Genomic DNA, 62,349 nt, shown 5'->3' with positions numbered 1-62,349 from the left:
GGTAACGGTCAGCTAATTATGACTTAATCCATTAAACCAGTCAGGTGAAGGTAGAGGTGGAGGTCGCAAACAAAAATTTTGACCAGTCAGATTCTTATTGGTTGCAACAGTGGTTCTTATGTCGAGCAACATCTGGGATTCGTGTAATAAAGATATAGCAGCATATTGACTTACTGGAGTCAAAAGATGTACAGATAGACAGGTCCAAAAACAGACAGCATAGCCTACCAGCGACAACGGCACAATCTTGTTCTGTAGTTAAATCAAAATTGTAACCAAAAGCTAACAATAGAAGTTAAACTGGACAGTGCAGCTACAAGACAAGCACTGGTAAAGGATGTTCAGCAGCTGTCACGACATCAAACCCAAGATTCCATTAGCTAACATATCTATCTTTAAGCGAACACTGGTACTGTCACAGAAGGAGGATGGAGGCCAGAACTGTGAGTAAATAGTAAACAGTTTATTGGTGGTAAATGTAGATAAATTGACCAAACACGAGTCCATTGCAGCTTGGAGTTGAAGTAGTGGATAGGATGATATGGAGGGACCGGAGGATGATATGAGTGACTGGAGGATGGATGGAACCAGGTTTTTGGAAGGAGCAGGAGACACACCAGACAAGAGACCAGGAAAGAATCACACTAGGAATGAGAGAGATGAGGAACACTGAAGGGAAACAGGATAGGTAAGTAATACTCTGAATAAGCTAGATAGCACTGACCGTGAGCGTTAGTCTTTCCAAAGAGACTGGGCATTGAGTAACCAAAGGGGCTGGGTTATATGGGGCTGGCGTGAATGGCTGGGGATGACTTGTAGGTGAGGATGATCAGAATGATTGGGGTGACTGTGAGCGGGGAGAACCTGGCCTGGTTGTTACAGGTATCTTGCCAAGAACCTGCTCCATTCTTCACCGGTTCTGCTCACATTATTCAATTCAAGTTTTTTTGTATAGGGCTTTTTACAATAATTATTGTTTCAAAGAAGCTTTACAAAAAGTGCACATTATTGCATTACTATCACAGTAAGTTAAAGTGACAATCAAATTTAAGTTATTATATACAGACACAATTAACCTGGCTAACACTTTATTTGATGGTCCCCCTTTAGATGGTCTGCTGACCATAAGTTACTTTTCAAGTTCTTATCTGCTTACTCTCATCTGGGTAGTATCTCTAGATTGTCTTTTAAATGTTCTTAGGCAATCATCGCAATGTCTACAACATGTAAACATTTATTAAACTTTTGGTCAATTAAGTGTTACCTTAATCTGCAATTTTATTGCATATAGGTGATGTCTATGTGTACATGTTTAATGAAGTGTATTTGTGAATTAAAGAAAAAAGTGAAGCACTCAGTCAAGTTTACATTATTTTGTACATTAGTTTCTACTTTAAAGAAAATATATTAAACAAACTCGATTAATGTAACCAATCAGAAGAAAACGGCATGTTTTACTATAGATTTTAGCGCAAGAACATTGGAACGTTGCTGTGTCTGATGTCACAGGGTTGGTTCTGTTCCCTCAGCTGAACAGATACAGTGAAAGTAATGAACTGTACAAGGAGACTGGACAGCCTAATTTAACCTCTTGAGGCCCAAGCTGTTTTTTTTTTTATTTCTCTTTGCTTTTTGGGCTTATTGGAACCTAATTGGAATAAAACCTAAGTATCATCTTTTGATGTACTTTTAAAGAAAAATTATGTCCATATATGTGGACTTGTGGTCCGAATTTACATAAAACACAATAAAGTCACCTTTGTGTAATAGAATGAAAAACTCTTTATTTCGGCCTTGAACACAACAGTTTTTTTCCCTGACTGTTTTTTAATAACTATCAGTAAAAACCATTTTAGACAGTTAAAATAGTGTTTGTCAAAATGGTTACCCCCTTTACTCTCTGCTTTGAGTGCCTTAGGCAGTCTGGTAAATAACCATTTGGTTGCATGTTACCATTGTATTAATTATTGTATTAAACAAAACATTGGAATAATTATTGTAAAGATCACTCCAAAACAAATGTATTTTGTAGTAAGCACAGATTTATTTGAAAAGCAATTGTTAAACAAATTCTACAAAACAGTCATATTATATGACTTCAGTAGAGCCTCCCTTCGAGTTAAAGAGTTCATTCTTCTTTAGCCTAAAAAAAAAAAAAAATCAGAAGCCATGTAAATAATCAGCGCATATTCAAAAATACATTTTCTTTTGAGTAATAGTACAGAATCTTGTAATATGCAACTGACCTTTCCTGCGTCACGGCTCTTGGCTCTGAGCTTGTTGACCTGGGATTCAGAAATGTCAGCGCGCTCCTCAGCCTCCTCCAGCTCATGCTGCACCTTCCTCAACTTGGACAGGTGAGTGTTGGCTTGTTCCTCCTGCAAAATCACATACAACTGTATCAGTAAAAGAACATCTTGAAAGTTCACAGATGTTTAAGTTCTCAGATGAGAAACTCACAGCTTCTTCAGACTGCCTCTTGTAAGCCTTGACCTTCAGCTGAAGCTTATCAACCAGATCCTGCAGCCTGTTGATGTTCTTCTTGTCCTCCTCAGTCTGCATACAGCAAACATAGATTAATGTGAATTCAACTTTTACCAAATTTTAATTTTATATTAATTTTATATAAACCCTTATTCTGAATTCTTTACCTGGTAGGTGAGCTCCTTGACTCTCCTCTCATACTTGCGGACGCCTTTAACAGCATCAGCTCCACGTCTCTGCTCTGCATCGACTTCACTCTCAAGCTCACGAACCTAATGGAGATACTTTGCTGAACCTTACTCAAAATATGTTGTTTTTCTACATTTTCTAAAAAAGTCTCCAACATGACATACTATTTACATATTAGTGATTGACATGGAGAAAAAATCATACTTACTCTGGACTCCAGTTTCTGGAGTTGTTTCTTTCCTCCCTTCATGGCCAGATTCTCAGCCTCATCCAGACGGTGCTGCAGGTCCTTCACTGTGATCTCCAGATTCTTCTTCATCCTCTCAAGGTGAGCACTGGTGTCCTGCTCCTTCTTCAGCTCCTCTGCCATCATTGCAGCCTTTTGCAAACATACAGAAATGCATGTGTTCCACATTTTATAAGTTTATCAGTTCTTTGTGGTATATTTAGTATGTTTTGTTGCTCACATCAGTGATGGCCTTCTTGGCCTTCTCCTCTGCATTTCTGGCTTCCTGTACAGTGTCTTCAACTTCACTCTGGATCTGAACAAGGTCAGCCTCAAGCTTCTTCTTGGTGTTCAGAAGACTTGTGTTCTACAACATGGAAAGCAACAATATAAATCTATTGGAACATGCTTTCAGCTATCTTAATGACATTGTACAAAAGAAAACAAAAAAACAAAGCCATTATGCTTTTACCTGAGAGTGCAGCAGCCCAACACGCTCACTGGCATCCACCAGCTCTTGTTCAGCCACTTTGCGTCCTCTCTCTGTTTGCTCCAGAGCAGCTCTCAGCTCCTCAATCTCAGACTGCATCAGAGTGTTTCTGCGCTCCACCATGGCCACCTGCTCCTTCATGTCTTCCTGTCCTCTCACGGCATCATCAAGGTGCAGCTGGGCATCCTGAACATAACAACAGCTTTATGAGCACATTTTTATCTGCTTTCAGTTGACTTTCACTTAACATAGTTTAGTTTACACAAACACATATATTTGGCCAAATGACACAAAGAAGTCATGCCTTGAGTTGTGACTGAACATTCCTGAGCTGTTTCTGGGCCTCAGCAGCCTGGCGATTGGCGTGGCTCAGCTGAATCTCCATCTCATTAAGATCTCCCTCCATCTTCTTCTTGATTCTCAGAGCATCATTCCTGCTTCTGACTTCAGAGTCCAGAGTGCTCTGCATGGCATCAGTAACTCTCTGACTGTTCCTCTTGATCTGCTCCATCTCCTCATCCTTCTCTGCAAGCTTCCTGTCAATCTCACCCTTGACCTGGTTTAGCTCAAGCTGAACACGAAGAATCTTGGACTCCTCATGCTCCAGGGTGCCCTGTGACAAACAAACATAACTGGTAGGATAAAATGTTCTAGAGATAACCCCATGTAAATCTTCATATACTCACTTCAGCCTCCTCCAGGGCGGTCTGAATCTCTGCCTTCTCAGTCTCCACTGTCTTCTTGGCCTTTTCCAGCTCATGGATGCTCTTACCAGTCTCACCTATCTGCTCTGTCAGATCTGAAATCTCCTCTGTAGAAAGAAAAAATATAATCTGTATCATAAAGAACATTTATTCATCAGATTTTGTTATTTTTAATGTTTGATTCTTACGCTGCAGATTCTTGTTCTCTCTCTTGAGGGTCTCCAGCTGATCCAGAGTCTCCTCATAGGAGTTCTTCATCTTAAACAGCTCAGTGCTGAGTGAACGAGCTTCTTTCTGGGCACCTTCCAGCTCTGCCTGACCTTCCTCATATTTCTGCTTCCATTCTGCCAGGACCTTTAGTGGAAAATATATCACAATCAGGTTTGTTCAACTTGTAGTCTCCAGAAGAAATCCCATTTTTACTTTCTGAAAAAGAAAAATCACATCACAGTATGACTCCATATTTTACCTTGTCAAAGTTCCTCTGTTTTTTGTCAAGGTTGGCAGCCAAAGCATTGGCTCTCTCCACATCAATCATGAGGTCCTCCACTTCACCCTGGAGTCTCTGTTTGGTCTTCTCCAGAGATGCACATTTGGAGTTCACTGCCTCAATTTGTTCCTCTGCCTCTTGCAGACGCTGAGCCAGCTTCTTCCTGTTAAATATTTCACAGTCATCAATGAAAAAATGCATGCAGTCGCCCAAATATAAAAAAAACACAAGGTTTCATTTCTTTTGAAGTTCATACTTGGACTCTTCAAGTTCCTCTGTGCGCTGGATGGCATCAGTTTCATATTTGGTTCTCCACTGAGCAACCTCACTGTTGGCCTTTGACATTCCCCGCTGCAGCTCAGCCTTTGCCTCCTGCTCTTCCTCAAACTGCTCACGGAGCAGGTCGCAGTCATGACGGGCTGATTGTACAGCATGGGCCAGTGCATTCTTAGCCTAGAAGACAAAGTCACATACTATTAGCTTGGCTCCATAGTAAATGGAATGTATGTGGGATGTATACATACATACATACAAATATATATATATATATATATATATATATATATATATATATATATATATATATATACTTTTTTATGTTGTATTACCTTAACCTCCTCTTCAATCTGCCTTTTAAGCTCCTCAATTTGTTGAGTGAAAGCTTGTTTTCCTCTTGTGAGCTGAGAAACCAGAGCCTCCTTTTCCTCCAGCTGACGGCCAAACTCACCTTTTGAGGTAATTTTTTATGTCAGATTTTTGTTTCCATCAGTTAAGTCAGCATAATTGGAGTATTTCTAATTGTTAGAAATGAGAACGCAAGTCCCTTCTCCCCTCCCAATCATGCAGAGAGTGTTGGTAAATGCTAAGTTCTTAGACAGAGCAGCCAGAGTGAATCCTTGTCTCAGTCAATGCCATTATATGAAGATGGGATTGGGATGCAAAGAAAATGTTCATAAATATTTTCAATAGTTACCATTTTCAGTTTGAAGTCTTGCTCTTTGAGCACTGAGATCATTTAACTGGCGAAGGTTCTCATCATTCTTAGACTTAATTTCACTAAGTTGGTCCTCAACTGTGCGGCACATCTTTTCAAGATTGGCCTACAAAAAAAACAGTCATTTGATTGTTATGAATCTTAACTAAACTAAATAAATTTTCTTGAAAATCTTTTAGAAACAGTTCTCAAACCTTTGCTTTGGCAACAGCCTCCATGTTGCTGGAGAGATCATCAATCTCCATTTTGTATTCACTCTTCTCTTTCTCAAGCTTCTGCTTGACACGCTGGAGGTTGTCAATTTGCTCTCCCAGCTCGGCCACACTGTCTGCCTGCTTTTTGCGCAGGGCAGCAGCAGTAGCTTCATGCTGAAGGGTGGACTCTTCAAGATCACGACGCAGCTTCTGGAATTCAGCTTCACGCTTCTTATTCATCTCGATCTGAGCAGCAGTGGCTCCTCCAGCCTCCTCAAGCCTCTCACTGATCTCCTCAAGTTCCCTGGAGAGATCAGCTCTCTGCTTCTCAACCTTGGCACGAGCAGCACGCTCAGCCTCAATCTCTTCCTCCAGTTCCTCAATGCGAGCCTATGCATTCAGACAATTAATGAAGCCATGTTAGTCTTTGTTACATCTTTGCCTTTAACAATATCTAATAAATTCCAGTAAAAATACCTGAAGCTCCTTAATCTTCTTCTGGAGCTGAGCACCCAAAGATTGTTCATCTTCAATCTTGCTGAGCAGCTGGCTTGTTTCAAAGTCTTTCCTGTGGGTAATCAAGTATCAATGGTTTGTACACAGCAAAATCCATGAAATGTTTTGTTAATATATTTATTGCTTTATTTACTTTTTAATTTTCTCCTCAGACTGCTGCTTGTCATTTTCCAGGTCCATGATGGACTCTTGAGCCAATTTCAGGTCTCCTTCAAGCTTTCTCTTGGCTCTCTCCAGGTCCATGCGAAGCTTCTTTTCTTGTTCAAGGGAACCCTCAAGCTATAGGACAATGAAATTTAAAATATCTTCGAAGCAAAAACAGTAAATAAATTATTTACAAGTTTAATAAAGAGCTCACATCATCAACTTGCTGCTCAAGCTTTGTCTTGGATTTGGTCAGGGTGTTGACTTTGTCCTCCTCAGCCTGGAGATCATCCAGAGTCTGCTGATGTGCCTCTTGGAGGGCTTTCTTCTCCTTTGTAAGCTTGGCAATGCTCTCATCCTGAGATGCCATTTCCTCTGTCAAGTTCTTGACCTGTGTAATTTGATTTTAAATACGCTTAGTTCTTTTTAATATATATATATATATATATATATATATATATATATATATATATATATATATATATATATATATATATATATATATATATATATATATATATATATATATATATATATACTCATTCTATTTATTACATATATCAACACTTTACGAATTATTCTAAAAAGTAATTAAAAAAAACTAGCCTCCAACCTTATTCTCTGTGGCATGTTTCTCCTTTTCCACTTTAGCCAAGGTGAGCTCCAGGTCATCAATGTCCTTCTTCAGCTCGGAGCACTCATCCTCCAGTTTCCTCTTCTTGGCTGTCAGTTCAGCATTGATTTCTTCTTCATCCTCCAGTCTCTCAGTTGTCTCTTTGAGTTTAGCCTCAAGCTGGATTTTGCTCTTGATCAGACCCTCACACCTCTCCTCAGCATCTGAGAGATTCTCAGATTCCTGTTAGGAAAACAAGTCGTTCTTTAGTTGCAAACTAATTTTAATGGAGATGAAGTTGAGTTTATTAAGTTAAGAATACTAACAGAAGCCACTGCCAGCTGCAGATCATTTTTCTCTTGCAGCAGTGCCACCATCTTCTCTTCCAGCTCCTTCTTTTTGGCTTCAGCCTTGACAAGATCTTCTTTGCATTTGACAAAGTCCTCTTTCATGGTTGCCAGCTCTTTCTCAGTCTCAGCACTCTTCAGCAGAGGCTTAATCTTGTAGTAAACCTTCATCCATGGCCAGTGTTTGACATTCATGAATGAGCGGATGTTGTACTGGATGGTGTAAATGGACTCCCTGTGAATAATTCCTCATTAAATGCCGCATTCATTACTTTTTACCGTTCACATAATTATAATTCATGCTATCCCTCACCTCCTCTCCATCATCTTCACAAACTCTCTCCTCATCAGGTAAGCACGGCAGAGAGCCTGAGTCATTGTGACCAGACTAGCAAGTTTCTCATCCCGCATCTCCTCAAGAGTACCCAGAAGACCAGCTTTGAAGAACACCTGAATTCATGTAATTAGAGAAAAGGAAAAGAAATTGATGTCTAATCTAAATTACACTTATCACTGAATCTCTTAAAACTGTAAATTAAAATATGAACCTTTGTGTGTCCAAATCTGTACTCATCATGATTAACGTCGATGGATCCCAGGAGTTTCTCACTGGCCTTCTTGTTGTCAATGAACTGTCCCTCAGGGATAACACTGGCATTCAGCACCTTGTATCTGTTGGAGATTTATCAAAATTGTTAAGATCTTGTAATTAAATAATTCTTAAAGCTAATTATGCTTTCAAGAGGTCCCATTGACCTCTGCTTGAAGTCGGCATAGAGGATTCTGCTTGGGAAGCCCTTTCTGCAGATTCTGATACCTTCCAGTACACCGTTACACCTCAGCTGGTGGATAACCAGGAAGTTCTCCATAAGACCTATAGGAAACAGTTTACTCTATGATGTTATCAACACCGTCATTACATTATGTGTTTATGTAAGCACATCTGTAAGCCCTTTATTTTTTTTACCTGGAGTCTTGGACTCATTGGGAATCAGACAACGCACAAAGTGAGGGTGAGTGCTCCTCAAGTTGGTCATGAGCTTGCCCAAGTTCTCCTGTTTAGTCATAAAAAGTTTCAGATTTGTATATGTATTTCTGTTTTTATGTATTATCATCTAGAGTTAGCTCAGTGTATACAGTGTAAAATTTCAGTTTCATTATTATCCACAGAAAATTGAAATACCCTGAACTGAGAAGACACAGTCTGCATGGAACCACCCTTCTTCTTGCCTCCCTTCTTTCCGCCACCAGTCTCTATTCATATAAAAATACAAAGGATCACAATGTAATAACAAGGGGAAATTTAAGTCTTGTTAAATTGATGTACATGATCATATTAACACTTTATTTACCCTCAACAACGGGTGGGTAGAGAGTAGCCAGCAGTTTGACAGAAGACTTCTGGTAAAGCTGCAAAACAGACTCATTCAGTGGATCCTTGTTCTTGTCCAGCCAGCCAGAAACGTTGTAGTCAACAGTTCCAGCATAGTGGACCAGGGAGAAGTGGGCCTCAGCCTTGCCTTTGGTAGGCCTTGGTTTCTGGAAAGCATTGCACTTGCCAAGATGCTGGTCATACAGCTTGTTCTTGAAGGAAACATCTGTAGCCTTGGGGAACATGCACTCCTCTTCAAGGATGGAGAAGATACCCATGGGCTGTTTATGAAAGAAGGTTGTTTGTTAGTAAGTTAGTAATTGTATAATTCTGAGAATAGACAATGGAAATGAATAAATCCATAAACCAGTAAAAACCTTCTCAATGAGCTCAATGCAAGCGGCCAAGTCCATGCCGAAGTCAATGAACTCCCAAACGATGCCCTCCTTCTTGTACTCCTCTTGTTCCAGCACAAACATGTGGTGGTTGAAAAACTGTTGCAGTTTCTCATTAGTGAAGTTGATGCACAGTTGCTCCATGCTGTTGAACTAGAGAAGGAAACATGATTATTTACTGACTACTGAATATGACTCAGTTTGAAGTACAAAGAAATGAAAGAATCCTTCTTACATCAAAGATCTCAAAGCCAGCAATATCCAGCACACCAATAAAGAAATTTCTTTGTTGTTTTGTGTCCAACATCTGGTTGATACGAATGACCATCCACAAGAACATCCTCTCATAGATGGATTTGGACAAGGCGCTAACAGAGTTGTACACCTGTAAGTAGGACCGTTGAAATTTTATTAATAATCATTACTTTTTACAATAACTAGTAATTTTCACTCACGATTTCTGGTTAAACACATGAACATGCAGAAAATGTTACTACATACCTGTGGCACAGTCTGTCCTTTGGTCACAAACTCATTTCCGACCTTGACTCTGGGGTAACACAAAGCCTTCAGCATATCAGCAGAGTTCAAACCCAGAAGGTAAGAGATTTTGTCAGCCTCTGCAATTCAAACATTACAAAAATATAAATATTTTTCTTGCCTTGAAAATTCAACTATTTTTGTTTGTAAACAGAAACAATGATCTGCATGTGATGACACACACACAAAAAAAAAAGAGTCTCACCCTCTGTGCCATCAGGCTCTGCCTGCTCCTCACGCTGCTTCTGCTTGAACTTCATGTTACCATGATGGAGCACAGCTCCAGTGAACTTGTAGATGCCCATTTTCTCTTCACCAGTGAAGCCCAGAATGTCAATAGCAGTCTGAAAATTACAGAGAAGAATGAGACCTACGATCTGCCATATCTATATAGAATATATCAATAATCAATCATCGACTCACATCAGTAGCAACCAGCTCCTCTTTATCATCAATGCTTGCCACTGTGATCTGACCCTGACTGCACATGGGGAAGTCATAGGGGTTGGTGGTGATGAGCGTCATTTCTGTAAAATAAGAGCAGAACATTTATTATGCACAGTTTTACAATATAACATATACGATAACAAGCACTGAATGAAATGTGTGCACCTACCAATCAGCTCAGGCTTGTGGTTGGTCATCATCTGGTAGAAGATGTGGTAGCCTCTCTCATCTGGAAGCTGGAATGTCACTCTAGATTTCTCCAGCAGATCTGTTGAGAGAATTAACTTGAGTCACAATCATCTGAAGAGTGACTGACAAAGACAAATTAAATCACGTCCACCTACATGTCTCAATGTCAGCACTGGCCAGTTTTCCAGATGTGCCAAAATGAATTCTGATGAATTTACCCTGTTTTAAACACAATGGCAAGTTAAATAAAAGCAAATAACAACAGCAACAATAATAATGACTGTCCTATTGAATTTCATGCATATGTAAGATGTGACTTACAAAACGAGAGGAGTTGTCATTTCTCACAGTCTTTGCATTACCATAAGCCTCAAGCAGAGGGTTGGCAGCAATGATCTGATCCTCAAGAGAGCCCTGTGTTGCATGAATGGGTTTCATTAATTTTGCAGGGATATAACAAATTCAGTAGAGTATATTGTTTTTGGATAAGTTTTTATATTTATTTGAGATAAGTATAATTTATGTGGTATATTTTTTAATGCATACCTGCATTTTGCCAGCAGTCTGCTCCTTCTTCTTTTCACCGCCCTGAACTGCAACTGTGGCAAAGTACTGAATGACACGTTTGGTGTTCACAGTCTTTCCAGCACCAGATTCTCCACTGGTTTATGAGAGACAAGAAGACAGAAGATGATTACCTTTTTGAAGTACAACAGGAAAATGTACTTGTTCTCTTTTAGATTAGATACATACGTAATCAGGACAGACTGGTTCTCTCTGTCTGTAAATGCAAAAGAAATAATATTTCAAGCAACTGTTTTAGAAAAATTATGAATGTGAATTTAAACTTCAGATGTTTAAAATGAGATCTCACCAGTCAGCATGAACTGATAGGCGTTGTCAGAGACAGAGAAGATGTGGGGTGGAGCCTCCATACGCTTTTTGCCTCTGTAGGCAGCAACCACTTCTGCGTCATACACTGGGAGCCACTTGTAGGGGTTCACAGTGGCGCAGAACAGCCCAGAGTAGGTCTGAAATGAGGAGAGAAGTGGTCAAATGGCAAGCCACAGACTAAATGTCTTTAAGTGCTGTTGTAGGTTATTTCAGAACTTACGTAGATCATCCATGCTGCATAACGCTCTTTGAGGTTATACAGCACAGAGGGTTCATTGAGATGGGTCATCATGGCCATGTCCTCAATCTTGTCAAACTTGGGAGGATTCATTGGGTGGACGTCATCCTCCTTAGCAACTCTCTCCTATAAAAGTCATCCAGTCAGTAATATATACATCAAGGCTGTGTTATTGCAATTAATTGAAATTAATCTAATTTTCATGAAATGTAAAAATTCACCTCCTTAGTGTCAAGAGTAATAACAGTGACTTTGCCACCGTCTTTGCTCTTGATTGTTCCCTTGACGTACAGCTCTTTATCATCAACCACATAACAAGCGGATTTGGCATCAAATGGTTTGTTCTGAGCCTCAATTCTCTCCTTCTCAGGCTTACGGAGGTAAATGGCAGCCTTGCCATAAACGGCCATCTCCGCGTCCGTACTCATGGTGGCGGCTTGGTGGAAATTGGACAAAGAAATTGCAGTGTCTTTAACTAAAAAATTATTTTAGTACAAAACTCTACAGACCTACTGCATTTTAGCAGCAAATATCAAACAAATTGCTTTTTTACAATATACTATTTACAACAACAATATTGATGTGACATGAATCTAAATATTTGTAAAAATGCGTTGCTTTTTAAAACATGCATAATTATATAAATACGCAGTATGCTGTAAATCTGTTAACATAGACAAACACTTTTGCAAATCATGTTAAAAGTTTGCTTTTACCTATGGAGTTTTAACACACAGAACTCTTAACCAAAACATCAAAAATTATCCACCTGTCATATGAATGCAAAACAAGCCCAATTTGAGCAATGCAAGAGAAATTCACCCACCTTCCTTTGTCTTAAGGCCAGATGAAATTGATTCCGCCCTGCAAAAACAATCACATAGTATGTATATGGGATGCTTTTAGAACCACAAGAAAATTTATATTGATGCTATTACAAACCAAAGGGAAACCTGTGTTCTGCCTCACTAATAAAAGCACGACCACTATAAGTCTGCAACCGCTAATATAACTGCAGAGCAACTTACCACCAGCTGGATCTTCTTTAGTCTCTGATAGAGTTGATGTTGCTCTCCCTTATGCTTATATTGAGTTGAACTTGCACACCCAGCAGACACTAAATATGGATTGGCATCACAGTTTTAATTACTGTATATAGAAGCTGCCCATCCTCAGTGAGGAAAGCATTCAATAGCCTATTAGAAATCAATAAGTAAATAAAAACAAGGTAGAAGCTGTCATTAAAGTAATGTTTAACTATGAAAAAATGTAGGAAATATTACTTTAAATTATTATGTTATTAGTATTGGTATTCATATTGTTAATATTAATTGGGATTTATGCATGCCGTCTAAACACACAAATAAAAATTTATATATATTAGGAGGGTGTATAGCTGAAGTTTTAAAATTGTTATGATTTATCATATTTTGCTACACAAAAACTGCTAAATATATATACATACATCAATACTCTTTATAATATATTTACAGTTAATGTAATTGTATCATATCTCTGTTGGGTTAAATTTGTAACAAGCTCAACACCATATATTGCGTATTAGCTTTGTAGCATTTCTATTTGTGTAACATGCAAGCAGATGCTTTATGTGATGTGATAGCCAGATGATGAGGAACTGAATCTAATCCTAATGCTTGGACTGAAGTGATCACTTGGTGAACTAGTGAGATGCATGGCTTATTTGTCATTAAATACTAATCTTACTTTTCTAGAAGATCCCTTACAAAATACTTTTTGTTCAAGTTTATTGAAGTGTGTTTAAAATAAAGTATACTTCCAGTTGACTTTTTCTTAGAAATAGTAAGCGGTAGCATACTTGAATTACAGAAATGTCTAACTATACTTGGCTTGTACTTGCACTTCGGTATCTTTAACAGTTTGATTCTTTATATTTAGCAATCTGTGTTAATTTAAAGAAAACTTAAATGTATACTTGCAATATAAAAACTACAAAACTAACTTACTGAGTTGATTTCTTATAAAAAGTAAAACAAAATGTAAAGTATTTAAAGTATTTATCGGTATACCTCCAATTTCACTTACAATGCAAACAATAATCTCTGCTGGAAGTTTAATGCAATTACACTTAATTAAACAATAAGGTGTACCACTCACTGGTTATTCAGTTATTCAGTTATTTCAGTCCCTTTTTTATGAGGGGTCACTACAACAAAATGAGCAACCAATTACTCTGGCACATGTTTCTTGCCACAATCTATCCCTGAGAGTGCACTAACTCATACAACCCCCAGTGCAGAGAAACACCCCACACTCTCCTATTCACACACTACACTTACAAAATAAATTAGTTTATTCAAGTGTACTATTAGTATACCTTTTAAAACTAAAAATAACGTATACTTTCAGTCAACTTTTTATATACTTATCTAAATTGTTCTTCCCTTACAAATTTTTTTTATTCAAGTGTATACTATTAGTATAGTTCTTTTAAACTAAATAATTATATTAATAATAAACTGAAAAGGTACAGTTGTGTGAAAAAGTGTTTGCCCCCTTACTCATTTCTTATTTTTGCATGTTTGTCATACTATAATGATGATTTCAGATCATCAAACAAATTTAAATATTAGTCAAAGATAACACAAGTAAACACATTCATTCATTCATTTATTCATTTTCTTTTCGGCTTAGTCCCTTTATTAATCCAGGGTCACCACAGCGGAATGAACCATCAACTCATCCAGCATTTGTTTTAGGCAGCGGATGCCCTTCCAGCCGCAACCCATTACTGGGAAATACATACACACATTCACACACACATAATTTAGCCTTCCCAATTCACCTGTACTGCATGTCTTTGGATTGTGGGGGAAACCAGAGCACCCGGAGGAAACCCACGTGAACGCAGGGAGAACATGCAAACTCCACACAGGAACGCCAACTGAGGCGAGGCTCGACCCAGTGACCTTCTTGCTGTGAGGCGACAGCACTACCTACTGCGCCACTGCTCCTAGAGAAACAAAGAAATTCAAAAACAAATGAGAAAGAAAATAATTGAGATCTACCAGTCTGGAAAAGGTTATGAAGCCATTTCTAAAGCTTTGTGACTTCAGTGAATCACCGTGAGAGCCATTATCTACAAATGGCAAAAACATGGAAAATTGGAGAACATTTCCAGGACTGGTTTGCCGAACAAAATTACCCCATGAGCACAGCAACAACACATCAAAGAAGTCACAAAAGATCCCACAACTACATCCAAAGAACTGCAGGCCTCACTTGTTTCAGTTAAGGCAGGGGTGTCCAAACTCTGTTCTGGAGGGCCGTTGTCCTGCAAAATTTAGTTCCAACCCCAATCAGACACACCTGGGCTAGCTAATTAAGCTTTTACTAGGCCTTCTAGAAACATTCTTGCAGATGTGTTGAGGCAAGTTGGAGCTAAAATCCACAGGACAGCGGCCCTCCAGGACCGAGTTTGGACACCTCTGAGTTAAGGTGAGTGTTCATGACTCCACCATAAGACAGATATTGGGCAAAAATGGTTTGCATGGCAGAGTTCGAAGACAAAAACCACTGTTGAGCAAAAAGAACATAAAGGCTCATCTCAGTTCTGCCAAAAAACAACTTGATGATCCCAGAGACTTTTGGGAAAATACTCTGTGGACTAACGAGACAAAATGTTTACTGTTTAAAAGGTGTGTGTCTGCTTATGTGTGGTGTAAAAGTACCACCTGCATTTCAGAAAAAGAAAATCATACTTACAGTAAAACGTGGTGGTGGTAGAGTGATGGTCTGATATTGATTTGCTGTTTTGTATTTTGATTATCCTTAATAATAAAAACTTAATTTAAAGAATGCATGATGTATTTACTTACATACTTTAAATATTACTTACTTACAATACTTACAAATATTTAAATTTGTTTGATCTGAAACATTCAAGTGTGACAAACATGCAAAAACTAAGAAGGGGGCAAACATTTTTCACACCACTGTATACTTTCAGTTTACTTACATACTTTTGAAACATAAAAGGAAAAATTTTAACAACAACACGTAAAATGAAAATACTAGACCAAAACCCACATTTTTGGATGCACTTGGCTAAAAACCTAAACTGAAAATGTGTTGTAAAAATAATTTACTTAAATAAATAAAATAATTTTGTTTTTAAATTTAACAATAAAATGAATGTGTTTCACAGCACAGCGCTTTGCTTTTTCAGTGTGAAGCCACTTCACTTTGTGTCAGCTGGAGGGAGAGTGAAACTATCACACTAAGCACTCCTGTTAAGTGCGAGGCAGCATTATTATTTTTTATAATATTTTTTATTATTCTCTTTCAGTTGAAAACCAAAAATGCCATTTAAAGCCAAAATTTTGTAGTGGCCAAAAATGTGGCAAATCTCTAATGTATTGGTTTTATTTTTCTGCTGTCTTGTGTTATGGCATATTGGTTAGAGAGTCAGAATTACTGTATGATCCAAAGGTTGCAGGTTCAAATCCATGTACTGATAGGAATTGTTGGTGAGACTGTGTGTTCATTAATGTTTAAGTATTATTGGTTAAATATAGAGAAACATCTTAATTATTTCACAAACGAATTATTAACCACAGGTGTCATAAAGTATACTAAAAAGTGTACTTGAAGTACAAATGAAAAAATTGATAGTGGACTATGTGTGCACTTAAAATTTACTACTGTTAAACTTACAGTATAGTACACTGAAAGTCCCCTTCATGGGAACTACATCATGCATCTGGAACAGACTATGGAAGATTGGTAGATGACCAATCACTCTGAAGAGAAAGAAAAAGGGCCAATGAATGGCAAATGAGTTGGCAGAGCTCGGCTCCACAGGTGTCAGCAATTAGTCATTAAGGAAGTATATCATCTGGCGCCCTCGAAGTAAGCATCAGATTCTTTGCTTCAGACCTCTCACTAGAGACTGAAGAGCTCCTAATCTGTAACCTAATGTCAGGAAAAAAACAGTTTCCTCTCCAGTGTGCGTGAAGATGCAACAGCTGCGGCCGAACTGGGCTCCCCTTCCCCTGGGCAATTCCACTGGTGTATTGGAGAAGTTTTCTCTAAAAGAGATACCCTAAGAGAACAGTGCATCTGCGTTTTCTGGATGCGGTGGTTTCCTAGCCCCGGATGACAGGCACAAGTATTGCATCACATGCCTGGGGGTCCAGCGTGTTGAGGCGGTGCTCGCGGACAGTTCTTGCCCTCATTGCGAGGGCTTGACTTTTGCGCAGCTGAGGTTGCGGCGTACTCTAGCATTAGGGTGAGCCACCCCTGTTGCTCCCCGCAAGTCAGTTAAGGGCAGGCCTGAGGATTACAGTGGGGGCTCGTTCGTCGCCTTCGAGCCCGCGGACCTCTCACTCCTCATCACTGTGCTGTCCAAGCATCGAGTGAAGGCGGCGGTCCATCCTCCGGGATAGCTGTGTTTTCATTATATGACACCGGTGACCAGATGTCCATCGCTGCATCGGAGAGCTGCCACCCTCCGGGGTTGTCAGTGAGGCTCCGGATTTATAATCGGACATGTTAGCTGTGTTATCCTGAGCTGCTTTGGCAGTTGGATTGGAGATGGCTTGTCCCCCAGCTCTGCGGCCAGACCACTTAGATGGGTGTTACGTGGGGGCCAAGAAGGCAAAGCCTTCCAAGCCCCCCGTCCCATTCTTCCTGGAGGTACACAGTGAGCTCACGCAGGCATGGAGGGCACCTTTTTCTGCCTGATCCTTGTGTGCTTCCGCTCTCACCACCCCCGATGGTGGAGCAGCCAGGAGTATGAGTTGATTCCTTGAGCGCCTTGCGCGCTCCACCTGGAGAGGTCCACCTAAACTCCTGTCCAAAGGATCCTGTCCAAAGGATGCCAGAGCCTACACTGCTGCGGGCCAGGTTGCTTCCACCCTGCATGCTATGGCTACCTTTTAACAGTACCAAGCGGAGACAACAATTCCAGTGCTGGCCTCCAGCCCGTGGTAACCAAATTTTCGATAAAAGAGCAGTTTCCTGATTCTCTGGGTATGCAAACCTGAGCCTTGCCAGTCTGGGATGCTTCACCTTCCAGCTCGCAGCACCGGGCCATATTGCCACAGGCTTCCAGGGTGCAAGAGACCGGTCTCCTTTCTCTCACTCCAGCCTCATTGCGGTGAATCAGGGAGTAAGGTTAGAGACAATCTCTTATTTTCAGCTCTTCCTCGGGTTGCTCTGCTTCCTTGGGTAAGCAATCCCCTCCCGAGCTGCCTCTCCGCTGGCACATCCGCGATCGCTACCGCGATCGCAAACGGTCAGACTCGGGTGCACGATACAATTCGCTTCTCGCCCTCCCAAGTTTATGGGTGTGCATTTCATGAGGGTCAGTCCTGTGTCCGCCCCTATGTTGCGAGAGGAGATTGCTGTCGTCCTGTTGAAGTATGCAATTGAGCCGGTCCCTCCAGCCGAGATGAAAAGTGGGTTTTACAGCCTGTGCTTCATTGTGCCCAAAAAGAGCAGGGGGTTAAGACCAATCCAAGATCTGGGCAAACAGAACCATTATTTACACAAAATGCCATTAAGGATGCACACGCAGAAATGTGTACTCCAGTGCGTCCATCCTCGGGATTAGCAGCTATAGACCTGAAAGAGGTGTATTTTCATGTCTCCATTCGTCCACACCACCGTCGTTTTCTCCGGTTTGCGTTCGAGGGTCCAGCTTGGCAGTACAAAGTCCTCCACTTCAGGCTCTCCCTGTCTCCGTGGGTTTTCACGAAGCTTGCAGAGGGTGCCCTAGCTCCTTTACGAGAGCTACGAGAGCTTTATCTCAACAATTGGCTCATACTGGCTTCATCACGGGATCAATTGATTATGCACAGGGACAGGGTGCTCCGGCACCTCGACCAGTTGGGGCTTCGGGTCAACCGAGAGAAGAGCAAGCTCTGCCCTGCGCAGAAAATCTCCTATCTCAGGATGGAGCTGGACTCGATCGCCATGGTTGCGCACCTCTCAGAGGAGCTCGCCAGGCTGGTTCTATCCTGTCTGAGTTTATTCAACAGGAAAACAGTGGTCTCACTGAAAACCTTTTAGAGGCTCCTGGGGCATATGGCATCTGCAGCCGCTGTCACGCTGCTCGGATTGCTACATATGAGACTACTTCAGCACTGGCTTTATGATCGGGTCCCCAGATGGGCATGGCTTGCGGGCACACACCGGGTGTACATCGCTCCACTGTGTCGCCGCACCTTCAGCCCTTGGACGGATCTTGCTTTCCTACGGGCCGGAGTGTCCTTAGAACAAGTATCCAGGCAGGTTGTCGTATCATCAGATGCCTCTAACACAGGTTGGGGGGCGGATGTCTCAGCTCGCTCGCCCTCTGCTCCTCTGGAGTCACAAGTGGTTAAAATCGATGCGTGCCATTCACATCCCGGGCAAGCTCAACCGTGCAGTCGATGCACTCTCACGGCAGCTAGCATCCCAAGGGAAATGGAGACTCCACCCCGGCTCAGTCCAGTTGATATGGGAGCACTTCAGGTAAGCCCAGGTCAACCTGTTTGCTTCTCCCGAAAACACCCATTGCAAGTTGTTTTGCTCTTTGACCGAGCCCCCCCTCGGCACGGATGTGCTGACTCACAGCTGGCTACCAGGAATGCACAAATATGCATTTCCCACAGTGAGCCTAATTGCACAGACACTGTGCAAAGTCGGGGAGGACGAGGAGCAGGTCTTGTTTGTTGCGCCTCTTTGGCCCACCCAGACCTGGAATTCCGAACTCACACTCCTTGTGGCAGCCCCTCCCTGGCGCATTCCTGTGAGACAGAACTCTGGAACCTCCCCATGTGGTCCATAGATGGAGCACGGAAGACTTAGGTGACTTACCGGCGTCGGTGGTTAACATCATCTTTCAGGCTAGAGCACCCTCTACGAGGCATGCCTACGCCCTGAAGTGCAGTCTATTCGCTGAGTGGTGCACTTCTCACCGAGAAGACCCCCCAACCTGCCTGATTAGCATTGTGTTATCTTTCCTTTAGAATAAGGTGGAGCTGCCACACTCCACACTGAAGGTTTAGTTGGCTGTCATCTACGTTCATCATGACGCGGTGGATGACAAAACGCTCTGGTAGTAGAGCAATTAAATCCATCCCGCTCCCCTCTCATGCCTTCTTGGGATCTCTCTGTAGTCCTGGCGGGCCTGCAGAGAGATCCATTCGAGCCACTCAATTAGGTATCTTTTAAAAATTCTGTCCATGAAGACAGCTCTGCTGATCATGTTGGCATCGTTCAAGAGAGTCTGGGATTTGGAGGCATCAGCAACTCATTACTCTCACGTCATCCTGAGAGCCCAAGGTTCCTACCACCCCATTTAGAGATCAGCTGGTGAACCTGCAAGTGCTGCTCATGGAAGAGGCAGACCCAGCCCATTCACTGCTTTGTCCCGTTCACGCTTTGTGCCTTTACGTGGAACAAAAGCAAAACTTAAGATCTTGTGAACAGCTCTATATCTGGTATGGTGGTCGGCAGAAGAGAAGTGCCAAGTTTGGCCCGCTGGATAGTTGATGCCATCGCCCTTGCTTACCAATGCCTGGGTGAGCTGTGTCCCCTGAATGTGAGAGCACACTCTACTAGGAGTGTCGCCTCCTCTTGGGCGTTAGTATCCGGCACCTCTCTCACAGATGTCTGTAGAGCTGCAGGCTGGGCGACACCTAACACATTCTTGAGATTTTATAATCTTCGAGTGGAGCCAGTTTCCTCCTGATTACTGGGTAACCCCAGTCAATCGGGAGGAAATTAAGCTCAGTGTCAAAAACGCTTGCTGTACCATGCTCCCTAACTCTGAGACACGTGCACTTTTTCTATTCTGCTATTGAGTTCCCCGCTGGCGAACCCTAGAGAATCCCTCCGAGGCCCCCAGCACCCGACTCAGCGGAGGAGCCAGGTGCCTGGCTCAGTGTGATGTCTGGTATGCCCACTTGGTCTACCCATATGCTGAGGTTCAGTGCCAGCTATGCGTGGTCCCCATGGCAACCCCATAGGCTTATTTGGCCACGGTGTGTTCTCCCTGACCAGGCAGACCCGTGTCTTCCCTACCCGCTAACCAGCTTATCATATGTAGCACTTCTCCCCCCATAGGGCTAGTCCATACATTCTTATTACCTCCAAGTCTTCCCTCCGCAGCGTCCTTCCCCTTTGGGGACTGGCACGCTTTCCCAATGTACTCTCATATTTCTAAAATCCCTAGTCTATATTAGCTAGGTAAAAGCACATTTATAACCCCTGATCAAAATTTTCTAATTATTCCCATGTAATGGTAATTAAGGGCCTAGGGAACGTTAGAAGGTTGCGCTCTTGGTGATGCTTGTGCCCTCACACTATGCTTGGCAAACTTCACATCAGGAGCGTGACAGGCTTAGCTGTGGCGTTTTCCATACAGTCTCCAGTAGTCTGTTCCAGATGCACGTTGTGGTTCCCATGAAGGGGAATGTCCTGGTTATGAACATAACCCACATTCCCCGAATTGGTAATGGAGATGTGCGTCTTCACTGCCACAGCATCTGAGTCTCCAGCTGTTACCTGAGGGATCAGCTCTTCAGCAGGCAAAAATTCTAATGCTCGCTTCTCAGCTATCAGCTGATAGATATCAGCTGATATACTCTGCTAATGATTAATCGCTGAAAGCTGTGGAGCTGAGCTCCGCCAGTTCATTTGGCATTCATTGGCCCGTTTTCTTACTCTTCAGAGTGATTGGTCGTCTAGTGATCTCCTCTAGTCTGTTCCAAATGCATGTCTCCGTTCCTTATTCGGGGAATGTGGGTTACTTGCGTAACCAGGATGTTTTCATGGAATCTAATGATTTCATACTTTGTACAAGGCATTGCACTATTTGATGCTACTCGGCAGCAGAGAGATCCTTTTCTTTCCCTTGTGGCCTGCTTAATATGTGGAACATCCTTCTTTGCACCGACCACGCATCAATCCTGGGTAACCAAAAACAGGCAAAGAGGTGGGCTGTTGGCAGAGCTAGAAATGCCTGGTTGCATTTTTCTTAGATAATTTTTCTTTGGGTGAAATACTCAACAATTATCATCAGCAACTCATTCATGTTCACCCAACATGTGATTGGTTGTATACTATATTAATAATGGGTTTACACAGTTTTAATGCCTTGAGCCACATTAAATATTTTTTTAATGACATTTACAGGAGAAAAAACAATGACTTTCAAAAATTTTAAATATAGTCTGCTAGGCTATTTATGAAAACATTTTAGACAAATGTTTTATAGCCTAAAGTTAATCAGTTGGTTGGATACGGGAGTGCATTAAAGTTCTAAATAAAATAATAAATAAATTATCTTAAATAAATATATTTATGAATTAAATTATACAGTATACTCAATGGAAAAATGGAGGCCAGATTTGAATGGTCTGTGAGGACAATTAAGTGCACAACATGCCATATTATTAGATAAGAAAGAAATAACACCAAAAGGCAAAGCACAAATATTCTGAAAGGGATGGTTCACCCAAAAATGAAAATTCACTCACTATTTACTAACACACAAATACAAAATCACCTACAATGTTATGATGATACTTTAAAGAAAGCTGAAAACCTGTAAATCTAAAGTTTGTAATTTCAAGTAAAATTCAGCCAAAACAAGTTTGAAACAGCTCACCAAAGCGAACTTTTTGGGGGAGTTCGTTTTGGGCCTAAAAATCGATTATACAATCAGTGGGTGTATTCTGGACCTCTGCCTATTTTAATGTGCTTCCTATCAAAGTTCCTTACAAGAAAAGTCAGTTGACTTGGGGGCCATGTTTGCAATGCCCCCTGCAGAGGTGGGTAGTAACGAGTTACATTTACTTCGTTACATTTACTTGAGTAAAATTATTGGGTAACGTGTACTTTTTGAGTACATTTAAATGTGTACTTTTACTCTTACTCAAGTAAATTATTAGAGAAAAATCAGTACTCTTACTTTGCTATATTTGGCGGCGTTCCTCCATTACTGTCAAATGATAATAAATATGATTCATATCTCGTTTGCAAATATCGCGAGGCGCCACATTGGAGAGGTTGTGAGGTTTCTATAGAGACGCGTCTCCCGCTTTCGGTTAGAGTGAGTGCCTATGTTAGAATAATGGCTGAATTTTAGGAAGATGTGCGATTTTATACTGCTGTCCTGCCATGTCGCCAGCTGAGGTTCCGAGAAGGACTGTCACGCTGTCTGTGCAGTGAGTTTACCGCACCAGATCACTCGGCCTCAAGTTCAGTCTTATTTTTACTCCAAAATGTCAACAAGAATTGTTTCATAATGCGATGCACGCATCGAACTGACATCGCAACATATACATGAATGACAGCTCCAACCTGAAAAAAGACACGTAGTGGTGTCAACATTATCCACATTTGAACCTTATTAATAGTAACTATGGGATAACTAAAGAATAGCCCGGCACATATTAGTAATTCACACTATTAACCATTAAAAATATAACATTATATATATATATATATATATATATATATATATATATATATATATATATATATATATATATATATATATATATATATATATGTATATTATTATTATTATTATTATTATTATTATTATTATTATTAACAAAAAGATTGTATCAACATATTCCTAACTCTTTTCTAATAACTGATTTCTTTTATCTTTGCCATGATAACAGTAAATAATATTTTACTAGATATTTTTAAAGATATTTTTCAAGTGACATTTAAAGGCTTAATCAGGTTAATTCGACAGGTTAGGGTAATTAGGCAAATCATTAATGATGGTTTGTTCTGTAGACAATAAAAAGAAATATTGCTTAAGGGGGGCAAATAATATTGACCTTAAAATGGGTTTAAAACAATTAAAAACTGCTTTTATTCTGGCTGATATAAAGCAAATAAGACTTTCACCAGAAGAAAAAATATAGGAAATACTATGAAAAATTACTTGCTCTGTTAAACATAATTTTGGAAATATTTAAAAAAGAAAAAAAAAAACCTGAATAATTTTGCCTTACACTATATATATATATATATATATATATATATATATATATATATATATATATATATATATATATATATATATATTATTTATTTATTTATTTATTTATTTATTTATTTATTTATTTATTTATTTATTTATATAGTTGACATCAGAACTATTAGCCCCCCTTTGACTTTTTTTTTTTTTTTTTTTTTTTAGTTTTTAAATATTTCACAAATTACGTTTAACAGAGCAAGGAAATTTTCACGGTATGTCTGATAATATTTTTTTATTTATCTTCTGGATAAAGTCTTATTAGTTTTATTTTGGCAAGAATAAAAGCAATTTAAAAAATTTTAAACACCATTTGAAGGACAAAATTATTATTAATACTTAACTATTAACCTAGTTAAGCCTTTAAATGTCACTTTAAGCTGTAAAGAAGTGTCTTTAAAAAAATCTAGTAAAATATTATGTACTGTCATCATGGCAAAGATAAAATAAATCAGTTATTAGAAATGAGTTATTAAAACTATTATGTTTAGAAATGTGTTGAAAAAATGTGTTCTTATTTCTGTTAAACAGAAATTGGGGAAAATTTTAAACAGGGGGGCAAATAATTCAGGGGGGCTAATAATTCTGACTTCAACTGTGTGTGTGTGTGTGTGTGTGTGTGTGTGTGTGTATATATATATATATATATAAAATGAAAAGTAACTAGTAACTATTTGCTTGAGTAATTAATTCATCAGATACTTTTTTACTTTTACTCGAGTAAATTTTAAGATTGTTACTTTTACTTGAGTAAAAATTTACGCAAGTACTTGAGTATAGATTTTGGATACTCTACCCACCTCTGGCCCCCTGGCACCTCAGCTAAAACCAAAGTCCTATCTAAATAAAAATAGGAAATCTTGAAATCTCGAAAAACTGCTTGTAGATTTCAGCATCTAATTTTCAGTTGTTCCAGCTAATGTGATTGCCTAAAGTTTTCACAACACCAGTCTCCTTTACGGCTGTTCCAATGGTAACCAGAGGAGGCAGTTAGAAACACTTTAGGGACAGAGACGACACCTGAGCCAAACAACAGGGCTTTCTGTAAAAGAACTGTATGACTAACTGACTATAAATTACATGACAATTGGCTATTTCAACTGAAAGGAAGGGTTTCCTTCACTTTGGCGGCCATACTGAGTGTTGTACTTTTCCTCAGTCAAAGTAATGCCAGTAACTGTCTTTGTATATCTATAGTCTTTGCTATGTATCCACAGAGTTCAGAGTCAGTCAAGAGAAAAACATTCAGCAAAACAACACCAAGTTAGCAACATGAATAAACTTGAGGGTCGAGTAGCACAGCTGGTTTATCCACTAACAGATGTATTCACACCTATACTATCGCTTGCTGGGAGATTTTAAGTACTCACTTTTTAAGAGACACACACCAGATGATAAGCACAACTGCACTGTACTATACCTGATAAAGTTCTAAACATTGTTCAATTCAATGTCTGTCTGCAGCAAATAGAAAGCAATGTGGTGTGCCATGGTGGCGCTTCTCGCTGAAGAAGACTGTCTGCCTTATATGAAACTGTTAATCTCTCACAGCCGCCATTGTTGTTTTTAGGAGTCCTCTCAAGCAGTGTGACACATTTACAACCTCTACTAGTGTCCTTGATGCTTTTTTTTTTTTTGCAGGGATCAGTGGGGAGTGCTATAACAAGCCACATTGTTTTTGCTTCTGCATTTTTAGTACCTAGTACACAGACTTGAGTTTTTGGTGATTAAGTGGGCTATTTGTGTTAAGTTTAGTTATAGGTTTTAGGGACACATATTTATTGTGTGGACTCATAATAATAACCCACTCAAATACATTCTCACAAAACCCAAGCTGGATGCATGTGAACGGCAGTGGGTTGGAAAGCTGTCACAATTTGATTGACAGGACAAACCTGTTGCTGTTGAGTGAGTGCAGGATATGTTTTATCTTTTGTGTGAACATCCAGACGGCGAATGAGAATGTGTTGGGTCCACTTAATTTACTGGGGTAGTCTAGTTCATGTTTATCAGCTGTTCTTAAATATAACTGGGATTGGGAGCAAGGTGCAGCCATTAGGAGCATGGCATATGTGGGGCATTTAGAGAATTTGGCGAATGCAGAGCAGTCAGTTTGGTAGTTTTAGTAATGATGAATTGCTGGAAAAACAGAGACAGGATCCTGTCATTGACAGAGTGAAACTCTTTTCTGAGAAGGGTCTTTTGAGTTCAGCAAAAAAAAAAAAAACTTTCTAAAAACTTGGGTGTATAAATGTGAGGAACTGAATTTTTGAGGGAAACATACCTTTAATAAAGCACTATTGTAGAATATATCAATATTTATTTTACTGATTTATTCCTTTCATATTTCACACAATGTGGACGTGCATTTTTCTCTTTTTTCTATGGGATATTCTTAAAATTCATATTTTGTATCTATGGCACAGACCTTATTCTAAAAATTGCAATACTTGTCACTGCGTTAATAACTGCTTCTTTCTTGCCTGGTTGCTTCTGGTGTGTTTGGAATGCGCTATTTTTTGACCGAAGTAATATTATTAGGATTATTAGTGGTTTTGAAACTCTGACTCTGTATTTGTTTATATTTGTTCATGTACTGTAGTTTACTCAACTGTGGTGTACAAAACAGAATTATCACTAAAACATTAAGTGACAATGTAATTTAACTGCTTTGTGATTGTTGCTATTGTATTTAGTATTTAGTGTAAATAAAAGACATTTCTTGGCTAAAATAATATTGAATAAACTAATTGTGTCTATCCCCTAATTGAGTCTATCCCCTCATCACTTACAGTTTGTGTTGCAGCGCTACCTTACTTCAGTTATTCTGCTTGTATTCAATATATATACTAAACCGACTAAATCGTAGAAATGAGGAACTAATTACAAAATTACATTTTTAATAAACTGGTATACGGTTATACAGCTTTCCAGGTCTAAGATTTTCACTGGAGCTGTTGATGTTGCTGTCATGCATTTATTTTAAACAAAGTTGTTTAAAGATCACTCCAAGACAAATGTATTTTCCTCTAAAAACATATTTATTTAAAAATATCTCTCTAGAACAGTCATATTATATGACTTCAGTAGAGCTTCTATTCGGGTTTAAGAGTTTCACTCTTCTTTGGCCTAGAACAAAAAAGAAGCACAACAATAAGACTTGTAAATATTCCACATATACTCAGTCACAAGCTGAATGCTATATTGTCCTTCTGAGTAAAAGTATAGAATCTTGTAATAAGACAACTGACCTTTCCAGCATCACGGCTTTTGGCTCTGAGCTTGTTGACCTGGGACTCAGAAATGTCAGCGCGCTCCTCAGCCTCTTCCAGCTCATGCTGCACCTTCCTCAACTTGGACAGGTGAGAGTTGGCTTGTTCCTCCTGCAAAGTCACATACAATTGTATAAACATCTTGAACAAAACATATCAGGTGTTTATGTAAAGTTCTCAAATGAGGAACTCACAGCTTCTTCAGACTGCCTCTTGTAAGCCTTGACCTTCAGCTGAAGCTTATCAACCAGATCCTGCAGTCTGTTGACGTTCTTCTTGTCCTCCTCAGTCTGCATACAGCAAACAAAGATTAATGTAATCTCAACTTTTAACAATCTTTAATTTTATGTTAATTTGATGGAAACTTTTACTCTGATGTCTTTACCTGGTAAGTGAGCTCCTTGACTCTCCTCTCATATTTGCGGACGCCTTTAACAGCATCAGCTCCACGTCTCTGCTCTGCCTCAACTTCAGTCTCAAGCTCACGAACCTAAATAAAACACATTATTAAAGTTACTTTATTCAACATATGTGTTGACTTTCCAAAATATTCCAGAATGTTCCAAAATGACACACTATTTATATAATAATGATTAACACAAGAATAAAATCATGCTTACTCTGGACTCCAGTTTCTGGAGTTGTTTCTTTCCTCCCTTCATGGCCAGATTCTCAGCCTCATCCAGACGGTGCTGCAGGTCCTTCACTGTGATTTCCAGATTTTTCTTCATCCTCTCAAGGTGAGCACTGGTGTCTTGCTCTTTCTTCAGCTCCTCTGCCATCATTGCAGCCTTTTGAAATACAGAAAACAGCATACAAAAACTTACTAGATTCATATTTTATAGGTGTACCAGTCCTTGGTGGCATATTTGACATTTCCTGTTGCTCACATCAGTGATGGCCTTCTTGGCCTTCTCCTCTGCATTTCTGGCTTCCTGTACAGTGTCTTCAACTTCACCCTGGATCTGAACAAGGTCAGCCTCAAGCTTCTTCTTGGTGTTCAAAAGACTTGTGTTCTACAACATGGAAGCAACAATATGCATGTTTATAAGAATGCTCAAAATTTCCTTACTTTCAATGTAAAAATAATATGCTTTTACCTGAGAGTGCAGCAATCCAACACGCTCACTGGCATCGACCAGCTCTTGTTCAGCCACTTTGCGTCCTCTCTCTGTCTGCTCCAGAGCAGCTCTCAGCTCCTCAATCTCAGACTGCATCAGAGTGTTTCTGCGCTCCACCATGGCCACCTGCTCCTTCATGTCTTCCTGTCCTCTGACGGCATCATCAAGGTGCAGCTGGGCATCCTGAACATAACAAAAGCTTAACAATAAGCTTTCTGTGTGCTTTGTGTTAGCACATAGTTTAGACTTGACAAACACATTAATTGCACCTAAAGCTGAAGAGAAGTCATACCTTGAGTTGTGCCTGAACATTCCTGAGCTGTTTCTGGGCCTCAGCAGCCTGGCGATTGGCATGGCTCAGCTGAATCTCCATCTCGTTAAGGTCTCCCTCCATTTTCTTTTTGATTCTCAGAGCATCATTCCTGCTCCTGACTTCAGAGTCAAGAGTGCTCTGCATGGCATCAGTAACTCTCTGACTGTTCCTCTTGATCTGCTCCATCTCCTCATCCTTCTCTGCAAGCTTCCTGTCAATCTCACCCTTGACCTGGTTTAGCTCAAGCTGGACACGAAGAATCTTGGACTCTTCATGCTCCAGGGTGCCCTATGTCAAATAAAAACAACATTTGCATTTTTAGAATAAAACAATTTGCATTAAGACATATTAAAACAAACATAAAAAGTCCTAGAAACAATTATATCTAAATCTGTATATACGCACTTCAGCCTCTTCCAGGGCGGTCTGAATCTCTGCCTTCTCAGTCTCCACTGTCTTCTTGGCCTTTTCCAGCTCATGGATGCTCTTACCAGTCTCACCTATCTGCTCTGTCAGATCTGAAATCTCCTCTGTAGAAAGGAAAAATATTATCTGTATCATTAAGAACATTGATTCATCAGATTTAGTTATTTTCAATGTTTGATTCTTACGCTGCAGATTCTTGTTCTCTCTCTTGAGGGTCTCCAGTTGATCCAGAGTCTCCTCATAGGAGTTCTTCATCTTGAACAGCTCAGTGCTGAGTGAACGAGCTTCTTTCTGGGCACCTTCCAGCTCTGCCTGACCCTCCTCATATTTCTGCTTCCATTCTGCCAGGACCTTTAGGGGGGAATATATCACAATCAGGTTTGTTCAACTTGTAGTCTCCAGAAGAAAGACCATTTTCTGAAATAGAATATCACATCACAGTATGACTCCATATTTTACCTTGTCAAAGTTCCTCTGTTTTTTGTCAAGGTTAGCAGCCAAAGCATTGGCTCTCTCCACATCAATCATGAGGTCCTCCACTTCACCCTGGAGTCTCTGTTTGGTCTTCTCCAGAGATGCACATTTGGAGTTCACTGCCTCAATTTGCTCCTCTGCCTCTTGCAGACGCTGAGCCAGCTTCTTCCTGTTAAATATTTCACAGTAATCAATAAAAATGCATGCAGTCGCCCAAATATAAAAAACCCAAACACAAAGTTCTTTTGAAGTTCATACTTGGACTCTTCAAGTTCTTCTGTGCGCTGGATGGCATCAGTTTCATATTTGGTTCTCCACTGAGCAACCTCACTGTTGGCCTTTGACATTCCCCGCTGCAGCTCAGCCTTTGCCTCCTGCTCTTCCTCAAACTGCTCACGGAGCAGGTCGCAGTCATGACGGGCTGATTGTACAGCATGGGCCAGTGCATTCTTAGCCTAGAAGACAAAGTCATATACTATTAGCTTGGCTCCATAGTAAATGGAATTTATGTGGGATGTATGCATACATACATACATACAAATATATATATATATATATATATATATATATATATATATATATATATATATATATATATATATATATACTTTTTTATGTTGTATTACCTTAACCTCCTCTTCAACCTGCCTTTTAAGCTCCTCAATTTGTTGAGTGAAAGCCTGTTTTCCTCTTGTGAGCTGAGAAACCAGAGCCTCCTTTTCCTCCAGCTGACGACCAAACTCACCTTTTGAGGTAATTTTTTGTGTCAGATTTTTGTTTCCATCAGTAAAGTCAGCATAATTGGAGTATTTCTAATTGTTAGAAATGAGAACGCAAGTCCCTTCTCCCCTCCCAATCATGCCGGGAGTGTTGGTAAATGCTAAGTTCTTAGACAGAGCAGCCAGAGTGAATTCATGTCTCAGTCAAGGCCAATATGTGAAGATGGGATTGGGATGCAAAGAAAATGTTCATAAATATTTTCAATAGTTACCATTTTCAGTTTGAAGTCTTGCTCTTTGAGCACTGAGATCATTTAACTGGCGAAGGTTCTCATCATTCTTAGACTTAATTTCACTAAGTTGGTCCTCAACTGTGCGGCACATCTTCTCAAGATTGGCCTACAAAAAAAACAAGTCATTTGATTGTTATGAATCTTAACCAAATAAAAAAAAATTACTTATTTTACAATTCTTGAACAATTCTTAAACCTTTGCTTTGGCAACAGCCTCCATGTTGCTGGAGAGATCATCAATCTCCATTTTGTATTCACTCTTCTCTTTCTCAAGCTTCTGCTTGACACGCTGGAGGTTGTCGATTTGCTCTCCCAGCTCGGCCACACTGTCTGCCTGCTTCTTGCGCAGGGCAGCAGCAGTAGCTTCATGCTGAAGGGTGGACTCTTCAAGATCACGACGCAGCTTCTGGAATTCAGCTTCACGCTTCTTATTCATCTCGATCTGAGCAGCAGTGGCTCCTCCAGCCTCCTCAAGCCTCTCACTGATCTCCTCAAGTTCCCTGGAGAGATCGGCTCTCTGCTTCTCAACCTTGGCACGAGCAGCACGCTCAGCCTCAATCTCTTCCTCCAATTCCTCAATGCGAGCCTATGCATTCAGACAATTAATGAAGCCATGTTAGTCTTCGTTACATCTTTGCCTTTAATAATGTTTAATAAATTTCAATAAAAAATACCTGAAGCTCCTTAATCTTCTTTTGGAGCTGAGCACCCAAAGATTGTTCATCTTCAATCTTGCTGAGCAGCTGACTTGTTTCAAAGTCTTTCCTGTGGGTGATCAAGTATCATTAGTTTGTACACAGCAAATCCATGAAATGTTTTGTTAATATATTTATTGCTTTATTTACTTTTTAATTTTCTCCTCAGACTGCTGCTTGTCATTTTCCAGGTCCATGATGGACTCTTGAGCCAATTTCAGGTCTCCTTCAAGCTTTCTCTTGGCTCTCTCCAGGTCCATGCGAAGCTTCTTTTCTTGTTCAAGGGAACCCTCAAGCTATAGGACAATGAAATTTAAAATATCTTCGAAGCAAAAACAGTAAATAAATTATTTACATGTTTAATAAAGAGCTCACATCATCAACTTGCTGCTCAAGCTTTGTCTTGGATTTGGTCAGGGTGTTGACTTTGTCCTCCTCAGCCTGGAGATCATCCAGAGTCTGCTGATGTGCCTCTTGGAGGGCTTTCTTCTCCTTTGTAAGCTTGGCAATGCTCTCATCCTGAGATGCCATTTCCTCTGTCAAGTTCTTGACCTGTGTAATTTGATTTTAAATACGCTTAGTTTTTTTTACTATATATATATATATATACACTCATTCTATTTATTACATATATCAAAACTTTACGAATTATTCTAAAAAAGAAATAAAAAAAAAACTAGCCTCCAACCTTATTCTCTGTGGCATGTTTCTCCTTTTCCACTTTAGCCAAGGTGAGCTCCAGGTCATCAATGTCCTTCTTCAGCTCGGAGCACTCATCCTCCAGTTTCCTCTTCTTGGCTGTCAGTTCAGCATTGATTTCTTCTTCATCCTCCAGTCTCTCAGTTGTCTCTTTGAGTTTAGCCTCAAGCTGGATTTTGCTCTTGATCAGACCCTCACACCTCTCCTCAGCATCTGAGAGATTCTCAGATTCCTGTTAGGAAAACACATCATTCTATCATTACAACTAATGTTAATGGAGATGAAGTTGAGTTTATTAAGTTAAGAATACTCACAGAAGCCACTGCCAGCTGCAGATCATTTTTCTCTTGCAGCAGTGCCACCATCTTCTCTTCCAGCTCCTTCTTTTTGGCTTCAGCCTTGACAAGATCTTCTTTGCATTTGACAAAGTCCTCTTTCATGGTTGCCAGCTCTTTCTCAGTCTCAGCACTCTTCAGCAGAGGCTTAATCTTGTAGTAAACCTTCATCCATGGCCAGTGTTTGACATTCATAAATGAGCGGACATTGTACTGGATGGTGTAAATGGACTCCCTGTGAATAATTTATCATTAAATGCCATGTTCATTATTTTTTACCATTCACACAATTATAATTCATGCGATCCCTCACCTTCTCTCCATCATCTTCACAAACTCTCTTCTCATCAGGTAAGCACGGCAGAGAGCCTGAGTCATTGTGACCAGACTAGCCAGTTTCTCATCCCGCATCTCCTCAAGAGTACCCAGAAGACCAGCTTTGAAGAACACCTGAATTCATGTAATTAGAGAAAAGGAAAAGAAATTTATGTCGAATCTAAATTACACTTATCGCTAAATCTCTTTAAACTGTAAATTAAAATATGAACCTTTGTGTGTCCAAATCTGTACTCATCATGATTAACGTCAATGGATCCCAGGAGTTTCTCACTGGCCTTTTTGTTGTCAATGAACTGTCCCTCTGGGATAACACTGGCATTCAGCACTTTGTATCTGTTGGAAATTTATCAAAATTGTTAAGATCTTGTAATTAAGTAATTCGTAAAGTTAATCTTGCTTTCAGGAGTTCCCATTTACCTCTGCTTGAAGTCACCATAGAGGATTCTGCTGGGGAAGCCCTTTCTGCAGATTCTGATACCCTCCAGTACACCGTTACACCTCAGCTGGTGGATAACCAGGAAGTTCTCCATAAGACCTATATGGAAAAGTATACAGCATGAGCTTGGTAAATATTAACATTGTTGTGGAAAAAAATATTTAAACATTGTGCTTATGTCAGTATATCTGTGGGCCATTTATTTATTTACCTGGAGTCTTGGACTCGTTGGGAATCAGACAACGCACAAAGTGAGGGTGAGTGCTCCTCAAGTTGGTCATAAGCTTGCCCAAATTCTCCTGTTTAGTCATGAAAAGTTTCTGATTTGTATGCACATTTTACATTTTTTAATTATCATTCCATTACCTAAAATAAACCAAGGTCATAGGCAGTGATTACTTTAAGTTGTTTCATTATTGATACAAAATTATTATACCCTGAACTGAGAAGACACAGTCTGCATGGAACCACCCTTCTTCTTGCCTCCCTTCTTTCCGCCTCCAGTCTCTATTCATATAAAAATAGTAACAAGAAGGGGAGATCTAAGTTTGGTTAAATTGATGCAAATGATCATATTAACATATATTAACATATTAATATATTAACACTTTTTTTACCCTCAACAACGGGTGGGTAGAGAGTAGCCAGCAGTTTGACAGATGACTTCTGGTAAAGCTGCACAACAGACTCATTCAGTGGATCCTTGTTCTTGTCCAGCCAGCCAGAAACGTTGTAGTCCACAGTTCCAGCATAGTGGACCAGGGAGAAATGAGCCTCAGCCTTGCCTTTGGTAGGCCTTGGTTTCTGGAAAGCATTGCACTTGCCAAGATGCTGGTCATACAGCTTGTTCTTGAAGGAAACATCTGTAGCCTTGGGGAACATGCACTCCTCTTCAAGGATGGAGAAGATACCCATGGGCTGTTTATGAAAGAAGGTTGTTCGTTAGTAAGTTAGTAATTGTATGATTCTGAGAATAGACAATGGAAATGAATAAATCCATAAACCAGTAAAAACCTTCTCAATGAGCTCAATGCAAGCGGCCAAGTCCATGCCGAAGTCAATGAACTCCCAAACAATGCCCTCCTTCTTGTACTCCTCTTGTTCCAGCACAAACATGTGGTGGTTGAAAAACTGTTGCAGTTTCTCATTAGTGAAGTTGATGCACAGCTGCTCCATGCTGTTGAACTAGAGAAGGAAACATGATTATTTACTGACTACTGAATATGACTCAGTATGAAGTACAAAGAAATGAAAGAATCCTTCTTACATCAAAGATCTCAAAACCAGCAATATCCAGCACACCAATAAAGAAATTTCTTTGTTGTTTTGTGTCCAACATCTGGTTGATACGAATGACCATCCACAAGAACATCTTCTCATAGATGGATTTGGACAAGGCGCTAACAGAGTTGTACACCTGTAAGTGGAAGAATTGAAATTTTATTAAACATTTTTGCTTTTTACAAATACTAGTCAAATTCACCAGTGATATTCTAATCAAGCTCATGGACCAGCTGAAAATGTTACTACATACCTGTGGCACAGTCTGTCCTTTGGTCACAAACTCATTTCCGACCTTGACTCTGGGGTAGCACAAAGCCTTCAGCATATCAGCAGAGTTCAAACCCAGAAGGTAAGAGATTTTGTCAGCCTCTGCAATTCAAACATTACAAAAATATAAATATTTTTCTTGCCTTGAAAATTCAACTATTTTTGCTTTTAAACAGAAACAATGATCTGCATGTGATGGCACACATAAGAAAAAAAGAGTCTCACCCTCTGTGCCATCAGGCTCTGCCTGCTCCTCACGCTGCTTCTGCTTGAATTTCATGTTACCATGATGGAGCACAGCTCCAGTGAACTTGTAGATGCCCATTTTCTCTTCACCAGTGAAGCCCAGAATGTCAATTGCAGTCTGGAGATTACAGAGAAGAATGAGACCTACGATCTGTCATTTCTATATAGAATATATCAGTAATCAAACATCGACTTACATCAGTAGCAACCAGCTCCTCTTTATCATCAATGCTTGCCACTGTGATCTGACCCTGACTGCACATGGGGAAGTCATAGGGGTTGGTGGTGATGAGCGTCATTTCTGTAAAATAAGAGCAGAACATTTATTATGCACAGTTTTACAATATTACATATACGATAACAAGCACTGAATGAAGTATGTGCACCTACCAATCAGCTCAGGCTTGTGGTTGGTCATCATCTGGTAGAAGATGTGGTAGCCTCTCTCATCTGGAAGCTGGAATGTCACTCTAGATTTCTCCAGCAGATCTGTTGAGAGAATTAACTTGAGTCACAATCATCTGAAGAGTGACTGACAAAGACAAATTAAGTCATGTCCACCTACATGTCTCAATGTCAGCACTGGCCAGTTTTCCAGTTGTGCCGAAATGAATTCTGATGAATTTACCCTGTTTTAAACATAATAACAAATTAATAATAACAACAACAATCAAAACAGAATAAATTTATAGAAAAACCAACTGACTAAGATGTGACTTACAAAACGAGAGGAGTTGTCATTTCTCACAGTCTTGGCATTACCATAAGCCTCAAGCAGAGGGTTGGCAGCAATGATCTGATCCTCAAGAGAGCCCTGTGTTGTTTGAAGTTTCATTAATTTTCCATTTAATTTCTAAACATTGCTTTAGGAATATTTTCTATAGTTTTTTCTCATACCTGCATTTTGCTACTCTCTTTCTTCTTGTCACCGCCCTGAACTGCAACTGTGGCAAAGTACTGGATGACACGTTTGGTGTTCACAGTCTTTCCAGCACCAGATTCTCCACTGGTTTATGAGAGACAAGAAGACAGAAGATGATAAGACATGTAGAAGTTGCACAAGAGGAAAATAAACCTGTTCTCAGCATCTTTATAAGATTAGATACATACGTAATCAGGACAGACTGGTTCTCTCTGTCTGTAAATGCAAAGGTAATAATGTTTTAGCAATCATTTTGTTACAATGATGAATGTGAACTTGTGTGTAATTCAGATCTTGTAAATGAGATCTCACCAGTGAGCATGAACTGATAGGCATTGTCAGAGACAGAGAAGATGTGGGGTGGAGCCTCCATACGCTTCTTGCCTCTGTATGCAGCAACCACTTCTGCGTCATACACTGGGAGCCACTTGTAGGGGTTCACAGTAGCGCAGAACAGCCCAGAGTAGGTCTGAAACGAGGAGAGAAGTGGTCAGTTGCAAGCTGTTATGGTCAGCGATGTAAATAAGTGGTTGTTTGTTTTTGATGGCCACTTTCTGTTTTTTTCTTCCTTTCTTGGTCCTTGTTATTGTGCTATCTCTATGGGCCTGTTTACACCTGGTCACTTCATGCATTTTCTCTGGTCGGATAGCTATCTGATTTCTGAAAATGGATCCATTTACATTTGACCACATAAATTTGTCTCCATTCAACGAATATGAGTTCAATCTTGTAATTTACCACTAAATGCAGATTTATCTAAGTTACTTTAACTAAATCATCAGATACACAGCATTCTATTTAATACATTTTACAGAAGCGTAAGCTGCATATCTTATTTGGAGTTCAAATTATTTTATAGACTGTACGGCATGGTGGCTCAGTGGTTAGCACTGTCACCTCACAACATCAGACTTATATCCATCTCAAATGCATTTCGGATGCATTTACACCTGCCCATATCATAATTTGATAGCTATTCGAGCAGAAAAAACATGTGAATTGACCGGGTGTAAACAGCTCTTGTGAGTGTGTGCGCTCGCCTTTTCCTAGGTGAATGCACCTGCTTGCTGTTGAGTGGCTGATTGGTAGAAACTAAAAGATGCCAACAAGGTAAAGAAGGAGAAACAGCTTTTATTGACCAGCCAGCCAAGAATCTATATATATATTTTTTTTGTTTTGCTTGTATTTTTGTCTCTTTAGTTTTATTTTAGTTGTCTTATATTTGTTAATTTGTTATTTTTGTTGATCAAGTCTCCTTACTGTATGTGTTGAGTGTGTGAATAAATCTATTTGGAACGTCTATACTTGCTCATTCTTTTATGTTATATAATCTCTCTAATACCTATTTAATGAATGGTTGTAACACAAGCACACAGATTAAATGTCTTTAAGTGCTGTTGTAGGTTGTTTCAAAACTTACGTAGATCATCCATGCTGCATAACGCTCTTTGAGGTTATACAGCACAGAGGGTTCATTGAGATGGGTCATCATGGCCATGTCCTCAATCTTGTCAAACTTGGGAGGATTCATTGGGTGGACGTCATCCTCCTTAGCAACTCTCTCCTATAAAAGTCATCCAGTCAGTAATAGATTTATAAAGGCTTGTAATTGTATTTCATTTATGCAGAATGTAAAACTTACCTCCTTGGTGTCAAGCGTAATAACAGTGACTTTGCCACCATCTTTGCTCTTGATTGTTCCCTTGACGTACAGCTCTTTATCATCAACCACATAACAAGCAGTTTTGGCATCAAAGGGTTTGTTCTGAGCCTCAATTCTCTCCTTCTCAGGCTTGCGGAGGAAAATGGCAGCCTTGCCGTAAACGGCCATCTCCGCGTCCGTACTCATGGTGGCGGCTTGGTGGAAATCAGATAGAGAAATTGCAGTGACTTTAACTAACAAAATTATTTTGCCACAAAACACAAGACAGAACTCTGCAGTGTTCCTGCCTATAGTTGGCAAATATCAAGCAAAACTGCTTTTTCACAATATACCATTGACAACAACAATATTGATATGATTCTTAAAAGTATCGGGTACTTTTTTAAAACATTAGATTATAAATCTGTTAACATACACAACTACTTTTATAAATCATGCTAAATTGAGTTATGGAGTTTTAACAATAATGTACCGGTCATACAAATACAAAACAAGACAATTTGATCATTGTAAGAGAAATTCACCTACCTTCTCTTGTCTTGAGATCAGATGAAATTTATTCCACCCTGCAAAACAATCACATAAGTTGTCTGATAACGGATGCTTTTTATACCACAAGAAAATGGAAACGTGTTCTGCTTTACTTCAGGTTTGAAATAAATGTTATGCTACCATAACTGCAAAGGAACTTACCACCAGCTGGATCTCCTCTAGTGTCTGATAGGGTTGATCATGCTCTCCCCTACGTTTATATTAAGATGAACTTGCACTGCAAGCAGACACTAAATATGGACTGACATCATAGTTTTATTACACTATAAAAAAAAGCTGTCCATCCACAGTGAGGAAAGCATTCAACAGTCTATTAGAAATACTTAATAAATAAATAAAAACAAAAAAAGAAGCTGCCATTAAATGAATTCTTAATTACAAAAACATGAATAAAATATTACTATACATTTTTATATTATTAGTAGAAGTTTTTCTGTTATTAATAAAAAATTGGCATTTGTCCATGCAGTTTATATAGACAAATATAAATAGATATATATAAAGTTTTAAAATGGTTATCATTCATCACATTAAGTTGAACTGCTACACAAAGAAATGCAAAATATAAACATTCATAATTCCTTTATTTATTTACATGTGATCTAAATGTACCATATATGTCTTGGGTTACATTTGTGACAAGCTCAACACCATATATTGTATATTAACTTTGTAGCATTTCTATTTATGTAACATGCAAGCAGATGATTTATATGATATGATTGCCAGATTAAAAAGAACTGGCTGTAATCATAATGCTTGGACTGTAGTGCTCTTACTAAAAGAAGTTTATTCAAGTATACTATTTGGTATACTTGTTTTAAACTTGAAATTAGAAAGTATACTTTTAGTCAGCTTTTTATGTACTTCTCTAAAATGTACTTCCCTTACAAAAATAAGTTTAAGTGTACTATTAGTACACTTCTTTAAAAAAAAAAAAAGAAAAGAAAATGAATAATTGTAAACAAATAATGGTAATTCATAACTTTTAGTGTATTAGGTGTAGTTGTATGTGCTAAATTGGAACAACTTAAAACATACTCAGTGAAGGCCAATTCACAATTTTACCCCTTAGCCTTTGCCCTTATATGCCTACCCCTCTATTTGTGCATTCATGTAAAGGGGTAGGGTAGTGTCCCAATTCTCTTTTGCTTGGAGGCTTAAAAGGTAAAGGGAAGGACCATATACTGTAGCTCTTTAAATAGAGATTTTTAGGACCAATCTACAAAAAAGGTATGAGAATTTTCCCTGACTTAAAAAGAAAAAATAAGTTTTTACTACAAACAATCTGATTTATTGCATTCATTCATTCATTCATTTTCTTTTCAGTTTAGTAACTTTATTATTCTGGGGTTGCCACAGCGGAATGGACCGCCAACTTATCCAGCATGTGTTTCACGCAGCAGATTCCCTTCCAGTTGCAACCCATCACAGGGAAACACCCATCTCATTCACACACATACACCACAGACAATTTTAGCTTACCCAATTCACCTGTACCACATGTCTGTCTTTGGACTTGTGGGGGAAACCGGAGCACCCGGAGAAAACCCACGCGAACGCAGGAAGAACATGCTACTACACACAGAAACTGACCCAGCCGAGGCTCGAATCAGCGACCTTCTTGCTGTGAGGTACTACTGCACTACTGTGTCGCCCTATTGCATTCATAGCAATGTTAGTGTTACAGTCATGATCTTCAAAGAAACATTTAGAAAAAATTGCTAAATTTCACTATCAATTGGCAGCTTGTTTTAAGTGACAAACTCACTTAATTATGACATATTATTTCTATAAATAAGACACACATTTTTACTTGTCATTAAAATGCCTCTTGATTTAGGGATTTTTACATATTTGCACTAGAAACAAGACATAAAGCGTTTTTTTTTTTTTTGCAGTAAAAGCATGCAGGTGTCTTAAGCTTTCTGGAAATTCTTAACAGAAACTTTACTATCTTGTGAGGCCATGGAAGAGGATTTGAATTGGAGGCTAATGTTATCTCTCTCTTTAATCACTGTGTATAGACCCCCAGGACCCTATGTCAATTTTCTAAAAGAGTTTTCTGATTTTATTAGACTTACTAGTTAAAACTGATAAAATACTAATTGTAGTAGATTACCACATCCACATAGATGACACTAATAATACATTAGGACTTGCGTTTACTGATTTATTACAATCCCCACATTGCACCATATTACAATGCACCATTGTCCAACCCAATCACTTAAAGCATACATTAGATCTAATTTTATCTCATAGAATTGAGGTAATTGATATAGACATAGCACAAGTGAAGATGTAACATCACTATCTTATTATGTAAGCTGTGTATACACTGAAAAAAAGAATTCAATGATGATTCCTTGGATTTAACCCAACACTGGGAAACACTTTTTCACACACATAGACTATGGCCAATTTAACTTATTCAATTTAACTATAGCGCATGTCTTTGGACTGTGGGGAAAACTAGAGCAACCAGCGACATTCTTGCTGTGAAGTGATCGTGCTACTCACTGCACCACCGTGAAGCCCATTAGTAGTGATGACTTAATTTTTTTTTTCAGTGATAAAATAGAAAACTTCAGACAGAAAATAGAAGTTGTTAAACTTTCTGCACTGTCTTAAAGTTCAGATTCATTAAACATTCTACTAAATCAAAATAATCTACAGTGCATAAAAATCATAGGACAGAAAGAGCTAGATAAACATAAATATGTCTAAACCAGCTACATGTATGCTAGAGCCAATTGCAATAAAATCACTGAAAGAGTTGTTACTTGTAGTAGGAGAACCTCTTCTTAACATTATCAAGTCTTCTTTATCTTTAGGCCATGTTTCAAACCCCTTCTTGATGTTATTAAGCCTCTTAATAAGAAACCACAACTTGATTCCAGCAACCTAGCTAAGTATAGGCCTATTTCAACTCTTCCATTTAAGTCTAAAATACTAGAAAAAGTTGTTTTCGCCCAATTATGCTACTTTCTACAGATAAACAATGTTTTTGAAGCATTTTAGTCAGGTTCCAGGCCTCATTACAGTACGGAAACCGCTTTAGTGAAAATAATCAACAATTTACTTTTAGCTGCTGACAGAGACTGTATCACGTTACTAGTTTTATTTGACCTCAGTGCTGCATTTGACACTATTGATCATGATATCCTCATAGATGGCTTAAATTTTACAGGTGTCCAGGTAAAGGCTTTTTGATGGTTTAAGTCACACTTAACTGACCATTACCAGTTTGTAAATATAAATGAACAGCTTTCACATGTCAGGCCAGTTAAGTATGGGGTGCCTCAAGGATCAGTTTTAGGCCCTTGCTGTTTACAATGTACATGCTACCCCTGGGAGGTATTATTAGAAGACACTGGATTAGTTTTAACTGCTATGCAGATGATACGCAATTATGTTTTTCATCAAACCCCAATGAGACGTCTGAACTGTCTAAGCTAACAGAGTGTATAAAAGATGTAAAAGACTGGATGACCAACAATTTCCTTCTTTTAAATTCAGACAAAACAGAAGTATTATTTATATGTCCAAAATCCTGTACATAGCAGATCTCATAACTCAACCTGCACTTAGAGGTATACAAAGTTAGCACTAGCTCTACTGTAAAAGAACTGGGTGTTATATTTGACAGCAGCTTAACTTTTAAAAACCATATCTCCCATGTCACAATAAATCACCTTCTTTCATCTAAGAAATATGGAAGGTAAAAAGCATGCTATCTATCTCAGATCCAAAAAAGCTAATTCATGCTTTTATGACTTCTAGGCTGGATTACGGTAATGCTCTGTTCGCTGGTTGCCCAGCGTTCCCTATTAATAAACTTCAGTTAGTGAATCAGCTCTTTCCCACCTTACTTATAGCTTCTGTTGCACTGTTATCTTACTTCAGTTATTCTGCATATATTCAATGTTAATCCTTAAACACCAAAAATCTAGAAATGAGTTTTGGTCAACTGGCATATGGTTTCATTCAATCACTCTACTTTTTCTGGAGCTGTTGTTGTCATATACATTTGAACATAAAGTTATTCTAAAGATCACCCCAAGACAAATGTATTTTCCAGTAAGCACATATTTATTTAAAAATATATCTACAGAACAGTCATATTATACGACTTCAGTAGAGCCTCCCTTCACGTTTAAGGGCTTCACTCTTCTTTGGCCTAGAACAAAAATGAAGCACATTAATATGACATGTAAATAATCCCCATATATTCAAATATAAGCTGAATACTAATTTTTAAGTACAGAGTCTTATATATGCAACTGACCTTTCCAGCGTCACGACTCTTGGCCCTGAGCTTGTTGACCTGGGACTCAGCAATATCAGCACGCTCCTCTGCCTCCTCCAGCTCATGCTGCACCTTCCTCAACTTGGACAAGTGAGAGTTGGCTTGTTCCTCCTGCAAAGTCACATACAACTGTATCAGTTCAAGCACATCTTGAAAGTTCACAGATGTTTATGTAAAGTTCTCCAATGAAGAACTCACAGCTTCTTCAGACTGCCTCTTGTAAGCCTTGACCTTCAGCTGAAGCTTATCAACTAAATCTTGCAGTCTGCTGACATTCTTCTTGTCCTCCTCAGTCTGCATACAGTGAACAAAGATTAATATGATCTATTTTACCAACTTACATTTTATATTTGATTAAAACTTTTACTCTGATTTCTTTACCTGGTAGGTGAGCTCCTTGACTCTCCTCTCATATTTGCGGACGCCTTTAACAGCATCAGCTCCACGTCTCTGCTCTGCCTCAACTTCAGTCTCAAGCTCACGAACCTAAATAAGACACATTATTAAACTTACTTTACTCAAAATATGTTTTGATTTTTCGAAATTTTAACACGACACACACTATTTACGTAATAATGATTAACATGAAAATATATGTAATATATGTATTAACATGAAAAAAAATATATGCTTACTCTGGACTCCAGTTTCTGGAGTTGTTTCTTTCCTCCTTTCATGGCCAGATTCTCAGCCTCATCCAGACGGTGCTGCAGGTCCTTGACTGTGACCTCCAGATTCTTCTTCATCCTCTCAAGGTGAGCACTGGTGTCTTGCTCTTTCTTCAGCTCCTCAGCCATCATTGCAGCCTTTTGAAAGCATACAGAAACTTATTAGAGCCACATTTTATAAGTGTACCAGTCCTTGGTGATATATTTGACATCTTATGTTGCTCACATCAGTGATGGCCTTCTTGGCCTTCTCCTCTGCATTTCTGGCTTCCTGTACAGTGTCTTCAACTTCACTCTGGATCTGAACAAGGTCACCCTCAAGCTTCTTCTTGGTGTTCAAAAGACTTGTGTTCTACAGCATGGAAGCAACAATATGAATGTTTACTAAGATGCTCTTAATTTCTGTACTTTCAATGTAAAAATAATATGCTTTTACCTGAGAGTGCAGCAGTCCAACACGCTCACTGGCATCGACCAGCTCTTGTTCAGCCACTTTGCGTCCTCTCTCTGTCTGCTCCAGAGCAGCTCTCAGCTCCTCAATCTCAGACTGCATCAGAGTGTTTCTGCGCTCCACCATGGCCACCTGCTCCTTCATGTCTTCCTGTCCTCTCACAGCATCATCAAGGTGCAACTGGGCATCCTGAACATAACAACAGCTTTACAGTAGGATTTCTGTGTGCTTTGTGTTAGCACATAGGTTAAATTTGACAAACGTATGAATTGCATCTAAAGCTGAAGAGAAGTCATACCTTGAGTTGTGCCTGAACATTCCTGAGCTGTTTCTGGGCCTCAGCAGCCTGGCGATTGGCATGACTCAGCTGAATCTCCATCTCGTTAAGGTCTCCCTCCATCTTCTTCTTGATTCTCAGAGCATCATTCCTGCTCCTGACTTCAGAGTCAAGAGTGCTCTGCATGGCTTCAGTGACTCTCTGACTGTTTCTCTTAATCTGCTCCATCTCCTCATCCTTCTCTGCAAGCTTCCTGTCAATCTCACCCTTGACCTGGTTTAGCTCAAGCTGGACACGAAGAATCTTGGACTCTTCATGCTCCAGGGTGCCCTATGATAAAAATTTCATTTTCAGAATGAAATTATCGAATAACAAAGTAGTATAAGTCCTAGAAATAACCCCACGTAAATCTACATATACTCACTTCAGCCTCTTCCAGGGCAGTCTGAATCTCAGCCTTCTCAGTCTCCACTGTCTTCTTGGCCTTTTCCAGCTCATGGATGCTCTTACCAGTTTCACCTATTTGCTCTGTCAGATCTGAAATCTCCTCTGTAAAAAGAAAAATTATAATCTGTATCATAAAGAACGTTGATTCATCAGATTTTGTTATTTTCAATGTTTGATTCTTACGCTGCAGATTCTTGTTCTCTCTCTTGAGGGTCTCCAGCTGATCCAGAGTCTCCTCATAGGAGTTCTTCATCTTGAACAGCTCAGTGCTGAGTGAACGAGCTTCTTTCTGGGCACCTTCCAGCTCTGCCTGGCCTTCCTCATATTTCTGCTTCCATTCTGCCAGAACCTTTAGTGGGGAATATATTATGATCAGGTTTCATCAACTTGTAGTCTCTAGATTAAAGCTCATACTACTTTCTGAAAGAAAAAAATCACATCACAGTATGACTCCATATTTTACCTTGTCAAAGTTCCTCTGTTTTTTGTCAAGGTTGGCAGCCAAAGCATTGGCTCTCTCCACATCAATCATGAGGTCCTCCACTTCACCCTGGAGTCTCTGTTTGGTCTTCTCCAGAGATGCACATTTGGAGTTCACTGCCTCAATTTGCTCCTCCGCCTCTTGCAGACGCTGAGCCAGCTTCTTCCTGTAAAGTGTTTTGTAATCATCAATCAAAAAGTGTATGAAGTTGTAGAAATTAATAACATCAGTCTTGTTGAAGTTCATACTTGGACTCTTCAAGTTCTTCTGTGCGCTGGATGGCATCAGTTTCATATTTGGTTCTCCACTGAGCAACCTCACTGTTGGCCTTTGACATTCCCCGCTGCAGCTCAGCCTTTGCCTCCTGCTCTTCCTCAAACTGCTCACGGAGCAGGTCGCAGTCATGACGGGCTGATTGTACAGCGTGGGCCAGTGCATTCTTAGCCTAGAAGACAAAGTCACATACTATTAACTTGGCTGTTAATCTTCATCAGTAAATGTGGGACATACATATATAATCATTTATTTTGTATTACCTTGACCTCCTCCTCAATCTGCCTCTTAAGCTCCTCAATTTGTTGAGTGAAAGCCTGTTTTCCTCTTGTGAGCTGAGAAACCAGAGCCTCCTTCTCCTCCAGCTGACGGCCAAACTCACCTTTTAGGATTCATATTATTGTGTCAGATTAGTACAGTAACTCTATTAGCTAATATCAAACACATTCTTTGAAATAGATATTTTATAATTCGACTTTGAATAAGTTACCATTCTCAGTTTGAAGTCTTGCTCTTTGAGCACTGAGATCATTTATCTGGCGAAGGTTCTCATCATTCTTGGACTTAATTTCACTAAGTTGGTCCTCAACTGTGCGGCACATCTTCTCAAGATTAGCCTGCAAAAAATCAAAGTCACTTGATTGTTAGGAATCTTAACCAAATTAGATAAATTTTCTTGAATTTTCTTTTAAAACTGTTCTTAAACCTTTGCTTTGGCAACAGACTCCATGTTGCTGGAGAGATCATCAATCTCCATTTTGTATTCACTCTTCTCTTTCTCAAGCTTCTGCTTGACACGTTGGAGGTTGTCGATTTGCTCTCCCAGTTCAGCCACACTGTCTGCCTGCTTCTTGCGCAGGGCAGCAGCAGTAGCTTCATGCTGAAGGGTGGACTCTTCAAGATCACGACGCAGCTTCTGGAATTCAGCTTCACGCTTCTTATTCATCTCGATCTGAGCAGCAGTGGCTCCTCCAGCCTCCTCAAGCCTCTCACTGATCTCCTCAAGTTCCCTGGAGAGATCGGCTCTCTGCTTCTCAACCTTGGCACGGGCAGCACGCTCAGCCTCAATCTCTTCCTCCAGTTCCTCAATGCGAGCCTATGCATTCAGGCAATTAATGAAGCCATGTTAGTCTTTGTTACACCTATACCTAATGTTACACCTAATAAATTTCAATAAAAAATACCTGAAGCTCCTTAATCTTCTTCTGGAGCTGAGCACCCAAAGATTGTTCATCTTCAATCTTGCTGAGCAGCTGACTTGTTTCAAAGTCTTTCCTGTGGGTGATCAAGTATCAATGGTTTGTACACAGCAAATCCATAAAATGTTTTGATAATAAATGTAATGTTTTAAATTACTTTTTAATTTTCTCCTCAGACTGCTGCTTGTCATTTTCCAGGTCCATGATAGACTCTTGAGCCAATTTCAGGTCTCCTTCAAGCTTTCGCTTGGCTCTCTCCAGGTCCATGCGGAGTTTCTTCTCTTGTTCAAGGGAACCCTCAAGCTATAGGACAATGATATTTAAAATATCTTCGAAGCAAAAACAGTAAATAAATTATTTACATGTTTAATAAAGAGCTCACATCATCAACTTGCTGCTCAAGCTTTGTCTTGGATTTGGTCAGGGTGTTGACTTTGTCCTCCTCAGCCTGCAGATCATCCAGAGTCTGCTGATGTGCCTCTTGGAGGGCTTTCTTCTCCTTTGTAAGCTTGGCAATGCTCTCATCCTGAGATGCCATTTCCTCTGTCAAGTTCTTGACCTGTGTGAATATTTGTATCAAATAAGTTTAGTAAGATTTTTATTTATAATTTGCATAAGTAAAAGATGACATTATGTCTAAAAAGAAAACCTTATTCTCAGTGGCATGTTTCTCCTTTTCCACTTTAGCCAAGGTGAGCTCCAGGTCATCAATGTCTTTCTTCAGCTCAGAGCACTCGTCCTCCAGTTTCCTCTTCTTGGCTGTCAGTTCAGCATTGATTTCTTCCTCATCCTCCAGTCTCTCAGTTGTCTCTTTGAGTTTAGCCTCAAGCTGGATTTTGCTCTTGATCAGACCCTCACACCTCTCCTCAGCATCTGAGAGATTCTCAGATTCCTGTTAGGAAAACACATCATTCTATCATTACAACTAATGTTAATGGAGAGGGAATTGAGTTTATTAAATTAAAAATTACTCACAGAAGCCACTGCCAGCTGCAGATCATTTTTCTCTTGCAGCAGTGCCACCATCTTCTCTTCCAGCTCCTTCTTTTTGGCTTCAGCCTTGGCCAAAGCCTCTTTGCATTTAACAAAGTCCTCTTTCATGGTTGCCAGCTCTTTCTCAGTCTCAGCACTCTTCAGCAGAGGCTTAATCTTGTAGTAAACCTTCATCCATGGCCAGTGTTTGACATTCATGAATGAGCGGATGTTGTACTGGATGGTGTAAATGGACTCCCTGTGAATAATTCATCATTAAATGGCATAATCATAATTTCTTTTTACCATTCACACTTCATGCTATCATAATCATGCTATATCATGCTTCATAATTCATGCTATCCCTCACCTTCTCTCCATCATCTTCACAAACTCTCTTCTCATCAGGTAAGCACGGCAGAGAGCCTGAGTCATTGTGACCAGAGTAGCCAGTTTCTCATCACGCATCTCTTCAAGAGTACCCAGAAGACCAGCTTTGAAGAACACCTGAATTTATGTTATTAGAGAAAAAGAACAGAAAATGATTTCTAGGCTAAATTAAACTGTTCACTGAATCTCCTAGCACTTTAATGAAATATGAACCTTTGTGTGTCCAAATCTGTACTCATCATGATTAACGTCGATGGATCCCAGGAGTTTCTCACTGGCCTTCTTGTTGTCAATGAACTGTCCCTCAGGGATAACACTGGCATTCAGCACTTTGTATCTGTAGAAAATTTATTAAAATGGTTTATACATTTTAATTAAGTTACTCTTACAGTAAATAAATAATGTTTTCATGAAGTCACATTTACCTCTGCTTGAAGTCACCATAGAGGATTCTGCTGGGGAAGCCCTTTCTGCAGATTCTGATACCCTCCAGTACACCGTTACACCTCAGCTGGTGGATAACCAGGAAGTTCTCCATAAGACCTATATAGAACAGCATACATGATGAGCTTAGTAAATATTAATATTATTGTGGAAAGAAACAATAAACATTGTGTTTATGTCAGTACATTTGTTAGCCATTTATTTCTTTACCTGGAGTCTTGGACTCATTGGGAATCAGACAACGCACAAAGTGAGGGTGAGTGCTCCTCAAGTTGGTCATGAGCTTGCCCAAGTTCTCCTGTTTAATCATAAAAAAGTATTTTATTCATATTCTTTCCATTTTTGATTTATTGTTTCTCTGACCTAGAGACAACTAGGTAATCACATGCAGCTATTTTCAGTTGGATTAAAATTTACATATGGACTCAAACAAAAACATACTCTGAACTGAGAAGACACAGTCTGCATGGAACCACCCTTCTTCTTGCCTCCTTTCTTTCCGCCAGTCTCTATTAATATAACAATACAATGGTGCACATTATGTAATAACTATGAAGAAAAAAATCATGCAAATGAACATATTAACACTTCTGTCTTTACCCTCAACAACGGGTGGGTAGAGAGTAGCCAGCAGTTTGACAGAAGACTTCTGGTAAAGCTGCACAACAGACTCATTCAGTGGATCCTTGTTCTTGTCCAGCCAGCCACCAATGTTGTAGTCCACAGTTCCAGCATAGTGGACCAGGGAGAAGTGGGCCTCAGCCTTGCCTTTGGCAGGCTTTGGTTTCTGGAAAGCATTGCACTTGCCAAGATGCTGATCATACAGCTTGTTCTTGAAGGAAGTGTCTGTAGCCTTGGGGAACATGCACTCCTCTTCAAGGATGGAGAAGATACCCAAGGGCTGTTTATGAAAGAAGGTTGTTAGTAAATATTGTATGATTCTGAGAATAGACAATGGAAATTAATAAATACATAAAACAGTAAAAACCTTCTCAATGAGCTCAATGCAAGCGGCCAAGTCCATGCCGAAGTCAATGAACTCCCAAACAATGCCCTCCTTCTTGTACTCCTCTTGTTCCAGCACAAACATGTGGTGGTTGAAAAACTGTTGCAGTTTCTCATTAGTGAAGTTGATGCACAGCTGCTCCATGCTGTTGAACTAGAGAAGGAAACATGATTATTTACTGACTACTGAATATGACTCAGTTTGAAGTACAAAGAAATGAAAGAATCCTTCTTACATCAAAGATTTCAAAGCCAGCAATATCCAGCACACCAATGAAGAAATTTCTTTGTTGTTTTGTGTCCAACATCTGGTTGATACGAATGACCATCCACAAGAACATCCTCTCATAGATGGATTTGGACAAGGCGCTAACAGAGTTGTACACCTGTAAGAAGAACAGAGTTAATTTTTTTTATATATTTGCTTTTTAATAAAATAAAACAACTAGCAATAACTATTCTGATTTACTCATGAGTTTCTAATTATACTCACGGACCAGCTAAAATGTTACTACATACCTGTGGCACAGTCTGGCCTTTGGTCACAAACTCATTTCCGACCTTGACTCTGGGGTAGCACAAAGCCTTCAGCATATCAGCAGAGTTCAAACCCAGAAGGTAAGCGATTTTGTCAGCTTCTGTGATTTTAAAATTGACACACAGTCATTTATTTTCTTGACTCTTAAATTCAACCATTGCTTATTGTAAACAGAAACAATTATCAGTCAAAAGCACTATATGTGATGACACACATTAGAGAAATTAAGTCTCACCCTCTGTGCCATCAGGCTCTGCCTGCTCCTCACGCTGCTTCTGCTTGAACTTCATGTTACCATGATGGAGCACAGCTCCAGTGAACTTGTAGATGCCCATTTTCTCTTCACCAGTGAAGCCCAGAATGTCAATTGCAGTCTGAAGATTACAGAGAAGAATGAGACCTACGATCTGTCATATCTATATAGAATATATCAATAATCAAACATCGACTCACATCAGTTGCAACCAGCTCCTCTTTATCATCAATGCTTGCCACTGTGATCTGACCCTGACTGCACATGGGGAAGTCATAGGGGTTGGTGGTGATGAGCGTCATTTCTGTAAAATAAGAGCAGAACATTTATTATGCACAGGTTTACAATATTACATATACGATAACAAGCACTGAATGAAATATGTGCACCTACCAATCAGCTCAGGCTTGTGGTTGGTCATCATCTGGTAGAAGATGTGGTAGCCTCTCTCATCTGGAAGCTGGAATGTCACTCTAGATTTCTCCAGCAGATCTGTTGAGAAAATCAACTTGTGTCACAATCATCTGAAGAGTAACTGACAAAGACAAATTAAATCATGTCCACCTACATGTCTCAATGTCAGCACTGGCCAGTTTTCCAGATGTGCCGAAATGAATTCTGATGAATTTACCCTGTTTTAAACATAATAACAAATTAATAATAACAACAACAATCAAAACAGAATAAATTCATAGAAAAACCAACTGACTGAGATGTGACTTACAAAACGAGAGGAGTTGTCATTTCTCACAGTCTTTGCATTACCATAAGCCTCAAGCAGAGGGTTGGCAGCAATGATCTGATCCTCAAGAGAGCCCTGTGTTGTTTGAAGTTTCATTAATTTTCCATTTAATTTCTAAACATTGCTTTAGGAATATTTTCTATAGTTTTTATCTCATACCTGCATTTTGCTCTCTTTCTTCTTGTCACCGCCCTGAACTGCAACTGTGGCAAAGTACTGGATGACACGTTTGGTGTTCACAGTCTTTCCAGCACCAGATTCTCCACTGGTTTATGAGAGACAAGAAGACAGAAGATGATAAGACATGTAGAAGTTGCACAAGAGGAAAATAAACCTGTTCTCAGCATCTCTATAAGATTAGATACATACGTAATCAGGACAGACTGGTTCTCTCTGTCTGTAAATGCAAAGGTAATAATGTTTTAGCAATCATTTTGTTACAATGATGAATGTGAACTTGTGTGGAATTCAGATCTTGTAAATGAGATCTCACCAGTGAGCATGAACTGATAGGCATTGTCAGAGACAGAGAAGATGTGGGGTGGAGCCTCCATACGCTTCTTCCCTCTGTAGGCAGCAACCACTTCTGCGTCATACACGGGGAGCCACTTGTAGGGGTTCACAGTGGCGCAGAACAGCCCAGAGTAGGTCTGAAATGAGGAGAGAAGTGGTCAGATGGCAAGCACACAGACCAAATGTCTTTAAGTGCTGTTGTAGGTCATTTCAGAACTTACGTAGATCATCCATGCTGCATAACGCTCTTTGAGGTTATACAGCACAGAGGGTTCATTGAGATGGGTCATCATGGCCATGTCCTCAATCTTGTCAAACTTGGGAGGATTCATTGGGTGGACGTCATCCTCCTTAACAACTTTCTCCTATAAATTTAATTTAAAATACATTAATACAAAATGAATAACTAAAACAAAAAAAAAAATAAATAAACATTCCAGTGTGCTAATAACAACTACTTGAAATGGAAGATTAAAATTACCGTCTGAGTGTCAAGCGTAACAACAGTGACTTTGCCACCGTCTTTGCTCTTGATTGTTCCCTTGACGTACAGCTCTTTGTCATCAACCACATAACAAGCGGTTTTGGCATCAAATGGTTTGCTTTGAGCTTCAATTCTCTCCTTTTCAGGCTTACGGAGGAAAATGGCAGCTTTGCCATAAACGGCCATCTCCGCGTCAGTACTCATGGTGGCGGCTTACTAAAGAAAGTAGTATGAATATGAATAGTTATTTTAAAAATGAAAATTATTTTCAATTATAATGCAAAGCAATTTTACATTAAAAAAATATATAGAAACATAGAAAAAATATAAGTGAGGAGCATTTAAGCAGCCAAGTAACATTTATTAATCTTGCTTTCTCACAACTTTATTTGATGCTCATCTCTATTCACTGTCATTAGTAGAGTTTATTTTAAGCAATGTTTTAATTTTGAAATCTTACTTTGTGTTCCAAAAATTAAGAATTCTGCACTGAATGTTAGTTAATTAGTTAGTTAGTTCATCTTTTTTTTTTTTTTAGAAAATATGAGCAAAATATATTTTTGACATATCTTGTTGAAACTGTGCATATGTCACAAAGTGTGATCTAAATATGCAAAAGTCCTGTAAAGATACAACCGTCTGTCTCTTTTGGAGTGCTCATGTGTATTATTTGAAAAGGGTCTATTCATTTTCAATGGAATTATACAACTTTTTTGTTAGCATAGTCTGAAGATGATTTATTTAGATTTCTAGTAAAACTGCCTATGGGGAGTTTAATAAATAAGTTTTTGCTGAAAATTTTAAATGAAAATAGAAAAAAATGTAATGATAGAAATTACATTTGTGGAGTTCAGTTTTTTGGACTGTTAGCAACACAAAATGGTTTAAGCAAAAGTCTTTTCCCCTGTTTGTGCCAATTTTCATAATTAGTTCTATGGGGTGTCATCACCTCAAACGTGGAACAAAACATGACTACATTATGAAACATTAAAAAGCAATTAAGTTAAGTGCACCTTCAGTGCTTTGGCCCTAAAAATACAATGCTCCTAATCCCTAGAATTATCGTACTACTACAATATATTTAGTTGCATATATCTGTAAATAGATACAGATATAGATCCCATAAGGGAATAGATTTTTGTAAATTGTTCATAATTATTGTAATGATTAGATCACCTTATTAACAATGTATTCATAAACTGTTAACATATACCTCAAACATAACCTTTTTGAAAAATTTACTTTATAACTGTTGGTTAGTTACACAACACCTTAACTCGTTCGGATTTTGATTGTAATGTAATAACATGTACCTTTTCTAAAGCTGATAAGTCCTGTAAAAAGAGCTTTAAGAATCTAATTTAATTCAAATTGAATTTTCTTCATTAAAACGTCTTTGTTTAAATTATTTAAACGCAGCATGCTTCAGATTTTTCTACTCACAAATAAAAAAACTCTACCAAAAATCTTACCTTGCGTTCCTTGAGACCAGATGAATAATTCACTACCCTTCAATAAAAAGCAACATACAATGTATTAATACTTAATCAAATAAATAAAAACTCAATTACTTCCAGTACAGTCACAGCCAGCATGAGCTCTTACCACTGGCAGGAACGTCTGAGGTCTCCTCTGCAGCTCTTCTGCTCTCTCCTCTGGGCTTTTATTGAAGTTGACCATGCACAGTAAGCAAAATCTATACATGGGCAACCCCAAACCTTCTGATTTATGATCAGCATTCTTGACCCATTTTATGAGCAAGTTGAGGACAGACTCACAGATAGCCTATAACTGGTGGTATCTGTCATAAGTCAAACCTGTACTTGTTAAAATATCTCCAATTTTGAAGTTCACAGCTTCTATCTCGCATGTTATTTATAATTGAGCATCACTGCAGCTAATTAACTTGTTAATTTACAAATATTTATTTTACTCTATTAATATATTTGCCATTTGACGTGCACTTAAGCCATTAATCTTTTTTAGGATGAGGTATTCCATAGAATATTTAATGGGCACATTCTGAACTCATGAGAGTTGCATAGCATATTCTTGGCTGTTATGTAGGCACGCCCTGTTTTTTTATTCTTGCTGTAATGGTTTGTAAAGTGATTTCTTGATAGTTCCAGTATGATTATCTTTCCTATTAAACAACAATTACAAAATTAATGCACAAAGAAAAATACATACTTTTTAAATTAATTAGAACACATTTCACAATTTTACGCATAAACACTTTTGTTTATGTTTTGTCACAGAAAAAGTGCTTGATCAGCAAAATAAAGAAATAATTTGACAAGATATAAAGAAATATATCAAAGAATAGAGAAAAAATATTGCAAACAATGTCTGAAAACATTTTTATTACTAACAATCTATGATGTGTATTATAGATAGTAATATATATGTATTCTTATATCCACATTTAACTGAATTTAAACAAACAAATTGAGTTGAGTGTTATTACATTTAATGTGTTTAAATTCAACCCATATAAATTGTTTGTAACAACTTTGCAGACATAGTTGTTTTCAGTTTACAGTAGTAAGCTTGATTGATTAGGACTTTAAAACATATTGAAAAACATTACAAACAGCATCTTCTCATTCTGCTACAATCCCTTTGTTACTATTTCTGAAAATGTAGCAATTGTCTAAGAGGGCAGCTGGACATTTCTTGGTCTTTAGGAGTCACAGCAGTCACACAGAGGCTACAGTGAGCTAAAGATACAGTATAAAATCATACACAATATTTATCTTGGGTGGTCAAAGCTAGCAAACACTACTAATTACTCAGTAAAATAGACCATGCTATATATATTATGCATCACCCTACACCATACAGCGATTCATGTGGTTCAAGTTTACCTTTATACTGTATGTACTGTATGATGGGTATGTGTCTATAGTAAAAATTGCATGGCTTGCCAACTGGCACATCTCACCCTGCATTTCTCTGTTTCATCACTATGCTTTGACTGAAAACAGAGTTTCAAAGAAAGCAGTTCTGTTCTCTTACATTTAATAAAGAACTCAATCAAAATGACCACAAGAGATGATGATCACAACCCAAGGACTTGTCCAACATCTACAACTAGAATTGTTCTGGAAGATGATCTTCCAGTTATTTGAGCTTATATCAAAAGTGTGCTCATTATATGGACTGGATGTTCCTTCTCATAAGTCTTCACACCATCTGTTACCTTTCCCTGATCTTGATGGCAAGCTTATCTCATTCAAATACTCAGAAACCTCCCAACTGCCTGACCTTTCAGTTAGCCAAGTTGTAATTTAAGCCTCCTCAGTATGTTTTTTCCTTTCTTAATTCATGTCTGATGTTCTATTAGCGTTTTTTAAATGCCTGAATGAGTTTCCATTCTGGCTAGTGAAACACACACGACTGCGGTAAGCCCCGTTATGGCCTCTAACCTCTCACAAATTCAAGAGAGATTATGTCTGCTGTTAAATTTGTTATCAGCTGTTTGGCCTGTGTGCATGCCATATATGCTCTAATTGAATCTAAATTTGAATGTGTTTAACAGTATATATATATATATATATATATATATATATATATATATATATATATATATATATATATATATGGAAAGTATTTATAAACAAGGAAAGTTGTCAAGACATCTTATTAAAGCAGTCACCTAGCTACTAGGTAGAGGTTGTTGCTAGCGACGAAAGAGTTTGTGTTGACATTTTGTCTTTGATAGATCTCTTGTGAAAGTGTTTTGCTGTTCTAAGGTTTCTGTGCCATTTGCAATACATTTTCGTTGGGGAGCCAGTGAGGGTGTTTTTTTTTAAATAAAATCTGGTCCAATTGACTGTATGGTGGTTCAGTGGTTAGCACTGTCGCCTCATAGCAAGAAGGTCACTTGTTTGAGTCCCCGCAGGGCCAGTTGGCATTTCTGTGTGGTGTTAGGGAAACGACTGAATGAATGATCCATTTGAAATAAAAAAAAGAATACCACAGAAGTAAAACACAAATAAAATAAAAATGTATTAATTAGCATGTTTTAGCATTGTTGTATATTGATAGCATGGATGAGCATTTTGCTAGAATTTTTACAACATGAGTATTCTATTCTAGCTTTCATTTTTATTATTTTACATACATTGCATGAATTAGCATGCTACTACCATGTTAACCATAAAGAAAGAATAAAAAAGAAACAGACAACAAATCTTCACTTCCTTCCACTGCAGAAAAATGAAGGCAAAAGATCCCGGTAATGGCTGTTACCATCTTAAGATGCCAATTATGTAATTTTGGAGCTCAGGGGTTTGTTCTTTTATACCTCGCTGAAACAATCTAAGATGATTTGGCATATCGTGTATCTTCTTAAATTGACAACAGATCTCTGGCTAATTTTATTCTTCAAACAAGTTTGCGAGTCAAATTAAAATATCTGGATGAATTGATCTGAGATTGCTGCATGTGCTCGTGCTTGTTGTGAAGGACAGATCTTTCAATCCTTGAAATCCTGATAAACAATGCAACGATTGGCTGACAGAAAAACAGCAGCGTAATAATATCGTCTGTTCAATATTCAATTATCATCCATGTTAGCAAAATTATGTAAAACCTGGTAGTAAATTAAACGGTTTGTTAAATATGATACGTAATAACTTTTTTGGGGCTGCTGGCTTCACATTTTTATGTTTCAGGAGTATAGTATTACTTAATTTAGCTTTACCTTTAAAGTGCTTCAGGATAGTTTATTTAGGTTTTTTCAACCCTTGGCGCAAGGTATAACTGGCTACTTAAAAGAGTTTTGCCTTTAAAATACACACTATAGCTCTCAACAATGTGTGCATGACTAGTAAAATATAGAATGTTTTCTTTTAAGAAAAATGAGAATACTAGTAATAATACGTCACCTTGGAATTATAAGGTTCTATCTGTATTCGGAATGTTTTTGAGGTATTGAGCTTTAAAGTTTTTGCATTCCATAGCAAACAGTATGTGAGTAACATTTGTTTTTTAAATAAAAAAGTCTTAAAATGTAAACGATTATAAAAAAACATCCCATAATGTAAATAAGTTGTCATTTAATAAGAATATGTCAATAACTCAATTTTGACAAAAATGTCAAAAAACATAGAACCTTATAATTCTAAGGTGACGAATAATACTAATTGAAACAGAATAGAAATAGAACTAAAGACGGTCAATTTAGCTTACCCAATTCACCTATAGCGCATCTCTTTGGACTTGTGGGGGAAACTAGAGCACTCGGAGGAAACCCACGTGAACACAGGGATAACATGCAAATCCATACAGAATTGCCAACTTACCCAAACGAGGCTCGAACCAGCAACCTTCTTGCTGTGAGGCGATCGTGCTACCCACTGCGCCATCGTGACGCCTTCTTGGATTTATAATCTATAATATTTTTCTTTTCTCTGCTTGCTGCATTGTCAAATAATATTAGTTTAATATTATTATAAGAGTCATAAATAATCTGTCCTGTTTGGACATCTAAACACATCATGAGACATTGATTGTTTAAATGAACTCCAGTCGCACATGTATGTTTTTAACCCCGTTTAAAGCAAAGCATTATCAGTGCCTGCACCACATCTGACCAGAGGACCAAGACGGATCTCAGCCAGATCTGACTGATAGTGTCTGTGCTAGACTTGGGTCACATAAAAACATGTTATTTTAACAAGAAGTTGACCAGATCTGGGGTTCGTTCTTCGTACATTCCTAAAATGTTCAAAGATGATTTGAATTCATGGTCAGCATTACAACGATTGGCTGATGGCAGAACAGTGTAATGGCGTCATCTGATTAATATTCAATTATCCATGTGAGCAAAATGACATACATTTCGTATTAAATGGTTTGATAAATATGATACACCAAAACTTTGCATTTGTTGTGGGCTGCAGGTTTTATACTTTGATGTTTAAAAAAAGTATTTAGCAATTTATTTAGTTTTACTTTTAGAGCAAAATTTCTTTAGGATAGTATTCAAGTCTCTTAATCCTATGCCATAAGGTCTAACTGGCTCATTCATTCATTCATTTTCTTCTCGGCTTAGTCCCTTTATTAATCTGGGGTCGCCATAGCGGAATGTATTGCCAACTTATCCAGCATATGTTTTACGCAGCGGATGCCCTTCCAGCGGCAACCCATCTCTGGAAAACATCCATACACACTCATTCACACTCATACACTATGGACAATTTAGCCTACCCAATTCACCTGTACCGCATGTCTTTGGACTGTGGGGGAAACCGGAGCACCCGGAAGAAACCCACGCGAACGCAGGAAGAACATGCAAATGCCAACTGACCTGAGGCTCGAACCAGCTACCTTCTTGCTGTGAGGCGACAGCACTACCTACTGTGCCACTGCAACGCCCGGCCTAACTGGCTGTTTAAATTAATTATGCAGGTGTCTGCAACTTTGGGGAAGTATCAAATCAGTGGCATAGCAGTCAAAATGTGTGTTTGACAACCATAATATAATATAACATTTATTTAAATCTGTGTAACTTTGTACAGTAGCATAATGGACATAGCAGTGTATATTAACTTTTATCCTGTCACATGTTCCGCAAGTAAGAACAGTGCTCATAAACTGAACCTGTGTCTGTCTCTGTCACTGACTTGTGTTTCTGACATAAAGCATGAGAAGCAGACACGCACGTGGGAACAATAGGCAAGGAGAACCAGCTCATTTGCGTTTAAGGACTTGCTCTGACCCCAAATTGGTCATTTTCTGAATTGTATAACAAATATTCTCATGGGTATTTTAAGCTGAAACTTAACAGACACATTCTGGAGACACCAAAGACTTATCTTACATCTTGTAAAAGGAGCAAAATAGGAGTCCTTTAAGACTGACTCAAAAGAATCATGTGTATGATGAATCGGATCATCAACTCACATTACTGCACCAATTTTTCAAACAAAATAAGACTTTATAAAAGACCTAAAGTTCATAAAAGAACAAGGGTTCATCTGTAAAGCACCAAAAACTACAATGGACTTTATAAACTTTTATTTCATTAATGAATCATATGGGTCTGTTGAAAGAATGCAAATTGAGTTTGATAGATTACACTGACATAGATTACACTGTCCCACAATAGAATTCACAAAAAAATTGGCTTTTTTGTGTCGGGATGATGCAAATTGATTTGCTAAATTGAACATACTGCACCCAGTTGTTTTTTAAAAACATCCGTTTTAAAAATCAGTTTCCTTATTGGTTAAAATTCCATAAATATTTAATTTCTAAATAATCACTAGTAATCAAAACATTTTTTGGGATGTAGCTTGTAATTTGATTACCGCATTTTTGAATGCAATTACAACAAATTACAGTTACTTTTTATTATTTAAATAAGTAACATTTTTACATGGCCCAGATGTGGGGCAGACAGATTTTGATATCTGGGTAATTGCTACCCTACAGACAAGCCTGTGCTGGTCCGTAATGGGCCCACTTAGGGCTACCCTAAGAGCCCCCAGCAGGATGCGAGTGCATGGCCATTGAGATTTTGATTATTGGCAAAAAGTTAGCCCTGCATGGGCAGCTCTCACCTAGGCTCTCACTAGGACCACATAGAGCCTTCTATATATCAACAACAATAAATCTGTTCAGTCATTATACATCAGAATATATTTATATTCATATATTCAAAATGACTAAATATAGCATTCTAGCCTCTTTGGCTTTATTTATGGGGAGGAGCAGTTGTCTGTTATCTGTTTATAGATATATAGACATTTACCCTCAACAGCAGGTAAAAAAAGTTCAAAATAGGTCAGATCTTAGTTGTGTGAGAGGTTTGTGAGAGTTAAAAGAACAGTGGTGTAAATTAACATATTACAAATAATTAAATTACTGTAATCAAGTGTGTACTTGTGTACTTTCTCTTGAGTACATATTTAGTACAGTATCAGTATTTTTACTCCGCTACTTTTTCTTCAACCTGCAGTCACTACTACTATTGTTTCTTGTCTATGGGGATTAGAAAAATCAGTCCTGTGATTCCTGTGCAATCAAATCGTAAGGTAAATCTCATCATAATGAATCTCAAGACAGGGATGATAATTGTAGCAAACTGTTTGTAAGCATTAAAAGTGTCCAGGAAGATGTTCAAAATCTTTACACGCATTGACCCAGAGAGTGTTTAGATGCATGTCACTGATGAGAAGACAATGAATATGAACTGTCTGATGAACGAAATGGCCTTAAACACCCATCAGGCACAGGACATCAACATAATGTCAGATTGACGATGTACCCCAACGTTGCACCATCGTGGGGATGTTGCATTTTGTTTGGAAATGAAAGTTGGTTTGACATCAACGTCATATTAGTGTCCAATGTCCAACCTGAAATCAACCAAATATCAACGTCTAATAATGTTACAGCATGACGTTGTGTGCACGTTACCACTATGAAGTCTATCATATGTTGGATTTTGGTTGCCATACCTGACGAATAGGGTCAGTATTTGATGTCAATATGATGTTGATTTAAGATGTTGGCTCAATGTCTCTTTCCAACACAACCTAAAAATCAACCAAATATCAACATCATTTGACACTGTTTTTGAAAATTAAAATAACGTTGTCCTAAGACGCTGGCTAAACATTGAATTTTGGTCACCTGACATCTCAATCTAAATCTAACCTAATATTAACGTCTTATAATGTTGTGTGCTTACTAAGAAATAACTAAATATACTACAGAATGTTATGTTTACACACATCCTTAAATTACATGTAAATGCATCAGTTTTTCACAGCGTAATCCTCACTACTCATTAAATGCATCAGCTTTTTACAGTGTAATGCTCACTACTCTTGAGTTATTTTTACTTGTACTTTGAGTACTATTTACAAAAGATATTTTTACTCTACTTGCAACTACAATATTAGACAAGTAATAGTACTTTTACTTAAGTATGATTTTCATTACTCTTCTTCATTACTAATGACACAAAAATAACTGGTTATAAAATTTATATTTACATACATTAAATCAACACACTGAAAAAAGAAACTCATATAAAGCATACAGTTCAAATTATCATGCCCTAAAAAAGTGCAAAAATAAAGGTGTGTTGTAAAACTCCCAAAGTAATAGTGCACCGGTGTATACTGTACAATCCAAAACTCACAAGAATATACTGGAAAGGTTAGTCTAGTCTAGGTGATAGTCGCCCTTGCAGTGCCAGTGTGAAAGACAGACAGGCAACAAAAACCCTACCCAATGGGGAAAACATTTATAAAACAAAACCTGACTGCACCAGCAAGGTAAGGCGGAGCAGGAATCAACACAGGAAATGAAGACGATGTACAGGCACAGGACAGCACACAAGAGGAAGCTATAAGCAAGCAAAATCAATAAACAAACAGGTGAACAGACTTAACTAATAATGGGTGACAAGGTCGGTGGGATTAAAATTAGACAGGAGAGCACATGGCACAAAGAGACAAAAACGAAAGCCATGTGCTTATGTCAAACAGATTAAAACAAAAGGCCAATGACAACTCATTAACTGCGTGTTCATACTGTATGAAACACCAACACAAGACATAAGCACATGATAAGTGACAGGACACCTTCCATATAATCACATATGGATGATTGATCCCAGCGCCAAACTAAAACCGAAATCAACTTGACCAAGGCATAGTGATCAAACAGCATGCCGTGGAGAATCTGCACGAGGTCATGCACCCCCCTTTAAAGACAAGAGACTAGACAACATGCAGACCTCACGTTCAGTACAAAGACAAGAGAAACTTCCATGTCAAGACAAAAGCAGTGCCTGCCACCAAAACAAGAATAAGCTTGTCAAGACTGAAGTGGCTGACTGTGCTTAATGTGCAGTAAACCATCACCATAAACCCTAATGCTAAACACAAACATGTGTAGACATAAGCCTGTGTTTGAAACAGTAACTAAATCCCAATTGTTGCCAAACAACAAAAATAAATTCAACAAGATGTTAACATAAGACAGAGTAGACATTCAAAACACTGTCAGCTGTTGTTGAAAATTCCATTTAGGTTCAAAGAGTAAGTCAAGACAGCCTTTCTCCTGCACAATCTAGAAAGCAGATGCAGACTTGATGAATAAAAACAAAAAGGACAACAAACTATGAAACACTAGGCAAGAGCAGGGCACGATGTAACACTTTTGGTTTTGGCCAAATAATAGTATATGGTTAACCATACATGGTTTACAAACAACATGCAGCTTCACATACAAATGAGCAGTTGTACTGCATGTTTGCCGGACCTGTCGTTCCTGTGCAGTACTGCCAAATGTGCCAGGAGTAAAATGTTACTCTTTACCCCATCGACAGGGCTAGTGGTAACAGTTGTGGGAAAAGTCAGATTTCACACAATCAATTTAAATTCAGTTTCAAGAGTTCACACTTAGCTGATAATCAATAAAGCGTATTTGGCATGCTGTCCCGGGAGAGAGCCCTGAGCTCGTAATATCCTCGAGCCCGGGGTTCCCTCCCATTAGAAGGGCGAGAGGGAAGTTCGAGCTCAGGTAGGTCTCGAGAACTCCCCTGCTTGTCGCCGTGTGAGAAGTGTAAACTAAAGTTGTTTTAGGTAATAATTGGTTTAGTTGATTGGCTATGGTTTGTTTTTGGACGGTGGGAGGAAACCAGGGAACCCGGGGGAAACCCACGCAAACACGGGGAGAACATGTAAACTCCGCACAGAAACATCAACCAGCCCAATAAGAGGTTAGACCAGCGGTGTTCTTGCTGTGAGGCAACAGTGCTAGCCACTGGGCCACCGTGTCGCCCTATCGGAAAAGGGGGAGGAGTTAGGGGTGGAAGGGGGGAAGCTTCAAGACGAAGAAAACTGGAGTGAAAAACTCAGGTTATTTATAATGCTTCCCTAATCATCTAATGGGTCAGATTACGGAGCTAATGAGGAGCCAGCCGTGTTGATCATAAGCACGTGATCCTCTCGAAATTAGTTTAGAAATAAACCTCACTTAGTTTAAATAATCTACACATTTTTAAATGATAGCTAACTCAGTATGTTAATTTATTATTTAATAAATAAAGAGCATAAACAGATTTAATTTGCAATATTAGCAAACTGGTTCATTTTATATACAGTTGAGGTTAGAATTATTAGCCCCCCTGCTTATTTTTTCCCCAACAGAGAGATTTTTTTCTACACATTTCTAAACATAATAGTTTTAATAACTTATTTCTAATAACTGATTTCTTTTATCTTTGCCATGATGACAGTAAATAATAATTGACTTGATATTTTTCAAGACTTGATTCTTCCACACAGCTTAAAAGTGACATTTCAAGGCTAAACTAGGTTAA

At 38.7% G+C, this 62,349-nt stretch overlaps 3 protein-coding genes across 3 annotated transcripts; all 3 read right to left on the bottom strand.

The window, feature by feature from the left end:
• Positions 1–2,024: 2,024 nt before the first annotated feature.
• Positions 2,025–37,733, bottom strand: LOC130229278 (myosin heavy chain, fast skeletal muscle-like). The gene is made up of 41 exons (XM_056457993.1): positions 37,692–37,733; positions 37,527–37,564; positions 11,688–11,902; positions 11,449–11,592; positions 11,209–11,365; positions 11,088–11,115; positions 10,881–10,995; positions 10,656–10,748; positions 10,490–10,553; positions 10,315–10,413; positions 10,122–10,225; positions 9,904–10,042; positions 9,660–9,778; positions 9,394–9,543; positions 9,141–9,311; positions 8,744–9,044; positions 8,575–8,645; positions 8,359–8,446; positions 8,148–8,265; positions 7,940–8,063; positions 7,705–7,841; positions 7,371–7,626; positions 7,045–7,287; positions 6,646–6,822; positions 6,421–6,566; positions 6,249–6,339; positions 5,772–6,161; positions 5,557–5,683; positions 5,192–5,310; positions 4,840–5,036; positions 4,563–4,746; positions 4,282–4,447; positions 4,076–4,200; positions 3,694–4,002; positions 3,372–3,575; positions 3,141–3,266; positions 2,882–3,052; positions 2,652–2,756; positions 2,461–2,556; positions 2,247–2,378; positions 2,025–2,143 (listed from the first exon to the last, which is right to left on the bottom strand). Exons 3-41 carry the CDS (start codon positions 11,892–11,894, stop codon positions 2,129–2,131), a joined length of 5,808 nt encoding a protein of 1,935 aa, XP_056313968.1. The 5' UTR covers positions 11,895–11,902; positions 37,527–37,564; positions 37,692–37,733; the 3' UTR covers positions 2,025–2,128.
• myhc4 (myosin heavy chain 4) lies at positions 26,517–37,758 on the bottom strand. Its single transcript, XM_056457995.1, has 41 exons — positions 37,692–37,758; positions 37,527–37,564; positions 36,978–37,192; positions 36,756–36,899; positions 35,648–35,804; positions 35,524–35,551; positions 35,311–35,419; positions 35,135–35,227; positions 34,979–35,042; positions 34,804–34,902; positions 34,611–34,714; positions 34,393–34,531; positions 34,151–34,269; positions 33,884–34,033; positions 33,631–33,801; positions 33,234–33,534; positions 33,053–33,123; positions 32,828–32,915; positions 32,598–32,715; positions 32,390–32,513; positions 32,155–32,291; positions 31,821–32,076; positions 31,496–31,738; positions 31,183–31,359; positions 30,958–31,103; positions 30,787–30,877; positions 30,309–30,698; positions 30,092–30,218; positions 29,727–29,845; positions 29,359–29,555; positions 29,086–29,269; positions 28,812–28,977; positions 28,606–28,730; positions 28,180–28,488; positions 27,867–28,070; positions 27,657–27,782; positions 27,387–27,557; positions 27,152–27,256; positions 26,961–27,056; positions 26,746–26,877; positions 26,517–26,623 (listed from the first exon to the last, which is right to left on the bottom strand). Exons 3-41 carry the CDS (start codon positions 37,182–37,184, stop codon positions 26,609–26,611), a joined length of 5,802 nt encoding a protein of 1,933 aa, XP_056313970.1. The 5' UTR covers positions 37,185–37,192; positions 37,527–37,564; positions 37,692–37,758; the 3' UTR covers positions 26,517–26,608.
• A 3,866-nt stretch (positions 37,759–41,624) lies between these two features.
• On the bottom strand, positions 41,625–52,676 carry myhz2 (myosin, heavy polypeptide 2, fast muscle specific). The gene is made up of 41 exons (XM_056457996.1): positions 52,605–52,676; positions 52,472–52,508; positions 50,997–51,215; positions 50,737–50,880; positions 50,496–50,652; positions 50,372–50,399; positions 50,162–50,267; positions 49,985–50,077; positions 49,829–49,892; positions 49,654–49,752; positions 49,461–49,564; positions 49,243–49,381; positions 48,989–49,107; positions 48,706–48,855; positions 48,453–48,623; positions 48,065–48,365; positions 47,906–47,973; positions 47,675–47,762; positions 47,446–47,563; positions 47,234–47,357; positions 47,001–47,137; positions 46,634–46,889; positions 46,308–46,550; positions 46,041–46,217; positions 45,816–45,961; positions 45,644–45,734; positions 45,166–45,555; positions 44,950–45,076; positions 44,723–44,841; positions 44,435–44,631; positions 44,169–44,352; positions 43,889–44,054; positions 43,683–43,807; positions 43,280–43,588; positions 42,967–43,170; positions 42,757–42,882; positions 42,498–42,668; positions 42,244–42,348; positions 42,061–42,156; positions 41,842–41,973; positions 41,625–41,733 (listed from the first exon to the last, which is right to left on the bottom strand). The coding sequence occupies exons 3-41, from the start codon at positions 51,201–51,203 to the stop codon at positions 41,719–41,721; spliced, it is 5,796 nt and encodes a 1,931-aa protein (XP_056313971.1). The 5' UTR covers positions 51,204–51,215; positions 52,472–52,508; positions 52,605–52,676; the 3' UTR covers positions 41,625–41,718.
• Between the last annotated feature and the right edge of the window lie 9,673 nt (positions 52,677–62,349).

This window comes from Danio aesculapii, chromosome 5 (genome assembly GCF_903798145.1).
Source record: "Danio aesculapii chromosome 5, fDanAes4.1, whole genome shotgun sequence".
Classification (NCBI taxonomy): domain Eukaryota; kingdom Metazoa; phylum Chordata; class Actinopteri; order Cypriniformes; family Danionidae; genus Danio; species Danio aesculapii.
Note: the sequence above shows the minus strand (reverse complement) of the source record. Positions and strands in the feature narration are given on the sequence as shown.

Coding starts and splice junctions, on each gene's coding strand:
- LOC130229278 (XM_056457993.1), bottom strand. CDS start 11,894: ATGAGTACGGACGCGGAGATGGCCGTTTATGGCAAGGCTGCCATTTAC. Junction 10,554..10,655: donor ATGACAACTCCTCTCGTTTT/GTAAGTCACATC, acceptor TGTTTAAAACAG/GGTAAATTCATCAGAATTCA. Junction 5,037..5,191: donor AGATTGAAGAGGAGGTTAAG/GTAATACAACAT, acceptor TTTGTCTTCTAG/GCTAAGAATGCACTGGCCCA.
- myhc4 (XM_056457995.1), bottom strand. CDS start 37,184: ATGAGTACGGACGCGGAGATGGCCGTTTACGGCAAGGCTGCCATTTTC. Junction 34,532..34,610: donor AGGAGCTGGTTGCTACTGAT/GTAAGTCGATGT, acceptor TGTAATCTCCAG/ACTGCAATTGACATTCTGGG. Junction 27,057..27,151: donor TCAAGGAGCTCACTTACCAG/GTAAAGACATCA, acceptor TGCTGTATGCAG/ACTGAGGAGGACAAGAAGAA.
- myhz2 (XM_056457996.1), bottom strand. CDS start 51,203: ATGAGTACTGACGCGGAGATGGCCGTTTATGGCAAAGCTGCCATTTTC. Junction 50,881..50,996: donor TTACGCTTGACACTCAGACG/GTAATTTTAATC, acceptor TTAAATTTATAG/GAGAAAGTTGTTAAGGAGGA. Junction 43,589..43,682: donor CTGCCCTGGAAGAGGCTGAA/GTGAGTATATGT, acceptor TTTTTATCATAG/GGCACCCTGGAGCATGAAGA.